Source organism: Apium graveolens, chromosome 1, assembly GCF_009905375.1.
Source record: "Apium graveolens cultivar Ventura chromosome 1, ASM990537v1, whole genome shotgun sequence".
NCBI lineage: Eukaryota > Viridiplantae > Streptophyta > Magnoliopsida > Apiales > Apiaceae > Apium > Apium graveolens.
In genome coordinates this window covers 182,334,343-182,406,431 of record NC_133647.1, presented here as the reverse complement: position 1 = coordinate 182,406,431, position 72,089 = coordinate 182,334,343, and the positions used below count along the sequence as shown (strand labels likewise).

At 37.7% G+C, this 72,089-nt stretch overlaps 1 non-coding gene and 1 pseudogene across 1 annotated transcript; both read left to right on the top strand.

Moving 5' to 3' along the window:
• The first annotated feature begins 31,913 nt into the window (after nt 1-31,913).
• On the top strand, nt 31,914-32,010 carry LOC141683757 (small nucleolar RNA R71; annotated as a pseudogene).
• Nucleotides 32,011-53,893: 21,883 nt separating this feature from the next.
• LOC141681750 (small nucleolar RNA R71) lies at nt 53,894-54,000 on the top strand. The gene has a single exon (XR_012559179.1). It is a non-coding gene; the product is annotated as a small nucleolar RNA R71 (small nucleolar RNA).
• The last annotated feature ends 18,089 nt before the right edge of the window (nt 54,001-72,089 follow it).

Genomic DNA, 72,089 nt, shown 5'->3' with positions numbered 1-72,089 from the left:
TCCACATATGTTACAGGCTGGCAATGGGGGTCGAGACTGGTTGGGATAGGACATTCTTGACTTCTGGCCGCCCTGGCTCACACTCATACTCATTGGCCGCTTAAACCCGGTGTTCCTTCCTGGTAGGGACACTGCTCCTCGATTAAATCTAGTTGGGAAGCTCCTTCCTGCGGAACCTCCACCCATGCTCATACTTTTCCTCTTTATTCCTTTCTTCTCTCTTTCCTTCTGTATCTGTTCACTTCCGACTTCTACAATCGTTGCCTTTTGTACCAGAGTGGCATAGTCCGTAAGCTCAAGGATTGCCACCCTATTCTGAATCCACGGTTTCAGTCCCTGCTGAAACCTCCTAGCTTTCTTTTCCTCGGTGCTCACAAACTCCGGCACAAACCTTGATAACTCAGTAAATTTCGCTTCGTACTCTGCTACAGACAAGTTATTCTGCTTTAGCTCCAAGAACTTGAGCTCCATCTGGTTTTTCATAAACCTCGGGAAATACTTTCCCAGAAACAACTGACTAAATCTCTCCCAGGTTATAATAGCATCTGTCTCCATGTTTTTCTTGGCCTCCCACCAGTAGTTAGCTTCTCCTTTCAGAAGGTAGGTAGCAAATACAGTCTTCTGTGCCTCATCGGTACTCAAAATCTCAAAGGATTTCTCCATTTCCTTTAACCATGCCCTTGCCTCAACTGGGTCGGCTGATCCGTGGAACTCAGGGGGCTTAAGGGACTTAAAAGCCCTGAAAGAGTTTGCCACAGTATTGTTATTTCCTTGAGGGGGTGGGTTGGGTTGACGTTCCAAATTCTGCCTTAGGAGTTGCATGAACTGGCCCATGGGATCCATGCCTGGGTTTGGTACTGGTTGCTCAACCTCAGTTTCTCCTTCTTCAGCCTCTATCTCAAATCCCTCAACATCATATATTTCCTCTTCCTCTTTATACAGGGAGTCATCCTGTTCCACATAATCCTCATCTTCCTCTTCACTGTGTTCCTGGTTCCTATCATCCTGGTTATGGCTTCCCTGGTCCTCAGATCCAGGGTTCGCCCTAGTTCCAATCTTTCTTGGCGGCATGATTCTGATAATAAAAAAAATCATTGGTAATTTCAACGTTAGGTCACAATCATATACAACATTGTGCCTTGCACAGCTTCATAATGGGGAGAACGTATATCACAATTCTATTATTTTATGACAGTTCTAATACAAAGTACAGTAATAATAATGATAAAAACAGTGATCTCGTCACTAAGGAACTGAACCGAAACGAAACAAATATATACATAATGCGAGAAATACATAGTTTGATCTGGTCAAAAGTACAATAGTGCTACAGCCATCTGTCCTAAAAGTGATACACAAGAGTCTATCTGTCTAGTCAGAAAAAGGGATGCTATATACAAGTCAACTATCCCGGAAAATTGGCTCTTACTAAGGCCTCGGCTAACTAGAAAACTAGGCTATTCCATCGTCAATCCTGAATCATACACCGGAGCGGGTCAGCTCCCATACCCTTTCCATCGCACGACGGAAGATATAGTCGGCCTGCCGCCTGGAGATCCTACCATGCCTGTCCCCCTGGAGAGATCTGAGTCTCGCTCGGGACGTGAGCTCTATCCCCGTAAGCTCCCTCCTCAAGGATCGGGGTATAGAAGCCCTAGTCTCATAAGCTCGGGTACGCCTACCCGCCCTCTCTACATCCAACTCCCTCCTGGCCTCATCCAGTCGGGCCTCGGAAACAGCCACTCGGGTCCTCAGAACATCCTGAACATATCCATGAGCTAACGAAGACTGCCTGTGGGCAGGGTCAAGAGGTGGTGAATCTGGAGCCGCTGAGGGTGCCTCCTCGGTCTGTCTAGGCTCGGAAGTATGGGTCTCTGAGCTATCATCATCGGGAATCCAAGATAGTGGTGGAGGGGTAGGGGCTCTGACCACCGGAAGTGTGGGTAAAGGGGTACCAGCATACACTACCATAGGTCCAACACGCTCCTCAGTTACTGGGACCTCATCCGGGTCCTCCTCATCTGGAATAGCAATAACCTCTATCTCTGACTCCTCTGAGGGGTCCTCCTCATCTGAAATAGCAATGACCTCCGTCTCTGACTCCTCTGAGGGGTCCTCCTCATCCTCCTCCATCTCAGGCTCCTCCTGATCCTCAACATCTAGCAGTGCCTCATCATGCTCACGCTCGAACATCTCAGGGTCCTCTATCTCAGGCGCCTACACATTAAACGAGCTAAGTTACTATCATGATACTTATAAGGGTTCCCGTAAGGGTTTTAACTGTCAGCACTACTTTAAGTAGTCCGACCATGAACTTGGCAAGAGTTCTTATTATCTTTGTGAGTTTATTATTATATCGTCGCATCATCTCTGAGGTTTATAACGCTTAGCTCTGATACCATTTCTGTAACACCCCCAGATCCGGGGTCGGGGATCCGGGTCGTCACGGTCTTTCTTTCCACAATATCACTTCACTTAATTAATAATAAATAACCTTATGTTGTGACCCCACACTAACACACACCACAACCCGTTATAGTCTCAGAGATGAAATTGAAATAAGTACAAGTCTTTGAATCCACAATTTAAAAGTTATTACAACCCAAAATGATTACTTGATAATTTACAGTTAATTGCCATTATCTGCCACAAGTTATAATTATACATAATTTGATTCTCAAAAGTAGAGTGTCTGGTCTACCAATAGATCTACCTCTGCAGCTATATCAGCTACAACATCATCGGGAAGACGCGGGACGCTTCCCACGCGCTTGCGCTGGGTCTGCTGGAGTCTGGCCATCTTTCCTAACTGTTGTTGTGTGATGAAGAAATAAAGCAAGAGTGAACCTTACAGCTCGCAAGATAATATATAGTGATAACAATAATATAAGTATCTAAATGGATACTTACTAGAATCTTTTATCATGTGTAAGATAATTACTTACTAGATATAAGTAAAAACAAGGGATGAAGTTACCAAATACTTCACTACACTTATATCATTTATAAAGCTACTTGAACTACCACTGTTCAAAGTATAATGAGCTTTCAACAGTTCATCACATAGATGAGACTACAAGACAAGATTTGAATAGATTAAATCTTTGAAATATTATTAAAGGAAATGAAGTTATGATATACTTCATTAAGTTCTGATATATATATATATATATCCACATATACATCTTCTTTATACATTTTCTGAAAACCTCTGTCATGTAAAGTATGAACAGAGTTTGAAACATCCAATGAATTTTGGAAAGGAAAAGAATTTTGGCATAAACCAGATATCTCGCTGATCAGACAAAGATACCAATAAGTAACCTTTTCTACTAGTAGATGGACGAATTCCCCACTGGTCATCACCCTGGTCGTAATAGGACCTTATGCTGGACTGCCACTCAGCCACTTATGCATTTGATGGACTCCCACTGAGCCACTTACACTATCATGGACGCCCACTGAGCCCATGTTGCTTATGCCGACTCAATAGATGGACTTACTTCCCGAACGTTGGGTAAGTAATCAATTCATTTACCAAAACTGCAACCTTGTTGCGAATATAAAATACACCACAGAGCCGGATCCCTCAGGTTTTGAGCGAGTATTTAAACCCCCTTAAAAAGAAAGATCTTAAATATAAAAATGAGATTTTGGGATCCGCTCTAACTTTTAAAAATCATTTTGAAGACTTGAAAACACTTTAAAGAGTGTTTGGAGTAAAGCTGATTTAATGAAGTAAATCAGTCCCCATATATTTAGAAAATGTCTGAATATTATTATTTAAATAATATTCTCATAAAGATAATCCTTATAAAAATAATCGAAGTAGAAGTATTAAAACTTATACTTGAAATGGATATTAAATAACCAAAGATATACTTATATGAAAGTACTATCTTTATTTGAATAATCGAAAATAAGTTTGATTATTGACACCTTATTCTTTAATAAAATAAAGAATATATTTCAGTAATAAGCGGAGTCATAATACCTCAAATGAATATTATAAATAATATTCATAAAATAAAGGAGTCATACATCCTCGAATGAATATCCAAGTAATATTCAATAATAATATAAAGGAGTCATAAGCCCTCGAATAATATTCGAAATAATATTCAATAAATAATATAAAGTTATCGAATAACCCTTATTCGATTAATAGTTTTGAAAACTATAACCATATATATATAAAAATATATATGTATATATATACATATATACAAAATCTACTCGGGATCCTCGACTCCCGGTTTTAGAAAATGTTTTCACCTTTTGGGTCCCTATACTAAGGGTATATGCAAGTTACCGCTATCCTCTAGCATAGGTATTATCAACTGAACCAACAGATATATATGACAAGAATACGAAACAGGCATGCATATGTACCATATAACATGCTACGATATATCGCAAGAATTTGCTATAACAAATATGCATTTAACGCAAGATCATGCATATACACAAATACATCACAACAACAGTTATAACGGGTAGAAAACTTGCCTGAGCGACTTGTGGTGATAAAAGGCTCGGGACGAGTCTGGTAACCTATAAACAACAAGTAAGTTGGAATTAAACCAAAGTCACTTGTAAATCTATACTTTAACTAACTTAGACTCTAACGCTTGTTTTGCGCTTACTGATTCTCTTAAGTCATTCGGGTACCCTCGGCTCCACTATTTTTAATAATTTAACCTTTACGAGTTTTAAGGTGATTCCTTCGCGAGTGTCTTACCAACTGCCTAACACACTTACCATAAATGTTTCATACATTAATTAACCCTTTTTGGTCTTTAACCTATGTTTCAAAGTAAGGCGAGGGGAAAAGTTTCGTTCGCGAAACGCCGTTACTTGAAACGGTCGTTTCTCCTAAACCGTGCATCGGAATCGAACGAACTACATATAAAAACGAAGCTCGTAACACGAGCTATCTAGAAATGGCAATGGTCATAATCTAGCAGGGGGTTCTCGGGTCCTAATGTTATGCACAAAAACAGTCTAAAGAAAATCGGACGTTACGACGGCTATGTTTACGCGATTTCCCAATTTTAAACCATTCAAAAACCATCCCAATTCAACCTCAAATCAATCATACAACCAACATCCATCCTTATCACATCATAACAGCCCCAAACAATTCAATTTCAACATTTATACTTATGCCTAAGCTTAACTTTAACTATACTTAAGTTCTTTTAATCAAAACAACAAGATTTACCATTCCATTTCAATACCACTTCAACCCAAACTCTAAACCACAAACATTAAGCTACAATATCACCATAATAATCAAAATCATCTTATTAAACATAGGAATCTAGGGTTTGGAGATGACATACCTTCCTTGAAGTGGTGGGAGGAGCTAGGAAGCCTTAAGAAGCTTTGAGAAGTCTTAGGGATGCTTGGATCTTAAAGGAAAACAAGAAAAATTCAAGTCAAAAACCTTGAAAACACTATTCATTGTCTTCTTCATTGATTTAATGAAGAAGATTGAGAAAGAATTGATGGCTTAAACTCATGATATAGCCCTAACTATGCATAAGGATGATTAGGGAATTAACTCACCAATTTAGGAAGCCTTGATCTTGGATTTTGAATTTTCTTGCCTTTAAAATGTCAAAAAGCCGAGAGCAAAAGATGAACAATGCCTTGGTTTCTTTTTTGATTTTGATGAAGAATGAATTATTTGGCTTGGTTGATTGGTTTTGTGTTTGTTTTTGGTTAATTACCAATTTAACCTTGATTTTGTGTGGTTAAAAATCCACCACATCTCCTTCCTTCCCATGTCATGCCTATGTCATGTTGTGATGTCATCTTTCCCTTCTTGTCCTCTTCTCATTGGTTGGGTGACATCACTCTCTCTAATCCCTTTGATTAACTTCCTAATTGTTTTCCTAATGACCGCTGATCTGTTATACGGTTCGCTTAACTTTCGTTTTCGTTTATCGTTTGAAGGATCATACTCGGGATCTTATTACTTAGGTTCCCTTAACCTTTCTCAATACATTATATTCCTTTTTATGATCCTCTATTATAATCCTTTAATTTAAATCCTTTTTATCCTGTTACCTTATACTCAATTCTTTCCGTATCTAGTGGATTTCCAGGAAAAATCAAAGTGTTCGGAATTGGATTCTGACGATCTTTACATACACTCATATACCATATAGAGTACTAATAAAATCTCAGAATATCCATAATAGAACCCCTACATAGAGTGACATGAAAAGTTTTCTCATTCAGCTAAAACACTATTCACAAGGGTTACAAAAAGTTCAAAATTTTGGGGGTTATTACAGTGGTTCTTATTTTTAAATCATTGTCGTTTCGTGCTACAGCCGAGGGCTTTGATTTCGAAATAAGAAATACTTGTCTATTACATAGAGATGTGTACATTGAATTAGAATCTAAAGGTCGGTACGTGCTACAGCCATGGGCCGTTGGAGACTGATTCAATTGTACGAAATGTTGGGTTAGACTTGACTTAGAATATTGAGTTTGTCGTGCAACAGCCGTGACTCAATTATTCAAGAGGCTAAACTTATATTAGGGAATAACATAAGATGTAATTGACAAGAGTTGTCTGCTTATTGAACATCACATGACATTTCGTGCCACAGCCGAGGTTGTGTGATGGAATGTAGGATCCCTATTCCTACTAGCATTATGAATGCTTAATTTTCACTTAGGGGGTTGAAAAAATTAGATAAACTAGTGGGAGACACTTATGAATAAAGACCCGATTCATATAGTATTTTGAAATGAAATTGAATATTTGCTTAGTGTTGTTATGTGTTTATCTTTTACAGATTTACTATATTCGTCATGTCTTCTGCACTATCACCCCGGAGCATACTAAATGCTCACAAGTTGACTGGTCCTAATTTAGCTGTTTGTTTTCACTATAACAAGTTGGGGCACTGGAAGAGGAACCGCAAGGTTTACCTTGTAGAATTGAAGAAGAAGAAGGGTAGTAAGACTACCGCTTCTGATTCAGGCATGTTCATGATCGAAGTTAATATGTCACTAGGTCAAATTTCTACTTGGGTATTAGATACCTCCTGTGGTTCTCATATTTGCAATTTGTTGCAAGGACTAAAGAGAAGTAGGACTCTTGAAAAAGATGAGGTGATTCTACGTATGGGCAATGGAGCAAGGGTTGCGGCCATATCTGTAGGATCATTTAGTTTACATATGCCTACGGGCAAGACTATTATTTTGAATAATTGTTATTACGTTCCCTCTATTATGAGGAATATTGTTTCTATTCCTATATTGGATGTGGATGGTTTTTCATTTATTATTAAGAATAATGAATGTTCTATCCTTAGAGATAATGTTCTTTTTGGACGTGGCATTTTATACCAGAGTGACTGGCTTTAGTTTAAGTGGGAGATTGAAAGAGATATGTCCTAAGTCCAATCATGTATGAGGATTTAGGAATAACTTTTATGTAATCTGTTTTGATTTCATTGATATTAATAAAAGACTTGTTTTGTTTTTATTTCGGGCTCTATCTATTTAAATGTTTAAATAAGATATACCACAGTTTAGAGTAAAGCTTTTTATGGATTGTGATGAGATCATAATAATGAGACCTAAAAGATGATAACTCTAAACTTAAATAGTTCCTGGTCGTAGGATTACTAACTGGTAATTAATAATCCGCAAAGATCGGTATATACTATGCTTGCTTCATTATAAAGGAAGTCTGTTCTCATAGACATTTGTGTGGTGACACTATAGCTAGTATGTAGGTGCTTATTATAGAATAAGTTCACTGAACATGACTCACACATCTGAACAACTGATGGAGTTCACTCACGTGTCAGCAGTTGTTCACATAGTGATAGTTGTACAAGTATCTTTAGACTTGAGGTCATCATAGTCATCTTATGTACACTGAACTATGCTTTGGTTTGGTTCTTAGTCTCAAGGGACAATTATAAGGGCTCTACTGGGTATAGGAATTTGTACACGGAGATAGTGTATGATCAATAAAGGATCTACCCCTTCCAATGAAGGAAGAGAATGTTCAATGCTGATCCACTTATGCTAGTTCAGGAATCTCTGGCCAGAGTGAATGAAATTAGAAAGGAGTTTCTAATTTACATTAAATAGAACTAATCATAGTGAATGGGAAAGTAAGTGATTAAATAAGATAGGCTTGACAAAAGTTCCATGCCTTGTATTTAATCGTGACATTGCGGGGTAGAAGGAATTGATTGTACGGTAACTACTCACTGAATAGGTTCTTGGTATTCTAAGCAGTGAATTCGTATTATCCGGATAGTCGCGATATGCTGAGAAGTATCCCTCACGATGTAGAATAAATATGATTAATTAATTAATCATATTTAATGAATTAGAGAATTTATATAAATAATGATAAAATAGTTTTATTATTATTTATTTCTACTACCGGCTTAATATTGAACCTACATGGTCACACCATAAAAGAGAATAATTTAATGGTGGAGGAATTAATTAATAATGGCTGATAATTATTTATTTATGAAATAAATAATTAATTGGCAAATTTAATAATTGATTAAATGAGATTTAATTGATTATAAATTAATTAAGAAAAGGTTCTTAATATTATTAATTAAGAATTTAATTTTTGGATATTAAATCAAGTGAGAGAATTATTTTTAAAGAGTTTAGAAAAAGGATTAATAATTAAAAGGTGTTTTAATTATTAGTGAGAATAATAAAGGGTTAATAATAATAATATTTTATGGGAAAATTTGCAGCTGAAAATTTTGCCTATAAATATACTATTATAGACCCTATTTTTGCATCAACCAAAAAGATTTACAAAACCCTAATTCTCTCCATCTCCTCCTCCTTCATTACATCATTTTCTTGGTGGATACCGGTGGAGTGCTTCACACTTGAGGAGCAACTGCTAAGGATCTCCGTTCATCGTTCTTGGATCGCTATTAAAAGACCTCCATCTTTCCATTAACGTAAAGCTTCTTAAGGTAAACATACTGAACTACGAATTAAATATTATTTTTCGCATGGATCCTGCGGAGGGTTTTCGTTTTTTTTAAGACTTAAATTTACATTTTCGCTGCATTTATGTGCTAAAACCCTTCAGTTACCAAGGTCTTTTCTGGTAAAGTCAGTAATTTTGATTCTGTCAATATTTCTATGCTTAACATGCTTTACATGCTAGTTACAGATAAGTTCTTTAATTTTAGTGATCTTGTTTTGTTTGAGTTGGGGTTTAAATTAGGGGAGTTAAACAAGAGGGGTAACTACATTTTTCATGATGCTAGCTAACCACCTATCTGAGGAAATTGTGCTTGAGAACCCAAACAACAAATTAGATTGTTGGGTTCAAGAGAGAAGAATTATTGCAGATTTAAACATGGAAAACCATCACAAGGAGGTGTCACTCTTCTATTTCCCTGTAATGGAAGCACCTCAGGTAAGTGAGGTAAGTTCGTCTGTCCCTACTCTTCCAACCTCACAGATTTCTTTGAATTCTAGTATATCTATGGCAACTGTTTTAATGACCCAACAGTTGCCTACCCAAGCTACCAAATCAACAAAAATTTCTAAATCCAAGTCAAAGAAAGCCCCCTATGGTATCTCTCAAAAGATGCTAGTTGCAAAATCCACCAAACCAAAAGAGGGGAGTGTGAAGGTGGGTAAGGTAGGTGAGGGACAGGGTGAACATAAAAGAAACCCTAAGGATGAGGTTGGAGAGGTGAGTGTTTCCCAGCCTAGCCACACTGCAGTTTCCCAACAAACTGCAGTGCTTGAAAATGACAAAAGCTCATTTCTAGCTGCATCCTCCCTAAAGGATGTAACTATTGAACAAAGCTCTCAACCAAGAGCACAGGCCAAAAGGGTAAGGGACACAAGCTCACCCCAAACCTATGCTAGAAAGAAGAAATAAAAAAATCATTGGGGATGTACAGGGTACACACACTGTGCAAACTGGTGCTAAAGACACAGTCACTGCACCTTCACAAAGTCAGTTTGATGTGGCTCCAATAAATGTGGAGTAACAGCCAAAATCTTTAGTAATAGAAGCACCCTAAACACCAAATTCTCCCACAAACTCTCTAGATGTGGACATGATTAACACATCAATTCCTGATTCCCCTTCTTTAACTCTGTTGGGGAAACCAAAATCTAGTGCAAGTGAGCATCATCTTTTGGATGATTTGTTGGCTCACTTGCCAATTCTTTCAGGAACTGTTGAGATATTTGTGCCAAAATACTCATCAATCTGCACAGAGTCCACAATAGTTTCCACTCCAAACTCATTTATTCCTACTCTCTTGATGGATATTGTTCATCCGTCGAGTAGTGATTGTATCCCGACGGATAAGCTTAACGGCAGTTATCCATCGGCTAGCCAAACTACTACCCCGACGGATGTCCCCTATCCTTCGAGTGTCTCTGCACAGCTTCAAATTTCCTCAATTATCTCAAGTGCAGAAGACTTAGTGGTAGTACAATCACTTTTAGGATTGAGGGAAGGGAGTGAAAATATGAATGAGAGTCTAGGTTGCTCCCAGGAAAAAGGAGAGGAAAAGAGTGAAAATATGCAATCCATTTCTTCAGGATTGGAAAAAGAGAGTGAGAGGAGTCCCACCTTAGATAGTGAAGGTGAGGGTGGGGAGCCAAGGTGAGACCTTGATGCAAGAAAAGAGAGATTATGAGAGAAAAGCAGGTATTGAAGATATAAGGGTGGATGTTATTGTAAGTGAGTTAATGAATGTCCAGGATGCAGACAGGGAGGGACTATCTCAGCAACCTCAAGCTGTTATAAATTTCACCTCCCTTGATGCTGAAACATTTACTCACCCTATTTCAGCATATCAACTTCTAGCTGAACAGGGCAATAACAATGCAGAAAGGATGCTCAACTTGGTGCACACCACACAGTCAATGTTAAGGGCTAATGATGCCATCACAGCTTTGCCCTCTACAGCTGGTGATGTTAATTATGAGACTGGTGGTTCAGTAGATTTCTTTGGAGATGAAGGTGGAGATAGTGAAGAAGAGCCATTGGACATAGGGGGAGAAGTAGGTTCTAGCTCAAGATCAGGCATGCCATCATGGGCATTTTTAAAGCATTGTGATGAACACTACTTCATGACAACCCTGATTCGATTCATAAATCAGACAAATTCTGCTCTTCAAACCACCACAAATGCCAACACCAAGAAGCTCCTTCAAGCACATCTTGCTTCTATGCAACTACAACAAATTCAAGGCTTCCAACATGCTAGAGATGTCTACACCATTAAAGGAGATATTGATGAGATGAAGAAGGCTATTTCTGATAAAATGGATTTTAAGCTTCCAGAAGCTACAATACTTGATATTAAGAGATAGCTCAGAAAAAATTCTGATCTTGCCACAAAGATAGATGCCTTGGATACAAGGATGACAGCTATGGAAGCATCTCTTATAGCAATTCATCTACATCAAGCTCAACAGACAGACTTGCTTCAGAAACTGGTGGCTGCACAAACGTCCTCCTCTACTCAACTTGATGATAACAAAAAGGGGGAGAAAGGACCAAGTGAGGGGGAGAAATAACTAAACATTCAAATAAGTAAAGTAATTGTGCCTACAATTGCTTTCACCAAGCCACCAGTTACAGACAGCATTGATCTGATAAATAAAGCAACAGCCAATATTAGAGCATCTGAGAAGGAGCAGTTGATTCCAATCAACTGGGAGAAAATTGATGAGGACATTCAAAAGAAGTTTGGGCTAGCAAAGAAGCCAGAAAAGTCAGCCATTCATCACTCTCAAGTCAGGAAAATCTCTGTGAATCAAATGAGCATGAACTATCTGGAAAGAGGACAGTCATCCTGCATCAAATCTCCAAAGGCTGAAATAATTTTGAATCCAAGGGTGAACTATCCAAAATCATCACTAAAGAACCCCTTGGACACAGTGTATAAGACACCTAAGCCAGATGAGAAGAAACTGTTGTCAAGATCCATTGCCTTCTATAAAGATCCAGCTGATTCATCTTTAAAAAAGAGAATTGCTAAAGTTTTCAGGAATGGTAAAGAAATTTGTGTGGTGGCTGGACACCCTCAATTTGCTAAGGCAAAGAGAGAAGAAAAGGCAAGATTGAAGCAAGAAAATAAGCAAGCTGCTCTAGATGCTAAAAAAGTTAAACAAAGGAAAGAGCAAGCTTCTATCTTAGCCAAATTGCAAGCTGTGAAAACCACTCAACAAATCTCTGCCAAGCCATCTGAAATCATTGAGTCTCAAGATCTAAAGAAGCAAAGTGAACCACAACAGAAGAAGTCTCACAGATACAAGGAATTGGCTAAAAGAACCAAAAGGAAATTGAACCTTGTTGATAAAGAATTGGAGGATCAATTTCCCAAGGAATCCACTCCAACTAAAACTCAAGCATCAAAACCCTTAGTGGTATTTGAAGACATTAAGGTGGTGGATCCTTACAGGAACATTCATGGTGAACCTATTGTACCTAAGGATGAACCAATAGACTGGAAAAGTCTACAAATTCCTGAATTCAATTTGCCAATCCTTAACAAGCCAAAGAGAACAAAGTCAAGAGCAGTCAAGAAAGTGAAGTTGTCCCCTCTCAAATCCAAATCTCTAATCAAAGCTCAATCCAAAGTCAGCAATGGATATTACATGTACTTATGTGACATCAAGAAATTCTCTGATCTAAACCTCTATCTAGATGAACTAGAGGAAGTTAGAGAGATTGATGCTTACAGAAATCTACCTGAAAGGTTAGTGTTCAAGTATAAGGGAGGAAAAGAGATACATTGGCCACTTCACAGGATCTTTCAAGAAAGTCAATCTGTGTTGATTAAGGTTTATTCATCATTCAAGAAGAACTTTGGATTCAATGTTACAGCAAGAAGACTTGTTCTTAAGAAGATTGAAGAACTGAGAATTATTAGAGCCAAAGATGCACTCCCAAAGACTCTTACTATTCCCTACACAGGAAGTACAGTGCATCTAAGGCCCTACTGGCTGATGGAGTTCATGGATGACAAAGGAGTTAGAAGATTCTTCAGATTAGAAGACCAATTGAACATCTCTAGCAATGAGACTCTTTTGGAAATGCAAGAAAAGCTAAATCTCTCAGAATCTAATGAACTGGAGTTCCACAGACAGCTTCAAAATCAGATAGAAGAAAACAACAGAAAGCTTGGAAAGAGATCCAGATCTTCAAGAAAATAGATTAATCTGCTCAGGCTAGAGGAGCACCTTGAAAATGACTGTGAGCCAATCTTTGTACATTTTGTTAATTGAAGCACTTTACAGTTTTATCTACTTTCCTCTTAAAGTTGTATTTTTAGGTTATTTTGTTATAATCAAGTTTCTCTTAATTTATGCCTACAATTCAAGTAGACATAAATTGGGGGAGATTGTTGTGGATATGTTGTGAACTTGATGATTTCATTAACAAAACACCTTAGTATATTTAACTTAGTGAAAAATGTAGCACTCGATGGATAAGCAAATACAGTCCTGACAGATGACTCATTACAGTCCCGACGGATGACTCATTATAGTCCCGACAGATGACTCATTATAGTCCCGACGGATAATGATCCGTTATCCACCGAGTTAGTAGCTTATATAATAATAAGTCTGTAGCACATTTCTGCATAAATCTTTGTATGGATTCTGTAGTAGCATATAAGTCATGTTGACTTTAATTAGATATGCAGAATAGGTTGATTAAATGTACATAATTAATTTCTTGTAATTCTGCATAAATGAAATGAAGTCAAGTGCCAAATAGCTACTCGACGGATGATCAACAAAGCTACTTGACGGATGATCAACAAGGCAACTCGAAGGATGATCATGTACTCAACGGATAATCAATTCAAATATTCGTTGACAGTGACAACACAGTCACATGCGTCAAGTGTATGTAAAATGAATGTGGAAGCCTATTGAACTGGGTTTTAGAGAACAAAGAAGTATTGCCATTTCCATGCTATTATGAAGATATTCAAAGATGCTGGGATAGAGTAATGAAGCAGTAGAGTATCAGACTTGATAGGTTTTGTTTTATTATCTTGTCTTATTACTTTGTAATCTTGGTGATATATAAACCAAGAAGTAGCAAATAGAACAACAACAAGACTAAGAACATTTTTTTTCTCAGAGAAACATTTGTAAGTTGTATTTCTTAGCATTTCTTAGCATTTCTCTGTAAACTTAGTTGTTCATATTTCTAAGCAACTGTGAGCTAATTCAGGTACACAGAGTTCTCTTGATATAATATATATCTCTGGTGGATACATTCAAATCCCCCAGAATGTTTTTAAAGACTTGTGTTTTTAATTACTTATATTTAGATTCATTCCAAGTTATTATTCCGCACTTTGCAAATTAATTCACACAAATATATATTTTAAGTTAGAACACTTTTAAACCAAGAAAAAGTTTCAAGAATTCCATTCAACCCCCCTTCTGTAATTCTTGTTGCATTGTTAGGGACTAATATTCGCCTTCTTTGATCATTCGCTCGATTATCTTTTTGAGATGGTAGCATTCGTCAGTGTTATGCCCCTTGTCTCTGTGATAATCGCAGTACTTGTCGGGGTTCTTCTTATGGTTTGGGACCTTCATTTTAGCAGGGCGAACAAACCCAGGCATGCTATTAGTCGCTAAACAAGCGCTAAAATACACACAAGTATATGCATTCGCAAGTAATATAGAATATCTTCTAGTTCGATCCCATAGAGAATTCAGTTTGTAATTTTAGTCGATGTATCTATGCAACAATGATATGGTTATTATCCAATGCTAAGATGATTAACAAATTGAGATTGGTTTTAACTAAACTTGAGCTAACAATTACAACTACGAGAATAAGAATGGTTAAATTAATATATATGACAAACATGGGATTCTAACTTCATTAAATACTTTATTCAATAGTCTTTTCATTCTTAACCTTAGCATGTAATGGTGATGACACTAATCAGATAACACGAAACTGATAAACGCCAACTTTCGTTGCACGAATACCATACTACCAGACATCCACAAAAAAGATAGAAGCTAAATAGACACCAATTATATTGAGACCCTATATGTCTATAGAATTTGACAACATAACGGTTTAATGCACAAGTTATCTATCGTGATTACGGAGGGCAAGTAAGATGGTTAAAATTACTTATGAATCATGCATAACAAATACATGAACCTATGCTAGCATGGCAAGTTATAAACCCTTAAATTCACTTTTGTTTCATTAAGAATTAACACGATATCTTATAAGTTCACGGCGCTCATAAGACGAATAAGCACAACCAATACTAGGTTATCATACAATCACCACACACTAAGGCATCGAAACAAATCAACTAAAGAAATCCATAAATAAATCCGCTAGAACCCCACGATAACGATTAGCCCATGATCGGACTCATCATCAACGTGGGTTCCAATGAAAACATGGTATAATAAATGTAGTCTTTATAAACGATTAATAAACAAAGTACGAAATCCAGAGTATTAGGTTCAAAAAAACAAGAAATGAGCATCCAAGATTACAACTTAAAACAAAAATTCACAAGAATAAACTAGATCGTCTTCGCCTTTGTTGAATTGTGCTATAGGTCTCTTGCCGCCTTCTCCTTCAGCTCTGTTACGTCTCTCTTTTAAAAACGAGCTTTAATTATGTATATATAGCAGCCCCATACAAAGTAGAAGTCTTCTGGATCAAAATCAGAATAGAAACAGAATTGCTTTTCTCGACCTGGCGCGGCTGCGCACTTCAACAGCACGGGCGCACTGGGCTTCTGGACTTTGGGCGCGGCCGCGCGCTATCTCAGCTCGGGCGCGCTGACCTCCTGATTAAAATTCCGACTTCTTCTTTTTTTCCTTGCTGATTTGAGGTGGTCTTCCATGAGCTTTTATTCCAACACCTACCTAACACCAAATTAGCACCAAAACAATGCTAATTCACCTGATTACCTGGAGAATCCTAAAAATACAAAAACACTAGAAAACACATCAAAACACCAATAACTTGAGTACAAATACACCAATTCAAAACTTTACAGAGCGTAACAAAGTGTCATAAATGCCACTCAACATACCCCCAAACTTGAATCAATGTTTGTCCTCAAGCATAAACAGACTCAAATAACAAGAAATAAAAATGCATGAATGCAACTAAATGAATGCAACGATCCCTAATAGAATAATCTAAACCAATCAACAAGCAACATCTCAACAAATGCAGTTATTCGAATAAAGATCGATCAAACCTCACAAATCAGTCTAAAAACCAGATACGTGTGTGTGTGCAAATGCTTATAAATATACTTTCGCGACTAGATCAATAATCATGACTCACTACTCATCAAAGCAATCACAATTTTATAAATAAAATAAAAGCTCGACTCAAAATAACTCTTAACACTTCAATTCTTATATCGGAGTTTTACATGGATTAACGCTTTTATTCATCACAAAATAACACAAGTATGCTTACTTGACCGTGCAATGAGTGAGGTCTCCAAAAGACTTATACAATAGTACCCATGTAGCGAGCGTTAGGTTAGCGGATCCCAGATTATAAAAGCCTTAGGTCACTAGGCACAAAGTCCCCTAAGAACTTAATAACTCGAGTACCAAAGAGCCCACTCGTGATCAATTATACATAACTCTTTTTTTTTCTTTTTCTTCTTTTTTTCACAAATTCTGAACGAGTGCGTTTCGCTCCATCTCGCTCAACCCTAGACTACTCAAATAAATATGAGCCGACTACTAGCCATTTGACGCCTAGCCACAAAACTAGCAATGAAATCCAATTTTCTCCAATTTTTAAATATCCATGTTAATTTATTATTAAGAGAATATCCTAAATTCTAAATATAAACAAGCGATTAAACCTCAACAAACAAATAAACCATGACCATGATCTAGCACTGAAGCAACCTATAAGACTTAGTGAAATACAATTGTCTCTAGCATACAAATTAATTCGATAAGACTTAACATCACTAAATACGACATCATTACACTAGCATCAACATCACAAATTAATGAGAAAAATCATCTAAGGGATCATGTTATAATGCAAATGCATGAAACTACATGAACAACTATCATAAAAACTACCAAAAATAAAAAAAAAACTACTAAATGGAAAATATGCAACTACATGCACTAAACTATCATGAATATGCAAACTATATGCGACTCACATAAAATAATAAAAAACTACTAAATAACAAATATGCAACTATATGCACTAAACTATCATGAATATGCAAACTATATGCGACACACACAAAACATATTCCTTCAACTACTACCCCCAAACTTAAAATATTCACTGTCCTCGGTGAAGGTAATAGTAAGGAATCAGGCATACCTACTCTGAATCAGGATCATCACCCTCAATGGGTGGAGTGTCAGGCGTGTCTAGAGGTGGATACATGGAATCCTCACCAAATACTGGCCACTGGATATCAACATCTGTGGCTCTGAATGCAGTCCCTAGTGCCTGGGTGTGGCGTCCCAAAATCCGGGGTCAAGGATCTAGGAGGCCATGCCATCTTGAATACTATACAAAACCTATCTCGTATCACAATATATATACTCACACTTTTACGACCCCACACTCATCACACACACACTTATAGGTTATTATCTTGGAAATGAACCATTCATTACTAGAGTAAATTAATACACAAAGTGATAATTATTACAACCTAAAAGTAAATAAGTCTTATCGGGGGAAATAACCTTTAGGTAAGGCTAGTCCGTCGGCCAAATATTTGCTTCTTATTCATTATCTTACATAAGTCATACTTGTAAATAAGCCGGACTAAAAAAACTAAAAACCAATCCAGCTCATTCGGTCTACCTATGGTATAGCACCAAACATCCTACGGAACAGCTGGCCATTTCCTACCCATTTCTTAGCTGTGAGTTTCATGATAGGCATCTTGATTCACTGTTGTGTTATGTCAATTTAAGAAAACAAGTGTGAGCTATAATGTCCAGCATAATAATGTACAGTATGAAATGACTGTATGATAAACTCAAGTAAAACGTCATATATGATAAATACGTTTTATTCAAAAATAGTTTCCCTTGGTGATACACACCTTCTTTTGAAAATAATTCTTTAATGGATTTATTATCCTACGAATACCTTAATGGTTAACCCCGCACCTAGGCTTGGGTTATGGCATTGCATCACAATTCCAATTGGAAGAATATGACATTCACTGGAGCCACCACATACGATGATCAGTCGTACTACGGAAATAGTAAAGTTTTCTACCAGTAGAAGGACGATTCCCCTTTTATTATCGGTTATCACCCTGGCCGCATTCGGGCCTTTTCCGTGTCCATCCCTCTCAGGTACACACTTCGTGTCTATCCCTCTCAAGACACGGTTTTGCGTCCATCCCTCTCAGGTATGCATACTCCAAATGTTCATCGGTATATAAGATACCTTCTCATGTGGTAGTAAATTGGTAGTCTCCCCACTCCATAAAGTACTGGAGTCTACCCCTCCTTGTAAGAATCCCATCATATATCTGGAACTTATATTGTTCCCCAAGCATATTGCTTGTTGATAGGTACACTTTAGTTTGTAGGTATATATATGTACTTCCAAAAATTTTCGGAGCAAGTACTAAAGATATGAGTTGACTGTTGTTAAAAGATTAATTAAATAAGGGGGAGTTTCTTTTGAAACTATATTCAAAATATTTAAAATAAGTTGAGATAATATTCTCCGACGATCTGAAATTATTTGAATGATTTTCCGAAAATCAGAAAGTATTTTAAATTAGGCTTTATGATTTTTAAATAATAATAAAATCATTAGATAAATAATTATTAATTAAATATTAATCGTTAAATAATTAAACCTTGAATTATTATACTTTAAAAGAATATTTAAAATAATATTCCTCAACTAATTGATGTTTAAGTAATTTAAGGAAATCTTTAATATTTAATCGGGTTTGAAATAAATAATGGTTGGAGAATACTTCTCCTATAATAAATGGATAGTTAAATAATACTCATTATTTGAACAATAAAATATAGTTGAGGGAATACGGTCTTTGGAAATCATTTTAATAAAAGTTCGAGGTATTTAATGTTTCGTAAGTGGACGTCGAGTTCCTTGAAACGTAACTACTATGGACTTTAATCGTCCTAAAATATTACTGGAATGATTCCCGGGTTTTTATTTTAAAATCCCGACCGACTCTCGGTCTTATAATTATACGTCGCGCTCGTGGCGGCGGCATTAAACATTTTACGACATATACGTATTTTACAACATTGCTACATTATGCGAAAACTCAATTACTTAGCATCATTGCAAGCATGGAATTTATGCAAGTGATAAGAAAACAATCCTTTCAGAACACAACAGTATATGGAGTTGGGTGCATTAACTTGCCTGGGTATCTCGAGGTGGAGGATGCTCTAGGGTCCGCTCGAAAATCTATAACTATAAACACAAATCGCTTCGTTAGGTCCCGTTCTAATTTACGGTGACTCGCACTCATATGTTACTTATTATGTACCTTCTCGACTTATGTTACCCTTATTATTTCTTTAAGTACTTATTCATGTTACGGTCGCTTCCTTTTTCGAAGTACCTTATGTCCGTTTACATTTTCATCGTCGGCTCCACTTATGAGTTCTACGGCTTTCTAATCGCGCGGTCTTGGCTCCGATATTTTTATAAAATTGAAAAATCATTATTTTCACTTGAAATTTTCATAGAAGTTAAGGAACTCTATTTAATACTATGTAAAAATTTCATGATTTATGAACATTTTTAAGTCGATCATTTATATTTCCAAAGTTCGTGATTCGTAGCAGTTTTTGTCGTATAAATCACTTTTAGTAAAACGGTCATAACTTTTGATCCGTAAATCTGAATCAAGCGATTCAAGCGCCTAAACGATCCTTATAACATTTTGTATTATAATAAAGTATTATTTTTCAAGAAACTACATTTTATATATTCGGGACTTTCTGCAGAAACTCAATATTATGTTTTGTTCGTTTTAGCGAGATTACGGTTACGATCCGAGTTTCGTTTACGCCTTAAATCTCTATACTACCACCAAAAATCATCAAATCATCACGACCACACTAACTCCTCTCAATAACATCATGTTCTTGAGGCAACAATCTTCAACCTTAAATCTATTAACTAAACATCAAGATTACAACAATACATTCACTAAAACTAGGTTTACAACTATGTTCCAAAAGATTCTTGAACTTAAACCTTAAATAAAGATGAGTCAAAAATTTATACCTTTATTAAAAGTTTTAGATGTGTTCTTGATGATGGTGAAGTCTTGGGAGTGCTTGGTAGGGTTTTTGGAACCTAAATCAACCATTAAAATCAAGAAACCAAAGAAGAGTTACTATTCACACTATTCACTATCATCTTTCTTGAATTTATTTCACCCATCAAACCTTGATAAAATGAGCTTAAAAATTTGTCTTACCTTATTTTAGGATGTATGAAGCTTGAGAATTAATGGGGGAATTTTTCCATGACTAGAGCTTGAAGTTTTGAATTTGAATTCTTCTTATTTCTTGCTAGGGCCGAATGAAGAAGTTCTTGGGAGAGAGAGAGAGAGAGATCTTTTGTGTTGCTTCTTGGTTGCTTCTTGAATAAGACTTGTGTTATATGTTTGTACACTCTCTAGTATATCACCTAAACTAGAGTTACGTTGGCAAATCTTGGAACAAATCTTACTAGCATTCCTAGGTTACAAGCTAAGCTAGTTGATTTAGACTTTAGCTTACTATTCTTTAGCCTTAGGTGATCATTCCTATAAGTTTAGCTTACTATTTGATAAAGTAGCCATGGTTACTTTTCTACCATGGTTGTTTAGCGTAATACGTTTATTTATTCGTTTACGCGTTTGTTCGGTCGCTTAATAGTTTTTGTCATGATTTCTCGTAAACGGTTCGCGGCGTAAATCCTTTCGTATTTATTCTTTATGGTTTGAAGTATCGTTCTTGGATATAAATCCGTAGGGTTTTAAATTCATAATTATATTGTGATTCCCGTAATCCTCGATGGTTTGTAAATACAGTCATTTTTTAAAGTTCGTTTTCTTCAAAAACTAATAGCGTTAACATACACTCATTTGGTACGTATAATCATGTTATCAACTCCGAAACTCATTTTCTCATGCACAACATAGTGTGGGCTAAAACGTTTTCTCCGTCTGTCAGGGTTACTATTCATTAAATGTTTACAAAGTCTTAAAATTCGAGTTATTACACTGGGTGAGATCACGTGCAAACCTGCCATGGATGTCATGCATAGCATCCATCCTCCTCGCTAGACGCCTATACTGCGTCGAACTCAAACTAGCTCCAACATCTGCTCATGCTTCTTCCTGCTCCTGTTGCTGCGATGGACCAGCTTCTACACCCAATTCAGCTCTCCAAGCCACCTTGCTAGCCTGCTGCGTACCACCAGCATATGACTGAGGAGTTGGACTTCCTCCCAGCAGATGATCATAAGAATAACCAAGCCCCTTAGGATCGGGCTTGCTGCCATACCACTCAACCATGCTCAACAGCGTAGAACTGTCGATAGGAGCACTGGGAAGCTGCAACTGCTCATGTGCGGGCCAATAAGCACCAACTGCCACGCACAGCTTCGTCACAACGGATGATGTTTGATAAGTGGCATTTTATACCACTTAGAGTGTCTCATAACGGCTTGAATTGGTGTCTTAAACTCGAGTAGTTTGTGTATTTGATGCGTTTTCGAGTGTTTTTGCATTTCAGAGTATAACTTGCTTAGATAGGAGGATTTCATCAAAATAAGCTAAGGGGAGTGCTTGGGATCAGTCTCGAGGAGATGGGTGAAGAAATCGGCAAAAGCAGAAGCAAACCAAGGATTTTTTCAGAAAGGTTGCAGGCCCCCGCCTGGAATGAGCAGGCGACCGCCTGGTAGTAGGCGCCCGCGTGGAAGATGCAGGCGGCTGCTTGGGTGCGAAAATTCAGATTCTGGACTTTATTAAATCGAGTACGATTGGGCTTCTGTTGGTGCTGGTTTTTCTGGACTCTTATATAAACCTTATAGGGATACGTTTTCAAAGACAACCAGAACCAGATCGAGAGCGAAGGCGAGAAGATTTTAGCACGCAACAACGAAGAAGAGGAAGCATACGTTTATCTTGTGATTCTTTTAATTTGTTGTAACAGTGGATGCTAGTTTTCTTTATACTTTGAACCTTAATACTCTTGTAATGTACTTCATTATTTATTAAGTATTTTTATTAGTTTATATCGTTGTGTTATTATCATGCTTTCATATGAACCCATGGTGACGATGAGTTCTATTATGGGCTAATTGTGATCATGGGATTCTAGCGGATTTACTATGGATTTCTTTAGTTAATTGTTTAATACCTTGGTATGTGGTGATTGTATGATATCTAGCATAGGTTGTGCTTATTCGTCTTATGTGTGTCGCGAACATGTAAGATAGCCTGTTAATCTCTTGTGAAGCGACAGTGAATCTTGAGATTCGGAATTTGCCATGCTAGCATAGGTTCATGTATTGTATGCATGATTAGTGGGTAACTCTAACCGTTTTACTTGCCCTGTGTAATCATCATGAATAACTTGCGCTTAAATCGTTATGTTGTCAAATTCTGTAGACATATAGGGTCTCAACATAATTGATGACTATTCAACTTCTATCTTAATTGTGGATGCTTGGTAGAATGGTATTCGTACAACGAAAGTTGGCGTTTATCAGTTTCGTGTTATTCGATTCATATCATCACCATTACATGCTAAGGTTAATAACAATAACTATTGAATGAAGTAGTAATGAAGTTAGGATCTCATGTGTGTTTAATATTGTTAATTTAAGTGTTTAATTCTCATAGTTAATATTAGTTAATCAACCTTAATTGTTATTGTCTTGACATTGAAGAATAATCATATATTGGTGAGTAAGTGTTAATTAAATATAATTAATCAGAGTCTATGTGGGAACAAACTAGAAATCATTCTATACTACTTGCGTGTATTATTTAGCGCATGCTTTGTGCCTAACATAGTTAGTCGCTAATCACATGCTAATAATACACGCAAGTATAAGTGTTCGCAAGTAATATAAAATTATTTCTAGTTCATTCCCACAGAGACTGGCTTTGGTTAACTAATTAATTTATGCACCTAAGCAACAATGTATGGTTATTATTCAATGTTAAGACGATAACAAATTGAGGTTGTTTATAACTAAGAATTAAACTAACAATTATAACTACAAGAATAAGATTGACTGAATTAATATATATGACAAACATGGGATTCTAACTTTATTAAATACTTCATTCAATAGCCTTATTGTTCTTAACCTTAGCATGCAATGGTGACGATACTATTCAGATAACACGAAACTGATAACCGCCAACTTTCGTTGTACGAATACCATACTACTAGACATCCATAAAAGAGATAGAAGCTAAATAGACACCGATTATATTGAGACCCTATATGTCTATAGAATTTGACAACATAACGGTTTAAGCACGAGTTATCTATCTCGATTGCATAGGGCAAGTAAGATGGTTAAAATTACCTACGAATCATGCATAACAATACATGAACCTATGCTAGCATGGAAAGTTCTAAATTCTTAAATTCACTTTTGCTTCATTAAGAATTAACACACTATTTTATAAGTTCGCGACGCTTATAAGACGAATACGCACAACCAATACTAGGCTATCATACAATCACCACATACTAAGGCATCAAAACAAATTAACTAAATAAATCCATAAATAAATCCGCTAGAACCCCACGATAATGATTAGCCCATGATCGGACTCATCATCAACGTGGGTTCCGATGAAAGCATGATATAACAAACATAGTCTTTATAACGAATAAATAAACCAAGTATGAAACAAGAGTAAGGTTCACAAGTAATAAAACTAGCATCCAAGTTACAACTTAAAACAAAGATTCACAAGTAAAAACAAGATCTTCTTCGTCTTCGTTGAATCGTGCTAAACGGTCTTCTTACGGCTCTCCTTGCGCTCTGCTACGTCTCTCTCTTGATAACGTCCTTATTTGAATATATATAGCAGCCCTAATCAATCTGGAAGTCTCCCAAATAGAATTACATTAGAATCAGGATTCAAAACTTTCGCACCGGCGCGGCCGGGCGCTATCACAGCGCGGGCGCGCTGCCTTTCTGGAATCCTGGCGCGGCCGCGCGCTATCACAGCGCGGCCGCGCCGTCCTTATGGGAAAAACTCAGATTTCATCTTTTTCTTTGCTGCTTCGAGCCGGCTTTCAACGAGCTTTAATTCCAACACCACCTTGACACCAAATTAGCACCAAAACAATGCTAATTCACCTGATTACCTAGATATAGCCTGAAATGCAAAAACATTCAAAAACACGTTAAAACACTTAACAACTTGAGTGCAAACACATCAATTCAAAGCTTATTAGAGCATTATAAAGTGTCATAAATTCCACTCATCATACCCCCAAAATTGAATCGATGCTTGTTCTCAAGCATAAACAGACTCAAAAAACTAGAAAATAAAAATATGCATGAATGCAACTAAATGAATGCAACGATCCCCATAGAATAACTAAACCAATCAATAAGCAACACTTCAGCAAATGCAGTTACTCACATAAAGATCAAGCAAATCTCACAAATCAACCTACAAACCAAAGGCGTGCGTGTGTGCAACTGCCTACAGATATACTATCATAACTAGATCAACAATCATGACTCACTACTCACCAAGACAATTGCAAGTTTATAAATAGAATAAAAGCTAGACTCAAAATAACTTATAACACTTCAATACTTATATCAGAGTTTAACATGGATTCACGCTTTTATTCACAATAAAATAACACAAGTATGCTTATTTGATCGTGCAATGAGGGAGGTCCATAAAAGACATATACAATAGTACCCATGTAGCGAGCGTTAGGTTAGTGGATCCCAGACTATAAATCCTTAGGTCACTACTCACAAACTCCCCTAAGAACTTACTAACTCGAGTACTAAAGAGCCCACTCGTGATAAATTATACATAACACTTATCCTTTTTTTTCTTTTTTTTATATTTTTTCACAATTTCTGAACGAGTGCGTTTCGCTCCATCTCGCTCAACCCTAGACTACTCATATATATATGAGCCGGCTACTAGCCATTTGACACCTAGCCATACAACTAGCAATGACATCCAATTTTCTCTAATTTTTTAAATATCCATATCTTTTATTATTAAGAGAATATCCTAAATTCTAAATATAAACAAGCGATTAAACCTCGACAAACCAACAAACCATGATCATGATCTAGCACTCTAGAAACCTATAAGACTTAGTGAAATACAATTGCCTCTAGCATGCCAATCAATTCGATAAGACTCAACATCACTAAATATGACATCACTACACTAGCATCAATATCACCAATTAATCAGAAAAATCATCTAAGGGATCATGTTATATTGCAAATGCATGAAAACTATATGAACAAAATATCAAAACTACCAAAAATAAAAAAATAAAAAAACTACATGGCAAAATATGCAACTAAATGAACTAAAAACTATCATGAACATGCAACTATATCATGCAACTATATGAGACTCACACAAAACATATATTCCTTTAACTACTACCCCCAAACTTAAAATATTCACTGTCCTCAGTGAGGTAATGGTAAGGAATTCAGGCATACCTACTGCGAATCAGAATCCTCACCCTCAACAGGTGGAGTGTCAGGAGTGTCAGGAGGCAAATACACGGAATCATCACCAAATACTGGCCACTGGATGTCAACTCTGGTGGCTCTGAATGCAGTCCCAAGTGCCTGGGTGAGATTATGTGCAAACCGACTATGGATGTTGTGTATCGCATCCATCATCCTCGTGAGACACCTATACTGCGTCGAACTCAAACCAGCTCCCATACCTGCTCCTGCTCCCTCCTGCTCCTGCTCCCTCCTGCTCCTGCTCCTGCTGCGACAGACCGGCCTCCTCTCCATACTGAGCTCTCCAAGCTGCTCAGCGGGCATGCTGAGAACCTCCCGCAGTAGCAGCCTCCATGGACCTACCACCTGGCAGATGATCATAAGAGTACCCAAGCCCCTTAGGATCGGGCTTTCCGCCATACCACTCAACCATGCTGTGCAGCGTAGAACTATCAATAAGAGCAATGGGAAGCTGCAGCTGCTCATGTGCGGGCCAATGAACACCAACTGCCACGCACAACTTTGTCACCACGGACGCATAAGGAATAACACCTATAGTACCTCACCTCAAGAATGTCAAAATCCCCTGATAAATCACCATCCCCAAATCATTATAATTGCCTGAAGAATACCCCATAGCAGACGAGCACGCTCCACATTAATCTTATACACATGCGAAGATGGCATAATGTTAGCACAGATAAACGAGTTCCAAGCTCGTGCAAACCTGTTCATGCACGACACAGGGAACGTGGAGTAATCAATAGTTCCCTTCTTGAACTTCCAGTGAGTCTTAGGCACACAGAAAGTTGAAATAATCAGATCCAATTTGAAGTCCTCGGGAGTCTTATCATTCCAAGTGGCCCGATCGGGCTTCCTTGCAGGCTGCTCAATCACTCTCCTAATAGCATTAGCACTGTACTAGATAGTCATCCCCTTACTACCGTGAAGTCATTCTTCTCCGCCTTAGCATTGACATCGAACTCCCGTACAACACTCTTGGGCACAGCAGCGGGAGCCTCACAAAAAGGAACCCAGCCCATCTCAAGAATCATCTGCAACAGCATATCATCATTCCCTGATGGCAGAAAACCCCGCTCCTGAGCAATAGGCTTCGAGAGAAGCCTCGTGTACTCCTCCTCAGACTCAGGAGTAGAAAACCTGGGCCTCACACCTCCCGCAGATGAAGAATCGGTGGTGCTGGTGCTTACTTGTGTTCTTTGTCTCTTGGGTGCCATCGGGATTGAAGAAGAGAGAATAAAAGCTTAAGTGTTTAGAGAGAATTTGTGTTTGAGAGTTTGTGAATTGGTGGAAAAGTGGTGTATAAGTGTATGTATTTATAGGTGGAGAGGTGAGAATTCTATAAGGAATAGAAGTGGGAATTAATTATGGGAATCGTGGGAATAATGGTTTTGATTGGAAGAGGGAATTATAGGATGTGGAAGAGTAAAAATCAGGTTGGAATTGATTTTTGATTAAAAGTCCCGAAATTACCTTGTAAACTACTGCTTTATTTTTTTCGAACAGGGACAGCGCGGGCACACTCACTCTCTGGAAAACCAGTGCGGGTGCGCGCTAGATCATCGCGGGCGCTTGGTTACTGGAAAAATGGCGCGGCTGGGCGCTAGATTAGCGTGGGCGCGCCCAGCTTCTGTAGTTGGCCCTGAAATTTTTTCTTTTTCTGATTTTTTATGTTTTTCTCCTTTCTTGTTGCTTCCTCTACCTACTAATGTACAACATACTTGGGTTGCCTCCCAAAAAGTGCTTATTTTATATCGTTAGCTCGATATAGAATCTTGATCAAATGGACAATAAAACAGCACTAAGCACCTCACGGATTGTCATTTCACTATAGTAATGCTTCAATCTCTGACCATTAACCTTGAATGCTTGACCCGGATCATTCTCAAAAATTTCCACCGCTCCATGTGGAAACACAGTTTTGACAATAAACGACCCTGACCATCTTGACTTCAACTTTCCAGGAAAAAGACGGAGACGAGAGTTGAATAAAAGAATTTGTTACCCCAGTACAAATGATTTGAGCACTAGACCCCTATCTTGCCACCTCTTGACTTTTTCCTTGTATATTTTGTTGTTCTCATAAGCTTGCAGTCGAAACTCGTCAAGTTCATTCAATTGAAGCATCATCTTCTTTCCAGATGCATCCAAGTCCAGATTCCATTTATTCAAAGCCAAATATGCATTATGCTCGAGCTTCACAGGCAAATGACACCCTTTACCATAAACCAACTGAAATGGCGACATTCTTAATGGAGTTTTGTAAGTTGTTCTATAAGCCCAAACAGCTTCATCAAGCTTCAAAGATCAATCTTTCCTTGATGGACACACCACTTTCTCTAAAATACGCTTTATTTCTCTGTTGGACACCTCAGCTTGACCATTCGTCTGAGGATGATAAGCCGTAGCAATGCGATGATTCATATTATATCTTTGCATCATAGCAGTGAACTTGCGATTGCAAAAATGCGACCCCTCATCACTGATTATGACTCTTGGAGTTCCAAACATTGTGAATATCTGCTTATGAAGAAAATTAAGCACCACCTTCGCATCGTTCGTTGGCAACTCTATAACTTCAACCCATTTCGACACGTAATCAACCTCCAACAAGATATACTGATTGTTACAAGATGAGACGAATGGCCCCATGAAGTCAATTCCCCATACATCGAAGACCTCAACCTCGAGAAGCACATTAAGAGGCATCTCATCCCTCTTAGACATATTACCCACACGTTGACATCGATCACATTTCAAAACAATATGATGAGCATCTTTAAACAAGGTCGGCCAAAAGAAACCTGCCTGAAGAATACGAGTTGATGTCTTTTCTCCACCATAATGTCCTCCATAAGCCGTTGAGTGGCAATCTCGCAAGATCGCCCCCGTTTCGCTGTAAGGAATACATCTCCTGATGATTTGGTCAGCTCCTTATCGAAAAAGAAATGGCTCATCCCACATATACCACTTCACTTCATGTAGAAACTTCTTCTTTTGAGCATATGATAAGTCAGGATGCATGATATTACTCACAAGGTAGTTCACAATGTCTGTAAACCACGGTTCTTCTTCTTGCACTCCATACAGCTACTCGTCGGGAAAAGACTCATTTATCAATGTCTTATCCAATGAAGTAGCATTAGAGTTCTCCAAATGCGTGAGATGATCAGTGACTTGATTTTCAGTCCCTTTTCTGTTCTTGGTCTCTAGTTCAAATTCTTGGAGCAAAAGAACCCATCTAATCAATCTAGGCTTCGAGTCCTTCTTTGAGACGAGATATTGAATTGTTGCGTGATCAGTGAAAACTGTCACATAAGTCCCAAGTAGATATGATCGAAATTTCTCAAAACCATAGACAATAGACAAAAGTTCTTTCTCCGTAGTAGTATAATTCAGTTGAGCACCATTTAGGGTCTTACTAGCATAGTAGACCATATGAAATATGTTGTTCTTCCTCTGCTCAGGAACGGCTCCAACTGCATAGTCACTTGCATCACACATCATCTCAAAAGGTTGGCTCCAATCAGGTGCAGTTATGACAGGTGCCGTGATTAAACTCTTCTTCAATGTCTCAAAAGCTGTAAGGCACTATCATCAAACTTGAAAGGAACATCTTTTTCTAGCAAACTGCTCAATGGCTTCGAAATCTTAGAAAAGTCTTTAATGAAATGCTTGTAGAAACCCGCATGACCAAGAAAACTGTGAATTCCCTTAATAAAAATGGGTGGAGGAAGATTCTCGATGACCCCCACCTTGGCCTTATCCATCTCAAGACCTTTACTAGAAACCTTGTACCCAAGAATAATTCCCTGTCGCACCATAAAGTAACATTTATCCCAATTGAGAACCAGATTGGTCTTAACACACCTTTTGAGAACATGTCCAAGATTTTGCAAGCATTCATTAAAAGAATCGCCAAAGACTGAGAAATCGTCCATGAATACCTCCACATTCTGGCCAATCATATCAGAAAAAATGGCCATCATACATCTCTGAAATGTGGCTGGTGTAGCACACAGACCAAAAGAAGATCGGATTGAGCCTTCTTTGCTACTCGATCGTAGGCTTGCTACCTTCCTCTAGAAGAATTTTATGCATGCCGTAAGAAGGGCTGATTCCCTTGATATCTGTTATAGTCCAGAAAATTACTGAATCGAACTCTCTTAAAATCCTCAGAAGCTTCTCCTCGTCACTACCTAAAAGGTCGGATGCAATAATAATAGGCAAAGTAGATGCATCACCTAAAAACGTATACCTCAAATGCTCAGGTAAAGGCTTAAGCTCGAGAGTAGGAGCTTCCTCAATAGATGGCTTGATGCATTTAGGAGCTTTGTTCAATTCCTCCATTCCAAGAGATTTAAAAGGCATATCAAACTTCCTTTTCCAGGGGAAGCATTTAAATATTACAATTGTTCTTCACCTTCGTCATCTTCACTATCAGAATTTCCCAATAAGGCCTTCTCTAAAACATCAGACCTTAGCAAGTGATCAAGTTTTGATGTGACCACCGAATCGACCAACTCCACTTTAAGCACTCCTATTATCAGTAGGAAATTTCATAACATTGAACACATTAAAAGTAATATCATGATCCACAACTCGCATCGTAAGCTCACCCTTCTGCACATTTATCAAGGTTCGGCCAGTTGCCAAGAAAGGTCTTCCCAAAATTATGGGAATCTTCTTATCTTCCTCAAAATCAAGAATGACGAAATCAGCAGGGAAGATGAGTTTATCAACATTGACCAAGACATCCTTCACAATACCTCGCGGATATGTAATAGAACGGTCGGCCAACTGCAAGGTCATATAAGTTAGTTTTGGATCAGGCAAGTCCAACTGCTTGAAGATTGACAAAGGTATCAGATTGATGCTAGCTCCCAAGTCACATAAGCATCTGTCAAAAGACACTTTTCCAATAGTACACAGAATAGTGAAACTACCAGGATCTTTAAGCTTCGGAGGTAATTTCTGTTGCAGCACAGCACTGCATTCCTTCGTGAGAGCGACAGTCTCTAAATCATCTAGCTTCACTTTCCGAGAGAGAATACCTTTCATAAACTTTGCATAACAAGGCATCTGCTCAAGAGCCTCAGCGAAAGGTATGTTGATATGAAGTTTCTTAAAAACCTCCAGAAACTTCTCAAATTGCTTGTCCATCTTTTTTTTCTACAGCCGCTTAGGAAAAGGATGTGGAGGATAGATCTGTTTCTCCCCTGTATTACCCTAAGGAGGAGTGTGCTCAACAGTAGTCTTCCTTGGTTCTACTTCTTCATCCTGCTGCTCTACTTCTTTCTCAACCCCAGCTTCTTCAGTCAACTCTTGAGTTTGTTCGGGATTCACAACCTTTCCAGACCTCAAAGTGATTGCCTTTACCTGCTCCATGGCTTCCCTCTTTCCTGGCACTTCAGTGTCACTAGGTAGTGTACCAGGCTGACAATTTAGCAAGGCATTGGCAATTTTTCCAATTTGATTTTCCAAGGTCTTGATAGAAACAGCTTGACTCTTGCACATAAGCTTCAACTCCTCTAATTCAGATTTTTCATTAGCTTGCTGTAGCTGAAGTTGCTGTCTAGGAGCATACTGCGGTTGCTAAAAACCAGGGGGGTTGTACTGTTTAGCTAGATACTGCTGATTATGTTGTTGAACCACATTCTGAGCATTCCTCTAGCTGAAATTTGGATGATTGCGGTTGTTATTATGATAGGTGGCTGGCACAGGTTGCTGTGATCGCTGGAAGTTGCTCACGAACTGAGCTGATTCACTAGAAATTATGCACTGATCAGTCTCATGGGCACCAACACAAAGCTCGCAGACACTAGCGGTTTGATTAACTCCATAATTAGCCAAAGTGTCCACCTTCATCGTCAACACCTTAAGTTGGGCAGCGATAGCAGTTGCTACGTCCAACTCTAGAATTCTAGTGACTTTTCCCTGAGTCGACCTCTGGGAAGGATTCTGATATTCATTAGCAGCCATCAGTTCAATAAGTTGATAAGCTTTAGTATAATTCTTAGCCCACAAGGCTCCTCCTGATGCTGCATCAAGCATGGATCTAGAAGTAGCACCCAATCAATTATAGAAATAGTTGATAATCATCCAATCAGGCATGCCATGGTGTGGGCACTTCCTTAGTATCTCCGTATATCGATCCCAAGCCTCACATAGAGATTCTCCTGTTTGCTGAACAAACTGAGTATGAGCATTCCCGATTGCAGCAGTCTTCGCCATGAGGAAGAATTTAGTGAGAAACTTTTGCGCCAGATCCTCCCATATGGTGATTGACCCAGGTGGTAGAGAATGTAACCAGCACTTAGCCTTGTCCCTCAGAGAGAATGGGAAGAGACGCAGCTTGATAGCATCATCAGTCACATCATTGAACTTGAAAGTGTCGCAGATCTCGATGAAATCCCTTATGTGCATGCTGGGGTCTTCTGTAAGAGAACCCCTAAACTGAACTGAGTTCTGTATCATCTAAATCGTGCTTGACGTGATCTCAAAAGTGTTAGCCCTGATGGCTGGTCTTATGATGCTATACTGAATGTCATTGATCTTAGGCTAAGAATAGTCAATCAAAGCCATCGGATTTTCTGCTTGATCTCCCATCGTTACTACAACTGGTTCTTCAACTTTTTTTTCTTCCTCTACCTTTTCTTTGTCCTCAAAAACTTCCCTACGAACCACTATCGCTTCTTCCTCAGCTTGATCCAGATTTCTCTTACGAGTCCGAGAACGCGTATGCATACACGCTCGCTAGATAACCTGAAATAAGACAAGAAAACAAATAAGTAACAATGTCTGAGTCAATGAACTATAACGACCATTGATGGAAAATATATAAACTAAAAATTAACACTGCAGTCCCCGGCAGTGACGCCAAAAACTTGTTAATCGTTAATCACACGCTAATAATACACGCAAGTATACGTATTCGCAAGTAATATAGAATTCTTTCTAGTTCGTTCCCACAGAGACTGGCTTTGGTTAATTAATTAATTTATTCACTTAAGCAACAATGTATGGTTATTATTCAATGCTAAGACGATAACAAATTGAGGTTGTTTATAACTAAGAATTAAACTAACAATTATAACTACGAGAATAAGATTGACTGAATTAATATAGATGACAAACATGGAATTCTGATTTCATTAAATACTTCATTCAATAGCCTTATTGTTCTTAACCTTAGCATGCAATGGTGACGACACTAACCAGATAACATGAAACTGATAACCGCCAACTTTCATTGTATGAATACCATACTACCAGAAATCCATAAAAGAGATAGAAGCTGAATAGACACTGATTATATTGAGACCCTATATGTCTATAAAATTTGACAACATAATGGTTTAAGCACAAGTTATCTCTCTTGATTACATAGGGCAAGTAAGATGGTTAAAATTACCTACGAATCATGCATAACAGTACATGAATCTATGCTAGCATGGCAAGTTCTAAATCCTTAAATTCACTTTCACTTCATTAAGAATTAACACACTATCTTATAAGTTCAGGACACTCATAAGACGAATACGCACAACCAATACTAGGCTATCATACAATCACCACATACTAAGGAATCAAAATAAATTAACTAAAGAAATCCATAAATAAATCCGCTAGAACCCCACGATAACGATTAGCCCATAATCGGATTCATCATCAACATGGGTTCCGATGAAAGCATGATATAACAAACTTAGTCTTTATAACGAATAAATAAACCAATTACGAAACAAGAGTAAGGTTCAAAAGTAAGAAAACTAGCATCCAAGTTATAACTTAAAACAAAGATTCACAAGTAAAAACAAGATCTTCTTCATCTTCGTTTAATCATGCTAAACGGTCATCTTACGGCTCTCCTTGTGCTCTGGTACGTCTCTCTCTTGAAAACATCCTTATTTGAATATATATAGCATCCCTAATCAACCTGGAAGTCTCCCAATTAGAATTGCATTAGAATCAGGATTCAAAACTGTAATAACCCCAATTTTTGAGAAATTTTGAAACCCTTATGAATAGTGTTTTTGCTGAACGAGAAAACTTTTCATGCCACGCTATGTAGGGGTTCTGTTATTGATCTTATGGGATATTATTAGTACTCTATGAAGTATATAAGTGTATGTAAAGATCGTCAGAATCCAATTCCGAACACTTTGGTTTTTCCCGGAAATCCACAAGATACGGAGAGAATTGAGTATAAGGTAACAGGATAAAAAGGATTTAAATTAAAGGATTATAATAGAGGATCATAAAAAGGAATATAATGTATTGAGAAAGGTTAAGGGAACCTAAGTAATAAGATCCCGGGTATGATCCTTCAAACGATAAACGAGAACGAAAGTTAAGCGAACCGTATAACAGATCAGCGGTCATTAGGCAAACGATTAGGAAGTTAATCAAAGAGATTAGTGGGAATGATGTCATCCAACCAATAGAAAGAGGACAAGGAAGTGAGGATGACATCATGAGGATGACATAAGCATGACATGGGAAGGAAGGAGGTGTGGTGGCTTTGTAACCACACAAATCCAAGGGCAAGAAGGTAATTGACTAAAGCAAGCACAAAAACCAATCAACCAAGCCAAGTAAAATCATTTTCATCAAAAATCAAAAGCAACCAAGGCTTTGTTCTTCATTGCTCACGGCTTTTCACTATTCAAAAGGCAAGAGAAATTCAAAATCCAAGATCCAAGCTTCCTAAATTGGTAAGATAATTCCCTAATCATCTTCATGCTTAGTTAGGACTATATCATGAGTTTAAGCCATTAATTCCTTCTCAATCTTCTTCATTTAATCAAAGAAGAAGACAATGAATAGTGTTTTCAAGTTTTTAACTTGAACTTTTTCTTGTTTTCTTGAAGATCCAAGCATTCTTAAGACTTCTCAAAGCTTCTTAAGGCTTCCTAGCTCCACCCACCACTTCAAGGAAGGTATACCATCTCCAAACCCTAGATTCCTATATATTATAAGATGATTTTGATTAGTGGGTTGATATTGTAGCTTGTTGTTATGATTTAGAGTTTAGGATTTGGAATGGTAGTGAAATGGAATGGTAATTGTTGTGGTTTTGATTTAAAGGAACTTAAGTATGATTAAAGTTAAGTTTAGGCATAAGTATGAATGATTAAATTGAATTGGTTGGGGTTGTTATGATGTGATGAGGATGGATGTTGGTTGTATGTTGGATTTGAGGTTGGTTTGTGGTTGGTGTTGAATGGTTAAAATTGGGAAATCGCGTAAACATAGCCGTCGTAACGTCCGATTTTCTTTAGACTGTTTTTGTGCATAACATTAGGACCCGAGAACCCCCTGCTAGATTATGACCACTGCCATGATTAGATAGCTCATGTTACGAGCTTCGTTTTGATATGTAGTTCGTTCGATTCCGATGCACGGTTTAGGAGGAACGACCGTTTCAAGTAACGGCGTTTCGCGAACGAAACTTTTTCCCTCGCCTTACTTTGAAACATAGATTAAAGACCAAAAAGGGTTAATTAATGTATGAAACATTTATGGTAAGTGTGTTAGGCAGTTGGTAAGACACTCGCGAAGGAATCGCTTTAAAACTCGTAAAGGTTAAATTATTAAAAATGGTGGAGCCGAGGGTACCCGAGTGGCTTAAGCGAATCAGTGAGCGCAAAACAAGCGTTAGAGTCTAAGTTAGTTAAAGTATAGATTTACAAGTGATTTTGGTTTAATTCCAACTTACTTGTTGTTTATAGGTTACCAGACTCGTCCCGAGCCATTCGTAACCCCAGTCGCTCAGGCAAGTATTCTATCCGTTATACTGTTGTTGTGATGTATACATTTGTATATGCATGATCTTGCGATAAATGCATATTGGTTATTTAGCAAATTCTTGCGATATATTGTAGCATGTGATATGATATATATGCATGCCTGTTTCATATTCTTGAAATATATCTGTTGGTTCAGTTGATAATACCTATGCTAGAGGATAGCGGTAACTTGCATATACCCTTAGTATAGGGACCCAAAGGTGAAAATATTTTCTAAAACCGGGAGTCGAGGATCCCGAGTAGATTTTGTATATATGGATATGGATATATATATATATATATATTTATATATATATATGGTTATAGTTTTCCAAACTATTAATCGAATAAGGTTTATTCGATAACTTTAACTTTATTTTATTATTGAATATTATTTCGAATATTATTCGAAGGCGTATGACTCCTTTATATTAAATGAATATTATTTTGAATATTCATTCGAGGACTTATGACTCCTTTTATTTATTTATCTGAATATTATTTGAATATTCATTCGAGGGCTTATGACTCAGTTTATATTATTTAATGAATATTATTTGAATATTCATTTGAGGATCTATGACTCCGATTATTATTTCATTAGAGAATAAACTGTTAATAATCAAACTTATTTTCGATTATTCAAATAAAGATAATACTTTCATATAAGTATATCTTTGGTTATTTAAAACTCGTTTCAAGTATAAGTTTTAATACTTCCACTTCAATTATTTTTATAAAGATTATTCTTATGGGAATATTATTTAAATAATAATATTCAGTCATTTTCTAAATATTCTGGGGACTGATTTACTTCATTAAATCAGCTTTACTCCAAACACTCTATAAAGTGTTTTCGAGTCTTCAAAATGATTTTTAAAAGTTAGAGCGGATCCCAAAACTCAATTTTATATTTAAGATCTTCCTTTTTAAGGGGATTTAAATACTCGCTTAAAACCTGAGGGATCCGGCTCTGTGGTGTATTTTATATTCGCAATAAGGTTGCAGTTTTGGTAAATGAATTGATTACTTACCCAACGTTCGGGAAGTAAGTCCATCTATTGAGTCGGCATAAGCAACATGGGCTCAGTGGGCGTCCATGATAGTGTAAGTGGCTTAGTGGGAGTCCATCAAATGCATAAGTGGCTGAGTGGCAGTCCAGCATAAGGTCCTAATTATGACCAGGGTGATGACCAGTGGGGAATTCGTCCATCTACTAGTAGAAAAGGTTACTTATGGGTATCTTTGCCTGATCAGCAAGATATCTGGTTTATGCCAAAGGTTTTCTTTTCCTTCCAAATTCATTGTATATTGCAACTCTGTTCATACTTTACATAACAGAGGTTCCAGGAAATGTTTTAGAGATATATATATGTGGATATATATATCGGGACTAAATAAAGTATCTCATAACTTTTTCATTCAATAATATTTCAAAGATTGAATCTATTCAAGTCTTAACTTGTGGTCTCATCTATGGGATGTTTTTCTTAAAACTAATTATAACTTGAATGGTGGTAGTTCAAGTAGTATTTGGAAAAGATATAAGTATATTGGAGTATTTTGTAACTTCATCTTTTAAACTTATATCTAGTAAATGATTATCTTATGCATGACAAAGATTTTCAGAAAAATGTTGAGACAAGGTTAGATATATGAGATCACCTTGCAACGATATTTTTATACAGTTATACACTGGAATTCTGTGTGTATTATGCTTGGAAGAGGACTTCCAATATTTTGAAAAGTATATATGTATATATACTGAATATTTTGCGACTTTATCGCATTAAGATATCAAACTTGGTTCATTTCTTTTGACCAAGACTTTCATGAGTATTATGAGTAGGCTCATATATTGTAAATCATTATACATATTATTTTGGTGGGCTTGCTGCTCACCCTTGCTTTATTTCTTCATCACACAACAACAGTTAGGAAAGATGGCCAGACTCCAGCAGACCCAGCGCAAGCGCGTGGGAAGCGTCCTGTGTCTTCCCGTTGATGTTGTAGCTGCTATAGCTGCAGAGGTAGATCTATTGTAGATCAGACCATCTACTTTTGAGAATCAATTATGTATAATTATAACTTGTGGCAGATAATGGCAATTAACTGTAAATTTATCAAGTAACCATTTTGGGTTGTAATAACTTTTAAATTGTGGATTCAAAGACTTGTACTTATTTAAATTTCATCTCTGAGACTATAACGGGTTGTGGTGTGTGTTAGTGTGGGGTCACAGCATAAGGTTATTTATTAATTAAGTGAAGTGATATTGTGGAAAGAAAGACCGTGACGACTCGGATCCCCGACCCCGGATCTGGGGGTGTTACAGAAATGGTATCAGAGCCAAGCGTTATAAACCTCAGAGATGATGGGACGTTAAGATAATAAGTTAACTAAGATAATAAGAACTCTTGCCAAGTTCATAGTCGGACTACCTAATGTAGTACTGACAGTTAAAACCCTTATGGGAACCCTTATAAATATCGTGATAGGAGCGTAGTTCGTTATCGTATATGGTAGCGGGACACCGAACCCTGAGGTTGAGGAGCAACAACGCGATGATGTATTATTACTTATTGGAGATCAGATTATGGATCCGATAGAGTGTCCTAACGCAGGACCGGATGATGTTGATATTGAGGATGTAACGGTTGAAGATGTTATCCTAGAAGGGATTGTTGCTGAGGAGGATTCCGTGAAGGATCCTGACAAGAATGAATAAAGGACCACTGAGGAATTGATGACCATGGTTAGGGCAACTCCCAGAGGTAGGATTGGCCGGCTACTATCGTAGATTGGTACAGGACTTTGCGAAGATCGTAGCCCCTTTGACGCGGCTTACTCATAAGAATGAGAAGTTTGAATAGACAGAGAAATGCGAGAACAGCTGTTAAGAACTGAAGCAAAGGTTGGTGACGGCCCCTATGTTGGCGTTGCCGGATGGAAAAGGAGATTTTGTGATTTGGAAGAGACGTTTCGCATAAGGAATTAGGGTGCTTCTTATACAGCACAGCAAGATAATCGCGTACATGTCAAGACAATTAAGGTAATATGAAGTTCGATATCCCCGCCCATGAGCTTAGGCTCGTGGCAATAGTTTTACCCTAAAGATTGGAGGCACTACTTGTATGGAGAGAAGTGCGAGAATTACCTAAGCCATAAGTGCTCTAGTACATTTTCACGTAGAAAGAGCTCAACATATGCCAGAGGGGGCAGTTAGAGCTAATCAAGAATAATGATTGGGAGATTCTTTATCATTCGGGGAAAGCCAATGTGGTGGCTGATGCCCTTAGTAAAAAGGAGAGACTCAAGATGATAATGTCTTTGGGAGAGTTTATAAGAGATTTTGGAAATAGTAGTGAAGGTAACCGGAGCCGGTACCGAAAAGCTGTTTGAGATTGCAATAGAGACCGAATTATTGGAAAAGAGCATACGGTGCCAGAGAAAGGTGATGAATGAAGGCAGAGAGCCAACAAATAAATATGAGATTAATACCGAGAAAGATGATAAGGGAATAATGAGGTATTCCTATAGAATTTGGATTCCAAATGTTCAAGAGCTTAAAGATGAGATCTTAGATGAAAGTCATAGTTCAAGGAATAAGATTAAGGGCAAACCCTGAATGTGATAGTCAGGGAGGACGCCATCAAGATAGAAGGAACCCATGGCATAATGGAGTGGAAAATGAGGATTTTAAATTAAAAGATGACCCCAATTATGGGGAGTAGGATGAAACATTTCATACTAAGGAAACAGAAAGTCGAGTAAGGAAAGGAGACCCGAGACGGTACTCCTATACGACAATTCATGGACCTATCTAGAAAGAACTTAGACTATTATCCCCAACCACCACCCTGAGGAGACAGTGCGGTGAGAAATTCTTTCAGGACCTTTAAATCGCTAAGCTCTCAGAGTTCCAAGGAACAAGCTGACCCAGTCGAGGCAAGAGCCTGGCTAAAGAAAATATAGGAATCATTTGAGATTCTAAATGATTGACGAATCACAAAAAGACTGTTTTTATCACTTACCCTCCTAAGAGAGAGACCACCCGCCGGTAAAAGGCCAAGGAAGGCACGGAGCAAGAGATTATAATAAACTGATTTAAGTTCAGTCAATTGTTTTCGGGAAAGTAATTCCCAAAGATAAGGAGATAGTGTAAAAGCTTTAGAGCCAGAACAAAGGCAGACGAGTATGATAAATTATGAATCTAAGTTGTAAAAGTTATCAAGATTCGTTCTGAGGACACGAATCCAGAATGACGGGATGTTTGAAATCAATGCTTATGTTGTGTTGGTTCATGAAATAATGATAAGAGAAAGGAAAATAAAAAGAAATTGAAGTGGAAAGGAATATAACGGCAATAGAGTTTGAGGTATGATAAGGGAGTTGGGTATGAGGAAACCCTAACGACTCGTAGCAATAGAAATAGAAAAGTATGCATTCGTCAGGATGAGGGTGATTCAACATAAGTTAAAATTGATGGTTGAGGGCATAAGAGATACATATAGTTTATCCCCTGTAAGTTGGGAGGATTCGAGGAAACCTTGAGATAATTCGAAGGATAAATAATGAGACGCGGATAGACTAAGGGGATAAGGAAGTAAGAAATTAGGAAAAATTGGATGAAGGAAGTGACCTTCAAGAAGGAAATGTAAGACCGGTGGCTTGATACCCAGAAAGGGAGACGCCAGGTATGAAAGATATCCCAACATTGAGATGACTGTTGAGATAAACAACAAAAGTAAATAAGGAATTATTAAGAAGAAGTTCACGTTGAACACGACCAATATCTTCCAGAACATCCTTGTTATCGTTACCAAATTAGGCAAGACAAGCGGATAACCGTTGTTATCTTTTGGAGGCCATATGGATTGACCTCAATTTGAATAAGGATGCTATTATGAAGTTAGGTATAGACTATCGAGGGGGGAATGATGAATATGATAATCTATCAAGGATATATGACTTGATTTATTCGTGGAAGGATGCAGGTACCTTTTAAAGGTGGAATTAAGGATAGAACATTGGTAACTTAAAATGAATCCTAGGGGACTGCATAAAGGTTGGCATGTCACCCTTAATAGGGACAGTATGAGTTTTGACAGTATGATTGGGAAAGGGTTAAGGTAACAACAACCTTTAAGAATCAGTGGAGAAATTTTGCAGAAGTATATAGACAATGATTCTGGTATTAATAAATGGTATCTTGATATGCCCTGTATCTAGGGAATACAGGAGGAACGATTGAAGGATAACCTTAGAGGTTTTACAAGGAGAAAGGTAATATTCAAAATTCTCAAGAATAGAAATGTGGATAAAGGAAATATGACGTAATTATAATGATGCCAAGTGAGGCACGTGTTAAACCACGAGAAGGTATGGATCGAACCAATAATGGTCGAAATTGTTCAGGGCAATTAGGACTTAAGAAAAAAAAAATGTTCTAAGTATGATTGAGAGTCAGTCTTGACAGTGATTAGCCTCTAAAGACTGAGGCAATAACTTATGGAAAAATGGTGATATTTTTTTTTTCCCATCTGATTTTAAGGAAAACATCTTCACTCAAGCAGTGATCGGAAATAAGGTAGAAAATTTATTTGGAGGTGGTTAAAATGACATTGACTGTAAGGAAATTTTACTATCAGGAAAGGCCAAAGAGGTGGCCGACACTTTAAGGGTAAGAGGATAATTATAGGCGCGTGTGCCAAAAGAATACAGTGATGATGGTTAAAAATGTGAAGGTTAAATTATGGTTTGGAAGATTGACATTCCTTCTGATGACTGTGCAATACCCAACCGTAATAGTAGTTGGTAAAGGTTTAATTCGTGTAATCGCCATGAACGGGCTATCTATCTTAGAAGGTCCTATCTTGAGATAAGCCAGAACCATGTTTCAAAAAGGACTAGATGAACCCTTGAGTTAATTCTTCTATTTAGGGCGTATGATTAAGAATGGTATTAACCTGCTATCGTTGCTTCGATTGAAACTCTTCTGCAAATTTTATCTGCTTCATGTCATGAAAGTACGTCAGAGTTTGGAGTGTTCTTCATGAATTGTGATTGGTGGTTATGTTAACTCCTTAGGAGAATTAGATACGAGATGTATGGACTCCGTATGGTTAGCTATTAAGACTTCATGGAAAATGAATGAGTACAGTAGGTCAGTGGTGGACCATAGTAAGGTAGCAATGATTCTGCGAGTAATGAGCTGTTTACAACCGTGAGAGTTGTATTGGAATGGGTGTTGAGATTGAATACCACTAATCGGGTAGTGGTAGTGTATAAGTTATCATTGATAGACTAATTAAGTAGAGTATCTACCTATTGAATATTTATTCTTTCTTATCAATAGAGAGCCGTATTATTATACGAGGAAGGTTGCGGTGCAAGCATAGAATTCAAGTAACGAAGATGTCTAGAATGAGATCCCAGATTCGATTTTCGATGTCGAGGGAGTTTCAAAGGTAATTGTGTATAAGCTCGAGGAAGAGCATGGGTCCATAGAATGATGGACGGGATAGCGAAAATATTTAGGCACGTGAAATGCGATGCTATAATACTTGATGTTGATATAAATACATATATGTTTTGTTCTTCTATGACAAACCTCTATAGTTCAGAGGTAGATTCCAAGCCAGATATTTTATGGCAATAAACATTTTTTTATGAATATACAATTCTCTTCAATTCGTTCTTTTCTCTTCTTTTCATTTCATGTAAGCTGAGAAGAACAACCCTTCCAGAAGGGGAGGTATTGCCGAATGACTATCTATCTGCGTGATAGAAGCCAAGTAGGATACCAGCTATTGTTTAATTGCTTGTCAAGTACTAAAGGCTTGCCACCTTCTGTACTAACTATGCGATATAACAAGTGTTCATGATCATAGTGATCTCTCAACAAATTCCTTTACTTCTATTTGATTGATCAAATTTTGGAAAATAGAAGCAACTGAAAAAGGAGTAATAAAGTGGTGGTAGTATGCGGAATGGGAACACATTCGTGATACTAAGGTTGACGTGGTTATTAAAAGGTTATAGAACGCTAACGAGCAAAAGTATAACCAGTATAATATTAGGAACGGAAGGTAGTAGCGATTACGAACTGGAAAAGAATGGGTATTGAGAAGCAGAAGCTCTAATGTTAAAAGCTATAATGAGAGTCTGTGCAATAGACTTGAAAGAATTTGGAATGATCACATAACGCGGATTGAGTTTTCTTATGACAATAGATCATATGTCAGTATTGAGATATCGCCTTATGAGATCCTTGAGGGAAGACAATGTCGATCTCCCTTATGTTAGGATGAAGTTGTAGAGCGCAAGATGCTCGGACCCGTAGTAGTCCAAAGGACCAAGGATATGATAGATCTAATCAGAGGACGGCTGGTAGTAGCCCAAGATGGACATGATAAGTATGTTTATTTGACACGAAAGGATAAAGAGTATGAAATAGGGGACCTAGTAATGTTATAGGTATCCCTTGGAACGGATTGATGAGGTTCGGAAAGAAAGGAAAGCTAAGTCTACAATTTGTTGGACCCTTGGATATATTAAGACGTTTGGGAAGTTAGCATATGAGCTAGCCCTAACCCAGAACATGTAGCTAGTCATAACGCGTTTCACGTATCAATGTTAAGGAAGTGTAATTCAGATGCCAGATAAATAGGGGCATATGAGCGCATAGATATGCAACCCGACGTAACCTATATGGAGCAACCAGGAAGGGTTATAGAGTGAAAAGGAACGAGTGCTTAGGAGAAGGGTTATCAAACTAGTAAGAGTTTGATGGTAGAACCACAATGTGGGAAAATTGACTTGAGAGTTAGAAAGTGCAATACTAAGAAAGTATCCCCATTTGTTTTCTATCTGATTCCGGGACGGAATCCTTTTAAGGAGGGGAGACTGTAATAACCCCAATTTTTGAGAAATTTTGAAACCCTTATGAATAGTGTTTTTGCTGAACGAGAAAACTTTTCATGCCACGCTATGTAGGGGTTCTGTTATTGATCTTATGGGATATTATTAGTACTCTATAAAGTATATAAGTGTATGTAAAGATCGTCAGAATCCAATTCCGAACACTTTGGTTTTTCCCGGAAATCCACAAGATACGGAGAGAATTGAGTATAAGGTAACAGGATAAAAAGGATTTAAATTAAAGGATTATAATAGAGGATCATAAAAAGGAATATAATGTATTGAGAAAGGTTAAGGGAACCTAAGTAATAAGATCCCGGGTATGATCCTTCAAACGATAAACGAGAACGAAAGTTAAGCGAACCGTATAACAGATCAGCGGTCATTAGGCAAACGATTAGGAAGTTAATCAAAGGGATTAGTGGGAATGATGTCATCCAACCAATAGAAAGAGGACAAGGAAGTGAGGATGACATCATGAGGATGACATAAGCATGACATGGGAAGGAAGGAGGTGTGGTGGCTTTGTAACCACACAAATCCAAGGGCAAGAAGGTAATTGACTAAAGCAAGCACAAAAACCAATCAACCAAGCCAAGTAAAATCATTTTCATCAAAAATCAAAAGCAACCAAGGCTTTGTTCTTCATTGCTCACGGCTTTTCACTATTCAAAAGGCAAGAGAAATTCAAAATCCAAGATCCAAGCTTCCTAAATTGGTAAGATAATTCCCTAATCATCTTCATGCTTAGTTAGGACTATATCATGAGTTTAAGCCATTAATTCCTTCTCAATCTTCTTCATTTAATCAAAGAAGAAGACAATGAATAGTGTTTTCAAGTTTTTAACTTGAACTTTTTCTTGTTTTCTTGAAGATCCAAGCATTCTTAAGACTTCTCAAAGCTTCTTAAGGCTTCCTAGCTCCACCCACCACTTCAAGGAAGGTATACCATCTCCAAACCCTAGATTCCTATATATTATAAGATGATTTTGATTAGTGGGTTGATATTGTAGCTTGTTGTTATGATTTAGAGTTTGGGATTTGGAATGGTAGTGAAATGGAATGGTAATTGTTGTGGTTTTGATTTAAAGGAACTTAAGTATGATTAAAGTTAAGTTTAGGCATAAGTATGAATGATTAAATTGAATTGGTTGGGGTTGTTATGATGTGATGAGGATGGATGTTGGTTGTATATTGGATTTGAGGTTGGTTTGTGGTTGGTGTTGAATGGTTAAAATTGGGAAATCGCGTAAACATAGCCGTCGTAACGTCCGATTTTCTTTAGACTGTTTTTGTGCATAACATTAGGACCCGAGAACCCCCTGCTAGATTATGACCACTGCCATGATTAGATAGCTCATGTTACGAGCTTCGTTTTGATATGTAGTTCGTTCGATTCCGATGCACGGTTTAGGAGAAACGACCGTTTCAAGTAACGGCGTTTCGCGAACGAAACTTTTTCCCTCGCCTTACTTTGAAACATAGATTAAAGACCAAAAAGGGTTAATTAATGTATGAAACATTTATGGTAAGTGTGTTAGGCAGTTGGTAAGACACTCGCGAAGGAATCGCTTTAAAACTCGTAAAGGTTAAATTATTAAAAATGGTGGAGCCGAGGGTACCCGAGTGGCTTAAGCGAATCAGTGAGCGCAAAACAAGCGTTAGAGTCTAAGTTAGTTAAAGTATAGATTTACAAGTGATTTTGGTTTAATTCCAACTTACTTGTTGTTTATAGGTTACCAGACTCGTCCCGAGCCATTCGTAACCCCAGTCGCTCAGGCAAGTATTCTATCCGTTATACTGTTGTTGTGATGTATACATTTGTATATGCATGATCTTGCGATAAATGCATATTGGTTATTTAGCAAATTCTTGCGATATATTGTAGCATGTGATATGATATATATGCATGCCTGTTTCATATTCTTGAAATATATCTGTTGGTTCAGTTGATAATACCTATGCTAGAGGATAGCGGTAACTTGCATATACCCTTAGTATAGGGACCCAAAGGTGAAAATATTTTCTAAAACCGGGAGTCGAGGATCCCGAGTAGATTTTGTATATATGGATATGGATATATATATATATATTTATTTATATATATATATGGTTATAGTTTTCCAAACTATTAATCGAATAAGGTTTATTCGATAACTTTAACTTTATTTTATTATTGAATATTATTTCGAATATTATTCGAAGGCGTATGACTCCTTTATATTAAATGAATATTATTTTGAATATTCATTCGAGGACTTATGACTCCTTTTATTTATTTATCTGAATATTATTTGAATATTCATTCGAGGGCTTATGACTCAGTTTATATTATTTAATGAATATTATTTTAATATTCATTTGAGGATCTATGACTCCGATTATTTGCTGAAATATATTCTTTATTTCATTAGAGAATAAACTGTTAATAATCAAACTTATTTTCGATTATTCAAATAAAGATAATACTTTCATATAAGTATATCTTTGGTTATTTAATACTCGTTTCAAGTATAAGTTTTAATACTTCTACTTCAATTATTTTTATAAAGATTATTCTTATGGGAATATTATTTAAATAATAATATTCAGTCATTTTCTAAATATTCTGGGGACTGATTTACTTCATTAAATCAGCTTTACTCCAAACACTCTATAAAGTGTTTTCGAGTCTTCAAAATGATTTTTAAAAGTTAGAGCGGATCCCAAAACTCAATTTTATATTTAAGATCTTCCTTTTTAAGGGGATTTAAATACTCGCTTAAAACCTGAGGGATCCGGCTCTGTGGTGTATTTTATATTCGCAACAAGGTTGCAGTTTTGGTAAATGAATTGATTACTTACCCAACGTTCGGGAAGTAAGTCCATCTATTGAGTCGGCATAAGCAACATGGGCTCAGTGGGCGTCCATGATAGTGTAAGTGGCTCAGTGGGAGTCCATCAAATGCATAAGTGGCTGAGTGGCAGTCCAGCATAAGGTCCTAATTATGACCAGGGTGATGACCAGTGGGGAATTCGTCCATCTACTAGTAGAAAAGGTTACTTATGGGTATCTTTGCCTGATCAGCAAGATATCTGGTTTATGCCAAAGGTTTTCTTTTCCTTCCAAATTCATTGGATATTGCAACTCTGTTCATACTTTACATAACAGAGGTTCCAGGAAATGTTTTAGAGATATATATATGTGGATATATATATATATATATCGGGACTAAATAAAGTATCTCATAACTTTTTCATTCAATAATATTTCAAAGATTGAATCTATTCAAGTCTTAACTTGTGGTCTCATCTATGGGATGTTTTTCTTAAAACTAATTATAACTTGAATGGTGGTAGTTCAAGTAGTATTTGGAAAAGATATAAGTATATTGGAGTATTTTGTAACTTCATCTTTTAAACTTATATCTAGTAAATGATTATCTTATGCATGACAAAGATTTTCAGAAAAACGTTGAGACAAGGTTAGATATATGAGATCACCTTGCAACGATATTTTTATACAGTTATACACTGGAATTCTGTGTGTATTATGCTTGGAAGAGGACTTCCAATATTTTGAAAAGTATATATGTATATATACTGAATATTTTGCGACTTTATCGCATTAAGATATCAAACTTGGTTCATTTCTTTTGACCAAGACTTTCATGAGTATTATGAGTAGGCTCATATATTGTAAATCATTATACATATTATTTTGGTGGGCTTGCTGCTCACCCTTGCTTTATTTCTTCATCACACAACAACAGTTAGGAAAGATGGCCAGACTCCAGCAGACCCGGCGCAAGCGCGTGGGAAGCGTCATGTATCTTCCCGTTGATGTTGTAGCTGCTATAGCTGCAGAGGTAGATCTATTGTAGATCAGACCATCTACTTTTGAGAATCAATTATGTATAATTATAACTTGTGGCAGATAATGGCAATTAACTGTAAATTTATCAAGTAACCATTTTGGGTTGTAATAACTTTTAAATTGTGGATTCAAAGACTTGTACTTATTTAAATTTCATCTCTGAGACTATAACGGGTTGTGGTGTGTGTTAGTGTGGGGTCACAGCATAAGGTTATTTATTAATTAAGTGAAGTGATATTGTGGAAAGAAAGACCGTGACGACTCGGATCCCCGACCCCGGATCTGGGGGTGTTACAAAAACTTTCGCACCGGCGCGGCCGCGCACTATCATAGCGTGGGCGCGGTGCCTTTCTAGAATCCTGGCGCGGCCGCGCGCTATCACAGCGCGGCCGCGCCGTCCTTCTGGGAAACACTCAGATTTCATCTTTTTCATTGCTGCTTCGAGCCGACTTTCAACGAGCTTTTATTCCAACACCACCTTGACACCAAATTAGCACCAAAATAATGCTAATTCACCTGATTACCTAGATAATGCCTGAAATGCAAAAACACTCAAAAACACGTTAAAACACTTAACAACTTGAGTACAAATGCATAAATTCAGAGCTTATTAGAGCATTATAAAGTGTCATAAATGCCACTCATCAGACGCATAGGGTATAGAACCCGAAGTACCTCCTCGCAAAAATCTCAAAATCCCCTGATATATAACCATCCCCAAATCCACATAGTCGCCCTGAAGAATACCCCACAACAGATGAGCACGCTCCACCGTAATCTCATGCACATGAGAACATGGCATGATATTAGCACAGATAAATGAATTCCAAGCACGTGCAAACATGTTCATGCACGACGCAGGGAACGTGGAGTAGTCAGTTGTGCCCCTCTTGAACTTCCAGTGAGTCTCAGGCACACACAAAGTAGCAACGATCAAATCCAAGTTGAAGTTCTCTGGAGTCTTATCATTCTAGGTATCCTGCTCGGGCTTCCTCGCGGGCTGCTCAATCATCCTCCTTATTGCATCCGCACTGTACTCCATTGTCATCCCCCGAACCACAGTGAAACCATTCTTCTCTGCCTTCGCATTAGCATAGAACTCTCGAATAACACTTATGGGTACAGCAGCGGGAGCCTCGCAAAAAGGAACCCAGCCCATCTCCACGATCATCTCCAACAACTTACCATCCTTCCCTTGGCAAAAAACCTCGCTCCTTCGCTATAAGCTTCGAGAGAAGCCTCGTCTAGTCCGCTTTAGCCTCCGGAGTAAAAAACCTTGGCCTCACACCACCTGCACTCGAAGAATCAGTGGTGTTGCTGCTTACTTGAGTTCTTTGTCTTTTAGGTACCATTGGGATTGAATAAGAGGGAATAAAAGCTAAGTGTTTGAGAGAGATTTGTGTTTGAGAATTTGAGATGTGGTGGAGAAGTTTGTGTATAAGTGTGTGTATATATAGGTGGTGAGAAGAGAATTATATATGAAATAGAAATGGGAATTGATTATGGGAATCGTGGGAATAATGGGTTTGATTTGGAGAGGGAAATTTGGGATGTGGAAGAGTAAAATTCAGGTAGAAATTGATTTTGTAGCAAAAAACCCCGATTTTCTCTTCACAACTGTTGTTTTTATTTTTTTCTGATCCGGGACCCCAGCGCGGCCGCGCGCTAGACCAGCGTGGGCGCGCTTACCTTCTGCCAAATCGGCACGGTAGCGCGCTACATCAGCGCGGGCGCGCTTGGTTTCTGGAAAAATAGCGCGGCCGCGCGCTAGATTAGCGCGGCCGCGCTCAGCTTCTGAAGTTGGCCCTGAATTTTTTTCTTTTTCTGATTTTTTTGTGTTTTTCTCCTTTATTCTTGCTTCCTCTACCTACTAATTTACAACAATCTTGGGTTGCCTCCCTAGAAGTGTTTATTTTACGTCGTTAGCTCGACGTAGAATCTTGAGATCAAACGGACAATAAAACGGCACTAACCACCTCGCGGTTTGCCGTGTCACCATAATAGCGCTTCAACCTCTGACCATTAACCTTGAATATTTGGCCCGGATCATTATCAAAAATTTCCACCCCTCCATGTGGAAACACAGTTTTGATTCTGAAGGGTCATGACCACCTTGACTTCAACTTTCCAGGAAAAAGTCGGAGACGAGAGTTAAACAACAGAACTTGTTGCCCCGACATAAATGATTTGAGCACTAGGTCCCTATCGTGCCACCTTTTGACTTTCTCCTTATACATTTTGTTGTTCTTGTAAGCTTGAAGTCGAAACTCGTTGAGTTCATTCAATTGAAGCATCCTCTTCTTTCTAGCTGCATCCAAATCAAGATTCAACTTCTTCAAAGCCCAATACGCCTTATGCTCGAGCTCCACCGGCAAATGACACCCCTTACCAATGGAGTCTTGTAAGCTGTTCTATACGTCCAAACAGCTTCATCAAGCTTCAAAGACCAATCTTTTCTTGATGGACACACAACTTTCTCTAAAAAGCGGTTGATCTCTCTGTTAGATACCTCAGCTTGACCATTCGTTTGAGGATGATAAGCAGTAGCAATACGATGATTCACATTATACCTTTGCATCATAGCAGTGAACTTGCGATTATAAAAATGCAATCCCTCATCACTGATTATGACTCTTGGAGTTCCAAATCTTGTGAATATCTGCTTGTAAAGAAAATTAAGCACTACTTTCGCATCGTTCGTTGGAAACGCCTTAACTTCAACCCATTTCGAGACATAATCGACCACCAACAAGATATACTGATTGTTACAAGATGAGAAAAATGGCCCCATGAAGTCAATTCCCCAAACATCGAAGACTTCAACCTCGAGAAGCACATTAAGAGGCATATCATCCCTCTTAGACATATTACCCACACGTTGACATCGATCACATTTCAAAATGAATTGATGAGCATCTTTAAACAAGGTTGGCCAAAAGAAACCTGCTTGAAGAATACGAGATGTTGTCTTTTCTCCACCATAATGTCCTCCATAAGTCGTTGAGTGGCAATCTCGCAAGATCCCCCCGTTTCGCTATAAGGAATACATCTCCTGATGATTTGGTCAGCTCCTTGTTGAAAAAGAAACGGCTCATCCCAGATATACCACTTCACTTCATGCAGAAACTTCTTCCTTTAAGCATATGACAAGTCAGGAGGCATGATATTACTTACAAGGTAGTTCACAATGTCTGCAAACCACGATTCTTCCTCTTGCACTCCAAAAAGCTACTCATCGAGAAAAGACTCATTTATCAATGTCTTGTCCAGTGAAGTAGCATTAGGGTCTTCTAAACGCGAGAGATGATTAGCGACTTGATTCTCCGTCCCCTTTCTGTCTTTGATCTCTAAATCAAATTACTGAAGCAAAAGAACCCATCTAATGAATCTAGGTTTCGAGTCTTTCTTTGAGACGAGATAAAGAATTGTAGTGTGATCAGTGAAAACTGTCACTTTAGTCCCAAGTAGATAAGATCCAAATTTCTCAAAACCGTAGACGATAGCCAAAAGTTCTTTCTCCGTGATAGTATAATTCAGTTGAACACCATTTAGACACATGAAATATGTTGTTCTTTCTTTGCCCTAGAACTGTTCCAACTGCATAGTCACTTGCATCGCACATAATCTCAAAAGGTTCATTCCAGTCAGGTGCAGTTATGACAGGTGCCGTGATTAAACTCTTTTTCAACATCTCAAAAGCAGCAAGACACTTATCATCAAACTTGAAAGGGGCATCTTTCTCTAGAAAACTGCACAATGGCTTCAAAATTTTAGAGAAGTCCTTGATGAAACGCCTATAGAAACCCGCATGACCAAGAAAACTGTGAATTCTCTTCACAGAAATAGGTGGAGGAAGATTTTCAATGACCCCCACCTTGGATTTATCCACCTTAAGACCCTTACTAGAGATCTTGTGCCCAAGAATAATGCCTTGTTACACCATAAAGTGACATTTTTCCCAATTGAGAACCAGATTGGTCTCAACACACCTCTTGAGAACATTTCCAAGATTCTGCAAGCATTCGTCAAAAGAATCGCCAAATACAGAGAAGTCATTCATGAACACCTCCACATTCTGGCCAATCATATCAGAAAAAATGGCCATCATGCATATCTGAAATGTGGTTGGTGCACCATATAGACCAAAAAAAACTCATCTGAATGCGAAAGTACCAAAGGGACAAGTGAAGGTAGTCTTCTCCTGATCTTCTGGAGCGATACAAATCTGATTATAACCTGAATAGCCATCCAGAAGAAAGTAGTACTTGTGACCAGCCAACCTGTCGAGCATCTGGTCAATGAAAGGTAGATGGAAGTGATCCTTCCTAGTGGCCTTGTTCAGCTTCCTGTAATCCATACAAACTCTTCATCCCATGACTGTTCGAGTAGGGATGAGCTCATTCTTCTCATTAGCAACAACTGTGATACCTCATTTCTTTGGTACACACTGAACTGGACTCACCCAAGAACTGTCAGAAATGGGATAGATAATCCATGCATCCAGCCACTTAAGAATTTCCTTCTTTACTACTTCCTTCATGATCAGATTAAGTCTTCTTTGCTGCTCAACCGTAGGCTTGCTACCTTCCTCTAGCAGTATTTTATGCATGCAATAAGAAGGGTTGATTTCCTTAATATCTGCTATGGTCCAACTGATTGCCGATTTGAACTCTCTTAGAATACTCAAGAGTTTTTCGTCATCAGTACCTGAAAGGTCAGATACAATAATAACAGGAAAGGTAGATGCATCACCTAAAAAAGCATACCTCAAATGTTCACGTAGTGATTTCAGCTCAATAGTAGTGCTTCATCAATAGATGGCTTGAGGCGTTTTGGAGATTTGTTCAATTCCTCCATTCCAAGAGATTCAAAAGGCATATCAATCTTCCTCTTCCAGGGAGAAACATTTAGATATTGCAATTGCTCTTCACCTTCGTCATCTTCACTATCTGACCCAACAAGGCCTTCTCTAAGGCATCAGACCTTAGCAATTGATCAAGTTCTGATGTAACCATGGTATTGACCAACTCCATCTTTAAGCACTCCTCATTTTCCGTAGGAAATTTCATAGCATTGAAAACATTAAAAGTTACATCCTGATCAAGCACTCGCATTGTAAGCTCACCCTTCTGCACATCTATCAAGATACGGCCAATCGCCAAGAAAGGTCTTCCCAAGATTATGGAAATCTTCTTATCCTCCTCGAAATCAAGAAATATGAAATCAGCGGGGAAAATGAGTTTATCAACCTTAACCAAGACATCCTCCACCATACCTCGCGGATATGTAATAGAATGATTGGCCAACTGCAAAGTCATATAAGTCGGTTTTGGATGAGATAAGTCCAACTGCTTGAAGATTGACAAGGGCATCAGATTGATGCTAGCTCCCAAGTCACATAAGCATCTGTCGAAAGACACTTTTCCAATAGTACACGAGATAGTGAAGCTTTCAGGATCTTTAAGCTTCGGAGGTAACTTCTAGTATAGCACAGCACTGCATTCCTCCGTGAGAGCAACGGTCTCTAAATCATCAAGTTTCACTTTTCGAGAGAGAATACCTTTCATAAAATTTGCGTAACTAGGCATCTGCTCAAGAGCCTCAGCGAGAGGTATATTAATATGAAGTTTCTTGAACACCTCCAGAAACTTCTCAAATTGCTTATCCAGCTTTTTCTTCTGCAGCCGCTTAGGAAAAGGCGATGGAGGATAGATCTATTTATCCCCTGTTTTACCCTCAGGAGGAGTGTGCTCAATAATAGTCTTCCTTGATTCCACTTTTGCTTCCTGCTACTTTACTTCTTCTTCAGCCCCAGCTTCTTCCTCCGAAACTTGAGTTTGTTCGGGATTTGTAACCTTCACAGATCTCAAAGTGATTGCCTTCACATGCTCCTTAGCTTCCCTCTTTCTTGGTACTTCAGTGTCACTAGGTAGTGTACCAGGTTGACGATTTAACAAGGCATTGGCAATTTGTCCAATTTGATTTTCCAAGGTCTTGATAGATACAACTTGGCTTTTGCACATAAGCTTCAACTCTTCTAATTCAGATTTTTCATTAGCTTGTTGTAGCTGAAGTTACTGTCTTGGTGCATATTACGGTTGCTGAAAACTAGGGGGTTATACTGCTTTGCTGGGTACTATTGATAAGGCTGTTGAACCGCATTCTGAGTGTTGCTCCAGCTAAAATTAGGATGATTGCGGTTGTTAGGATGATAGGTGGTTGCCACAGGTTGTTGCGATCGCTGAAAGTTGCTCATGAACTGAGTTGATTCACTAGAAATAACACACTGATCAGTCTCATGGGCACCAGCACAAAGCTCACAGACACTAGTGATTTTATTAACTCCATCAGTTCAATCTCTTGGAAGGATTCTAGTATTCATTAGCAGCCATCAGTTCAATCAATTCATAAGCTTCATTGTAGCTCTTAGCCCACAAGGCTCCTCCTGATGCTGCGTCGAGCATGGGTCTAGAAGTAGCACCCAATCCATTGTAAAAACAGTTTATAATCATCCAATCAGGCATACCATGGTATGGGCACTTCCTTAGCATCTCCTTATATCGATCCCAAGCCTCACACAGAGATTCCCCAGTTTGCTGAGCAAACTGAGTAAGAGCATTCCTGATTGCAGCAGTCTTCTCCATGGGGAAGAATTTAGTGAGAAACTTTTGAGCAAGATCCTCCCATGTGGTGATAGACCCTGGTGGTAGAGAATGTAAGAAGCACTTTTCTTTATCCCTCAGAGAGAATGGGAAGAGTCGCAGCTTGATAGCATCTTCAGTCACACCATTGAACTTGAAAGTGTCGCAGATCTCAATAAAATCCCTGATGTGCATGTTGGGGTCTTCTGTAGGAGAACCCCCAAACTGAACTGAGTTTTGTATCATCTGAATCGTGCTCGACTTGATCTCAAAAGTGTTAACCGCGATGGCTGGTCTGACAATGCTTGACTGAATATCATTGATCTTAGGCTGAGAATAGTCCATCAAAGCCTTAGGAATTTCTGCTTGATCTCCCATCACTACTAAAATTGGTTCCTCGATTTTCCTTTCTTCTTCTACTTTTCTTCGTCCTCAAAAATTTCCCTTCGAACCACTATAGCTTCTTCCTCGGCTTGATCCAAATTTCTCTTATGAGTCCGAGAACACGTATGCATACACGCTTGCGAGAGTACCTGAAATAAGATAAGGAAACATATAAGTAACAATGTCCGAGTCAATGAACACTAACAACCACTAATAACAAACACATAAAATAAAAATTAACACCGATTTCCCCGGCAGCGGCGCCAAAAACTTGTTAGTCGCTAAACAGGCGCTAAAATACACACAAGTATACGCGTTCGCAAGTAATATAGAATATCTTCTAGTTCGATCCCACAGAGAATTCGGTTTGTAATTTCAGTCGATGTATCTATGCAACAATGGTATGATTATTATCCAATGCTAAGACGATTAACAAATTGAGATTGGTTTTAACTAAACTTAAGCTAACAATTATAACTACGAAAAATAAGAATGGTTGAATTAATATATATAACAAACATGGGATTCTAACTTTATTAAATACTTCATTCAATAGTCTTTCCGTTCTTAAACTTAGCATGTAATGGTGATGACAATAATCAGATAACACGAAACTGATAAACGCCAACTTTCATTGCACGAATACCATACTACCAGACATCCACAAAAGAGATAGAAGCTGAATAGACACTAATTATATTGAGACCCTATATATCTATAGAATTTGACAACATAATGGTTTAATGCACAAGTTATCTATCGTGATTATATAGGGCAAGTAAGATGGTTAAAATTACCTACGAATCATGCATAACAAATACATGAACCTATGCTAGCATGGCAAGTTTCAAACCCTAAAATTCACTTTTGTTTCATTAAGAATTAACACGCTATCTTATAAGTTCGCGATGCTCATAAGACGAATAAGCACAATAATTACTAGGTTATCATACAATCACCACACACTAAGGCATTGAAACAAATCAACTAAAGAAATCCATAAATAAATCCGCTAGAACCCCACGATAACGATTAGCCCATGATCGGACTCATCATCAATGTGGGTTCCAATGAAAACATGGTATAAGAAATGTAGTCTTTATAAATGATTAATAAACAAAGTAAGAAATCCAGAGTATTAGGTTCAACAAAACAAGAAACGAGCATCCAAGATTACAACTTAAAACAAAGATTCATAAGAATAAACTAGATCATCTTCGCCTTTGTTGAATTGTGCTATAGGTCTCTTGTTGTCTTCTCCTTCAGCTCTGTTACGTCTCTCTTTGAAAAATGAGCTTTAATTATGTATATATAGCAGCCCCATACAGAGTAGAAGTCTTCTGGATCAAAATCAGAATAAAAATAGAATTGCTTTTCTCGACCTGGCGTTGGGCTTCTGGACTTTGGGCGTGGCCGCCCGCTATCACAGCGCGGGCGCGCTGACCTCCTAATTAAAATTTTGACTTCTTCTCTTTTTTTCTTGCTGATTTGAGCTGGTCTTCCACAAGCTTTTATTCCAACACCTTCCTAACACTAAATTAGCACCAAAACAATGCTAATTCACCTGATTACCTGGAGAATGCCTGAAAATGCAAAAACACTAGAAAACACATTAAAATACCAATAACTTGAGTAAAAATACACCAATTCAAATCTTTACGGAGCGTAATAAAGTGTCATAAATGCCACTCAACATTTGCCCTTGATCTCATAGAGGATCTTTGAGATTAGCGCATTCAGGGGGTGAATACAACCGAATCTCTATCTCGGCATCCTTCAGCCCACGATCAGTTTCATTTCTTCCTTCTTTTCTAGTATCTCTTCGGTCATTCCCCGATCTTGAGCTTTCATATCTTTTCGCTCGCTTCAATCGGTCATCCCTTCGGGAGTCTTTGTATCCCCTAATACTTTCCATCTTTCGGTGAATGTTCTCGCCCCTCACATATATATTATTTTGGGATTTGGGGGAAAATCGTAAAGAGAGGAGCTAAGCTTTTTACCTTTGTAAGGGTCCAGCCCCGCCGTAAGGAAGCCCATTGCCTTGACTTTGTCTAGATTCGTGACCATTCCAGATTCTTCCTTGAACCGAGCCAAATAATCTCGTAGCTCTTCGCTCACCCTCTGTCGACAGTGGACCAGGGCTTCAGTGTCCTTCGCCTTTCGGCATAAGTGGGAGTAATACTTCAGAAACTTTCTCTTCAATTGCTCATAAGACCCGACGGACCTGGGCTTGAGGGACTTGTACCACATCGAGGCCGATCCTTTCAGATAGGTCTTGAACATCTTGCAGAGCATGATGTCATTTTGCCCCATCCCAATCATCAGCAACTCGTATTTTTCACAATGGTCCTCCGGGTCACCCTTCCCATTAAACTCATTCATCTTTGGGAACTGCCTTTCCTCGCCTTGGGGGGTCGGTACTGTTCAATTTCTTGTGTCACAATTGGTTCTCGATCGACCCGTCTATCGCCAAAGATAGCATTTTCCAGGCGAGTGAGCCTAATTCGGGGCCCATCAGGTTCTTCATTTGAATCAGATGAAAAGTGTTGCTTTATTCGCTTTCTTATGGAATGCGAATCAGAGGTATACTCATCTTCTTCATCATACCCTCTACGGACTTTCCTATGCTTGGTGGTTCTCTCCAGTTTATCAGCCTGCAGTGCTTTCTCTTGTAGTTCAATTTCTTCTCTCTGGAGTTGCAAGGCTTTCAGTCGTAATGCATCGGCCTCTCTTCGCTTCGCTCGGGCCTCTACTTCTTTCTTAGCTTAATCATCTTTTACCTTGCCCTTCTCCACAATTAACTTCTCTGCACGGATCTTTAGGAGCAAGGCTTCTTCTTTGGAAGACAGCTTGGTGACTCCATCGGCATCCACCAGGGTGGACATCTGTCCTTCGTCGTGAGGAGGGAAACCAGGTGGTGGTGTTTGCTCAGAGATTATGTTTGTCATTTTCTCGATACCTCGTTAGTGATTCTTGTATTCCTATAGACGGCGCCAAATATTATGCCCAGATATTCTTCGGGATGAATGAATAGGCTTCGGCCCGCTCAAGAACTGCCTTCAGCTGCCACCTAAAAGGGAAGAGAATGTGAGGGATTGTCCCCCCGATTCACATCCGGTGTGAGAATGAGAATCTGGATGTAAAGTGGGTTAATGGAATACAAGAAAAGTAGAGAGTGTTTAAGATAATGAGTGTGTAATTGTCTATTTCTTACTTTTCAAGGGGTTTTGTACCCGAATTTTCCATGAATGTTCATTCGTTACACCTCATTAATGGAGAGGAGGAGAAAGAGGGCGTTATGATTGTCTGATCCCAATAATTGAAGGAAAGGTGGGCCTCAGCTTGTGGCTCTCTATGGGTCTTCGGTTGATGGGCATGTTGGGCCTTCGGCCCAGTTGTATGGTTGTTTAATGGGCCTTCGCTTGGTGGGCCGTATTGCCCCCTAGCCAACAAATTGTATTACTAATGGTATCCGCTCAAACATTTGAGCAAGTTTTTTGAATTTTTAACATACTGTGAAACTGCTAATGCATTTCCTAACGTGGATCTTTATGAAGTTTTAGCCTTAGAGGACCGGGACATTAAACACCTAGTATTTCTTGCCCTCACCATTCGCGCAAGCACGAATAAGGGTTTTCCAAATAAAATAATTGGGATCCTGAAACTGCAAAAAAAGGTGAAAGGTGTAGTCAAGATCATGTAAAAAGAGAAATAAAACATTCGGGTGTTGAGAAAGAAGGTGTCTGGGAAATTTGGATTCGTTGTACGAAGTGTATGGGCTAGAATTTGTTTGAGTTGAGACAGTGAAGTTGATTTACTTAAAACAGATTGAAGAGAAAAGAATGATGTTTGTGAACCGGAGTATAGTTTGAGTTAGAGGGAATGTTTGGTAAAATTATAGAAAGTACCATTTTCAGTTATCAGTTATCAGTACAGTTTTTCTGTTTTTCTGGTTATAAAAAAACGCAATCGAGGTACATTATCACTTACTTATGTTAGGCAAGTTTCTTTTGTGCTCATTGTTCGTAATCATTGACTGTCAAGCTTCATGGTGATTAAAAGTTTTTGTAAAAATGTTTAAATCATAGCTTATGTCTCTCAAGAAAAATTCAGTAAGATGATGTTGTACAGTTTAGAAAAATTAAAAGCCTTCATATGAACATCATTATTACAAATACTAAATACTAGCCTGGGCAGAAATGGTCAATATTTCAGCCTAAAACAGTTAGTATTGCTTTGCTTATTGTGTTTTCTTTTGTTTTCCAAGTGTTGCTTTTCGCATTTTCTTGTTATATGATTTCAGCATCTAAGTGTTAACTTACAGGTTTATGATGATATTATTTCAGACTTTCAACCAAAAACACAACAACATAATTTCCGAGAATGCAATTTTGATGCAGACATTTTGTTAGGGTTTATGCATATCTTGTTTGACTGGATAAACTACTTCCATCTTATCTCAAACAAACCCTACATGATAAACCTTATTTGAACTATTCAACACTTATCTTTTTCTTGGTTTATCTCTTTGAAATAAACTAACATATTACTCTTTAATGACTTATTCAAATTATTTTTAAATAAAACAGTTTCAACCTTATCTATCTTATCTGCTGTTTGAAAATCAAACATGTTAGAACTTGTGCCTCTAAATACAACTCGTACATTCAGATTTGAAACTAATGCTTACACGCCTTATTCTTCATCTGAAATATCACTCTTGTTCTCCATTCTTCTATTGAATATTCAGTCGAGCAAGATTATAAATTGAGTTGTAATTCACATATTTATTCTTTGTAACGTGTATTCATATCAACTTGTGTCGGGTTGTGGCAAGAGCTTGATTTCAGAAGAATAGCCAAGGTAGCTAGTGGACTAGGATATAGCAGGTGTGCTACATAGAAAGTGTGATAGGGAAAGGTTTCTTTCAGAGCTATCTTTTGTAATCAAGGAAAATATTGTAAGTTCTTTTACTGTATTTACATTTCAGTAACTTATATTCTGCAGAGTTAATTGAGATTGCCTCATTTTCTGTCTCATTCGTAAGGGTGTGTCCCATTTACAACAGAGATTGTCCCATTTGTCTTCTCAGTTAGAATATTGTATATATAGATTGTGCCTTTGAATTTCATTTGGTATCAGAGCAGGTACATTTAATTCTCTATTTAGTGTTTATTTTGCTAGCGATCCATGGCTTAATCAGACAGGTATTCGAATAATTATCCACCATGCCCCCACGGTGCTGAAAATTACAACGACTGGAAATTCCGCATAAAAATCTTCCTCCATTATGATGCTTTTGAATGGGATGCTGTAGAAAATGGTTTTACAGTCCCAATGAAAGATGGCAAGGCCAAGTCTCTCAAGGAACTCTCTCCTGAAGAACTCAGTGCTATGAATTCTAATGCTAAAGCTATGAGTTTACCTCTGAATGGAATGGTGGCTACTGAGTTGCGTAAAGTATAAGCTTATACCACGGCTAAACAAATCTGGGATACTATCAAAGTCGGCCATAAAGGTACATCCAAGGTACGTGAAGTCAAACTTAGTATGCTAATGAGTGATTATGAAAGTTTCAGGTTGGAAAGAGATAAAAGTGTCAGAGATGCTCAAGGAAGGTTCTTAACCTTGATGAATTCTATATCACTTATGGAAAGGACTATTCCACAATCCGAAATTAATCGGAAAATTCTCAGGGCTATGCCAAAGAAATTTGCTCCTAAGGTCACCATACTGCAGGATTCGACTCTTCTTTCTACTATGGACACTCTTATACTCTATAGTGAATTGGAAGCATTCGAGAATCAGCTTCGCAGATATGATGAAAAAGATGATGTTCCTCGGAAAAAGTCTCTTGCACTTAATGCAGATGCAGATGAATCGCCTAATGATTCTGACGAGGAAATTACACTCTTGACCACAAAGTTTAACAAATTTCTTGTCAAAAGGAATGTATCAAAACGGCCAATGAAATCTCAGTTTCCAAAGAAGGATTTTAAATCTAATCCTAGAAAAGATAATAAGGCTAAATTCGAGCAAGGACACATGCTTCGAATATGGGGAAAATGGGCATTTCAAAAAGGACTGCTACAAGCTCAAGAACAAGAAGAAAGCATTACTTTCCTGGAGTGATGATGATTTTGATGTTGAGATCGATTCATATGATGAAATGGCTCAACTTTGTTTTGCTGGACTCGAGGATAGCTCTTGTGACAATGATGAGGTACAAAATATTAAATATAATATAAACTCAAATGTATCTCCAACTATACTAACCTTGCAGGCTCAGAATAGAAAGCTAAAATAAAAAAGTGCTTATTTAAAATAAGCATTTACTGAAGTTCTTAGTAAAATGGATAATCCTATGAAAGATGAAGCATTTGTTCTGAAAATCGATCTTTAATTGAAAAGATATCTAAGATTATGGAAGAAAATGAGTATCTCAAAAATGAGATAGAGATGAAAGATGTCTTTTTTGAAGCTTTGAAGAAAGAATCAGCCCATGTTGATCAAAATATTGTCAAAAGGGACAGTGCTCCTGACACTTTGGTTCCTAAACTAAAGCAGAAAATTGCATAGCTAGAAAATGATTTAGCTAAGTGTTTTCATGGTGAAGGAACTTTGAATGCCTTACTTGCAGAACAAAAATCTTCTCTTGATAAAGGAGGATTAAGATGCGAATCTATTAAGAAAAGATTATTTCAAAGCGGTTATAAGAGGACTCCAATGAAGTACAGGATGCCATATGAGAAATGTCGAAATTGTGGCAAACCTAGTCACATTACTTCTGAATCAAGATTATATGGTATCAAGGGACACTGTTCTAACTCATCTTATAGATCAACTTCTAGATATAAATCTTCTCATTCATTTGTTAACATTGTTCATATATGGATTAAGAAATTAGATAGACATTTATATAAATTTGTGATACTAACCAACAAGGACCCAAGGTTAAGTGAGTACCTAAGAGATGAAGCAAACTTTGCAGGTATGCTTGAAAGTCCATGTTCCCTGTAATAACGGGATAATCAATAGTGGATGCTCTCGCCATATGACCTGTGATAAATCCAAATTTCTCTCACTCGTAGCTAAAGAGGGAGGTCTAGTTACACTTGGTGACTCGAATACCGTTCGTATCATTGGTAAAGGCACCAAATGATAGGTTTTTTATTTCTAATGTTCATTTAGTTGATGGTTTAAAATATAATCTGATTAGTGTAAGTCAACTTACTAATGCTGGTCATAAGGTTAATTTTGATAAAGATGTTTGTCATATTAGTACTAAAGCTAACGAGTTTGTATTAGTTGCCAAACAAAAAGAAAATATCTTTGTCTTAGATTTTGATGAACAATATGAAGAAATATGTCTTTCTTCTATTCAAGAACAACAGAATCTATGGCATAGATGTCTTGGACATGTACACGTGGACTTGCTTCGAAAGATATCATCTCGTGGTCTTGTTCGAGGTCTTCCAAAGCTTAAATACAAGAAGGTGGAACCTTGCTTATCATGTCATCTTGGTAAATAGGTGAAAACATCTTTTATTACTAAGAATTGAGTATCAACTACTGATCCTTTGTAATTACTCCATCTTGAACTTTTTGGTCCCGAACGATATGTAAGTCTTGGAGGTAAAAACTATGCTTTTATTATAGTTGATGATTATTGGCATTTAACTTGGATATTATTTTTACGTACCGAGGATGAAGCTTTTGTTAAGTTTAAAGATCTCATTAATAAACTTGAGACTAAGTATTCTTTTAAGCTTAAAACTATTTATAGCGATCATGGAGGTGAATTCGAAAAAGACTTCATAACATTTTGCAAATCAAGAGGGATTACTCATGAATTCTCAGCTCCTCGTACTCCTCAAAAGAACAGAGTTGTTGAGTTTAAGAACAGAACGCTATAGAAAACAACTAGAACTCTACTTTATGAGAGTAAGCTTCCTCGTAAATTTTGGGCTGAAGTAGTACATACTTCTTGTTATGTTCTAAATAGAGTACTTATTCGTCATATATTACTCAAAACTCCTTATTAATACTTAAGAAAAAGACTCCTAACATCAGTTATTTTTGAGTATTCGGTTCAAAGTGTTTTATTTTAGATACTCAAAATAACGAGGCAAGTTCGATCCAAGATCCACGGAAGAAATTTCTTGGGGTATTCTACTACAAGAAAGGCTTATCATGTTTATAATTCTATCAAGCACAAAGTAGAAGAATCTATCAATATTTCCTTCAATGAATCTACTAGTAATATTTCTCAAATTGAAGAAGATACTGCTGATCAACCATTTTATTCTCAAATGAGACAGCCTCCTTCTCAAAAGAGTCACTCTCCTTCAAACAAGTCAAGCAGTAAAGATTCTCCAAGTTCGTCTCGATCTTCTGGTGATTCACCTGATTCCCCTCAAGATTCAGATTATTCTTCTGGTTCCCCAAAGACTCCTGATATCTCTCAAGTGAATTCACTGCTTCTCCATCGGATAAATCTTCACAAGCAAAAATGAGATAGTCTCTTTTGGATGAGACATCTCATATTCATTTCCAGGAAAATAATTTTAATGAAGAAAAAATGAGTAATATTCATCTTCCAAAGTCTTCCAGAACTGTGAAGAATCGTCCTTTAGATAATCTCCTTACAGATTTAGATCAAGGAATCTCAACTCAAAGCAGGCTTCACAATTTATGTGTTTTCTATGCCTTTGTTGTTGATTTCGAACCCAGGAATGCTCAAGAAGCTGTTGCAGATGAACATTGGTCTGTTGCAATGCAGGAAGAACTGAATCAGTTCGAACGTTATGATGTTTGGGAACTCATCCCACCTACTAAAGATGCGAAAGTCATTGGTACTCGTTGGGTTTTCAAGACTAAAAAGGATGAAGATGGCAACATTATTCGCAACAAAGCTCGATTGGTCGCACAAGGATATAATCAACAAGAAGGATCGATTATGACGAGACTTATGCTCCAGTAGCTCGTTTAGAAGCAATTCACATTCTAATGGCTTTTGCAGCTCACAAGAAGTTCAAGATTTATTAAATGGATGTCAAGAGCGCTTTCCTAAATGGCTATCTCAAGGAAGAAGTATACGTCAAGCATCATCCAGGTTTTATTCATGAAAAGTATCATAACTATGTTACAGGCTCAAGAAATCTATTTATGGATTGAGACAGTCCCCTCGATGTTGGTACGAGTGTCTCAGTCAGTTTCTTGTAAACAATGGTTTCACTCGTGGTACACTGGATCCTACTCTCTTTATTTTTCATAAATTTGATCATTTTCTTTTATTACAAGTTTATGTAGATGATATTTTGTTTGGATCTACTAATGAATATTTATGTAAATGGTTTTCTAACTGCATGCATAAGGAATTTGATATGAGTTTAATACGTGAACTACAGTACTTTCTGGGATTGCAAATTAATCAGTCCACTGCAGGAATTTTTATTCACCAGGGCAAATACATTAATAATCTACTCAAAATATTTGCTCTTGAACATGTTACTCCAAAGGCTACACCTATGAGCACTTCAGTTAAGCTCACTAAAGATGAACAAGGTACACCTGTAGATGTCACTAAATTTCGAGGTATGATCAGATCATTTTTGTTTATAACTACCACTCGTCCAGATATTATGTATGGTGTATGCTTGTGTGCTCATTTTCAGTCTAAACCTAAAGAATCTCATTTGAATGTCATTAAACATATTTTTAAATATTTAAAAGGTTCGCGTGATTTGGGATTATTTTATTGAAGCTCCTCTTCCTTTGATTTAATCGATTTTTCAGATGCTGACTATGCAGGGTAACATGTTGATATTAAAAGCACAAGTGGTGCTTGTGAATTTTTAGGTGATTGTTTGGTTCCATGGCATAGTAAAAAGCAAATATCCGTAGCTCTTTCTACTGCAGAAGGAGAATATGTAGCAGCTGGTAGTTGCTGTGCTCAGATATTGTGGATGCAACAAACATTGCAGGATTTTGGTATTTCTTACTCAAATATTCCTATTTATTATGATAATACCTCTGCAATTAATATTTCTAAAAATCTTTGGCAAACAAAATATTTCTAAAAATCCTGTCATGCATTCTCGTACTAAACATACTGATGTTCGTCGGCATTTTCTACGAGATAATGTTTCCAAGGGTAATATTGAGCATATTTATATATCTACCAAGAAACAGCGTGTAGACATATTTACTAAACTGTTGGCTGAAGATCATTTTTGTATAATGCGTCTTGAATTAGGTATGTGTTCCTTGTAATTTTTTTTGTATTAATTACGTGTATTATCGTTCGTTTGTTACTTATTTTTATCTAATTTATTATTTTCTTTCTTTTCTTTTTGTTCGGGAATATTTTCTGGTTGCGTGTTTTTGTTTATTTTCTTTTTGTGTGTTTTACCGCGTGGTATGCGAAGAGATTGTGTATATCTCTTGATCTGACCTATCTTTACTAGAACTCCTCATTTCTCGTGCATTAGTTTAGTTCTTATGTACTATCTCTTCAACTTATGTTCCACTTATTTTTCTTTTCTTTAAATATATCCATTATCTCTATTCCTTTCTTTTTTCATCTTCTCCAATCTCTACATCTCTTTCAATCCCAATTCTTTTTAACCCTATTTCATTTTTATTTTCTTCTCATCCAATGGCTCGCCAAAATACACATAATACTCATTCTCGATCGGCTACTCCCAGGCCATCGACTGTTCATACTTCAAGTTCTAAATGTCATCGTCTTTCAAAAGCATAATCCGAAGTTTCGAGTCATGCATCACATGAATCCTCACCGGTGCATGCAACCCCTGGCCCATCCAAAGTTTTTGCTAAGCCAATTCTCAAGGAACATCTCTGTGATATTGGGCTTCTAGATCGTGTTGGTGTGGCCGTTTTATTTAAGGTTCAAGGTTGTGAATCTCTGTTGTTTCCATCAGATGTCATTTATCTAGAACTAGCCTGTGAGTTTTATGCGAATTTTCGTTTGTTGCAAGAAGATTTAGTGTTCTCCGACATTCGAGGTACTCCGATTATTTTCAAGGCGGATATGTTAGCTCGTATTGGCGAATTATCTGACAAAGGTGTGTGTCCTTTTACCACTCATCAGCCGTGTTAGTCCCTTAACAATATAGCAAGAATTACAGAAGGGGGGTTGAATGGAATTCTTTATCTTTTTCTTGAAATAAAAGTGTTCAACTCAATTATAAATATATCTGTTTTGATTAGCACAATGCGGAATATAAACTTTAATGAATCAAAACAAGAGTAATTAAAAACAAGAGTCTTTAAAAACTTTCTGGTGGATTCAAACAATTCCACCAGAGATATATATTAATATATCGAGAGAACTCTGTGTGCAGAAATGCTCACAGCTGCTTTTACAAGATAGAACAACTAAGAACACAGGAAATGCTAAATATAGTGCTTACAAAGATTTCTCTGTGTTTGTTTCTAAGCTAACTTAGTTTTCTCTTAGTTCTTTTATTTGCTACTCTCTTGGTTTATATATATTACCAAGATTACAAAGTCAAAAAGAACTGAATAAATATAAAATCTAACAGTCTTGAACTTTGCTGCTTTTCGTCCTCTATTACCCAGTTAATAGGCTTCCACAGTGTTTGTATCCAATATCAACGGTTGTGTGTCAGCTTTCACTGTTCAACTGATGTTTGAATCTTGATATTATCATTCGTCGACTTTCAGATCATCCGTCGATGACTTACTTGATCATCCGTCGACTGCTATTTTGAACATCCGTTGAAAGTCATTTGATCATCCGTCGAAGCTTTGTTAAGCATCCGTTGATAGCTATTTTGGCACTTGACTTCATTTCACTTATACAGAATTACAAGATATTGCTTATGTATAGTTAATCAACCTATTCTGCATATCTAGTTAAAGTCAACATGACTTATATGCTACTACAGATTCTATACAAAGGTGCATACAACACTGTGCTACAAACTTATCATTATATAAGCTACTCACTCGATGGATAATAAATTACTCATCCGTCGGTACTCAAACTGAGTTATCCGTCGGGACTATAATTCTTATCCGTCGAGTGCTACATTATTTCACTAAGTAAAATCTACTTAGATGTTTTGTTTAGGTAATCATCAAGTGCATAACATATTCACAACAATCTCCCCCAATTTATGTCTATTGGAATTGTAGCCATAAATTAAGAGACACTTGATGATAACAAAACATCCTAAACATATATCTTTAAAGATAAGTAGATAAAACTGAAAGTGCTTCAATTTAAACAAGGTATACAAGGTTTGGCTCACAGTCAATTCAAGATGCTCCTCTAGCCTGAGCAGATTTTTCTAGTTTCTTGAAGGTCTGGATCTTCTTCCAAGCTTTCTGTTGTTTTCTTCAATTTGATTCTGGAGCTGTCTGTGGAATTCTAATTCATCAGATTCTGAGAGATCTAACATTTCTTGCATTTCCAAAAGAGTCACATTGCTAGAGATACTCAATTGGTCTTCTAGTCTGAAGAATCTTCTCACACCCTTGTCATCCATGAATTCCATCAGCCAGTAGGGCCTTAGATGCACTTTTCTCCCTGTGTATGGGATGATGAGTGTTTTGGGTAGTGCGTCTTTGGCTCTAACACTCCTTAGCTCTTCAATCTTCTTCAATACTAATCTTCTTGCAGTTACATTAAACCCAAAGTTTTTCTTGAAGGATGAATAGACCTTGATCAACACAGCTTGGCTTTCTTGAAGTATCCTGTGAAGAGGCCACTGAATCTCCCTTCCTCCTTTGTACTTGAATACCAACCTTTCAGGTAGGTTTCTGTATGCATCAATTGCCCTTACCTCATCCAGCTCCTCCAGATAAAGGTTTAGGTCTGAAAATTCCTTGATGTCACACAAGTACAAGTAGTCTCCCTTGTTGATCTTGGGTTGAGCTTTGACTACTGCCTTGGATTTGAGAGGTGACAGCTTCACTTACTTGACTGCCCTTGATTTTGTCCTTCTTGGCTTGGTGAGAATTGGCAAGTTGAAGTCAGGAATTGGTCATTTATCCCACTCTATTGGCTCATCCTTTGGCACAATAGGCTCTCCATGTATGTTCCTGTAGGGGTCTACCACCCTTATGTCTTCAAATACCACAGAGAGCTTTGATGCTTGAGTTTCAGCTTTAGTGGTTTCCATTGGAAATTGATCTTCCAATTCCTTGTTAACAATATCCAATTTTCTTTTTGTTCTTTTAGCCAATTCTTTCTTTCTTGGAGATTTCTTCTGTTCTTCAGTCTTCTTCTTTGATCCAGTAGCTTGAGTTGGTTGAGAGGGAATTTGTTGAGAAGAGTTCACAGCCTGTAGCTTGGTCAAGATAGCAAACTGTTCTTTCTTTTGTTTAGACTTCTTTGCATCTAGAGCAGCTTGCCTCTTTTCCTGCTTCAATCTGGCTTTTTCTTCTTCCTTTGCTTGAGCAAATTGTGGATGTCCAGCTACCACACAAATTTCCTTCCCATTTCTGAATATCTTTGCAATTCTCTCTCTTGAGGCTGAATCAGCTGGATCTTTGTAGAGAAGAATAGATCTTGACAGAAGCTTCTTTTCATCAGGCTTGGGTGTCTCATACACAGTATCCATAGGGTTCTTCAAAGATGACTTTGGATAGTTTGCCCTTGGTTTAAGAATCATCTCAGCCTTTGCAGTCTTGATGCAGGAAGATTGTCCTTTCTCCAGATAGTTCATGCTCATCTCATTCACATTGATTAGCTTGACATGAGAGTGATGGATGGCTGACTGATCTGGTTCCTTGACTAATTGAAACTTTTTCTGTATTTCCTCATCAATCTTTTTCTAGTTGATCAGAGTCAACTCTTCTTTATCAGCATCTTTCAAATTTGCTGCTGCTGCATTTATAAGATCTATACCATCTGTAACTGGTGGCTTGGAGATAGTAATTGAAGGTACAATTACTTTGCTGATTTGAACTACAATGTTCTCCCCCTTAGTTGGTCCTTTCTCCCCTTACTTGATTCTCTCTCCCCCTTTTTGTTATCATCAAGTGAAGGAGTTAGGCCTTGTGCTTTAGCCAGTTGCATGAGAAGATTTGTCTGAGTCTGTTGATTTTGAAGAAGTAGGGCCACTGAATTCTCAATAACTTGAACTCTGGTCTCCAACTTGGCTATCTTCTTTTCAGAATCTGATTCTCTTCTCAACCTTTGTAATAAATCATGCATGATACCATATGGCATTAGTGAATCCAGTTTCTCAGAGTTGTATGTCTTTAAGTCAGCTATCTCCTTTTTCAATTCATCCATACTGATATTCTGTGTGGAGTGTTGGATCTTCATTAAGTGCAAGGAGTCTAGATGAGCTTTAAGAATAGCCTTGGTACCTGCATCTGAAACTTCCTGAAGGGCTTGTTGAATAGCTGTTACTTGTCTTACCAAAGACACCTCAAATTGTCCTGGTGTAAAGTCGTTTGCCCATGCCCATTCAGGTAAACTTAAAGCAGAACTTTGGCCTTCAGCTCCCCCTAAGTTCATGCTTCTATTCAAAGAACTAGAGTCATCATCATCAGAGTTTACTCCAAATTCTTCAGATGGCTCTCCAGCTTGAGGAGGCATCCTGTTGACAGCAGCTTTATCTCTTTGAAGAGATTCTGTGGTGTGCAATAAGTGTAAAGTCTGCTCTGCCTCCACATTGCCCTGAGCAGCCAACAGTTGATAGGCTGAAACAGGGTGAGTAAAAGTGTCAGCATCCAAGGAAATGTTATCAATTACAGCTTTGTAATGTTGCTGAAATTGTCTTTCCTTTTCAGCATCATCCACAATCATTGACTCACTAGCAATGGCTGGCTCCATCCTTATTGCTCCAGTACCTGCTTTTCTCTCATGTTCTCTCTTTTGTTGCATCAGGGTCTCACCCTGGCTCCCCACCCTCACACCCTCACCTTCACCTACTAAGGTGGGACTCCTCTCACTCACTTTTGCCAATCCTGAATGAATGGATTGCTGAGATTCACTCTTTTCCTCTCCTTTTGCCTGGGAGCAACCCAGCCTCTCACTCAATACACTCTCCTCTCTCAGTCCTAAGAGTGATTGTATTACCACCAAATCTTCTGCACTTGAAATTATTGAAGTTTGAAGTTGTGCAGAGACACTCGACGGATAAATGATATCCGTCGGGTGAGTGGTAAAGCTATCTGACAGATAACTGCTGTTAAGCTTATCCGTCGGGATACAATCACTACTCGACGGATGAGCAATATCCATCGAGAGAGTAGAAATAAATGGGGTGGGAAGAGAAACTATTGTTGACTCTGTGTTGATTGAGGTTATTTGAGGCACAGATGTCACAATAGAATCAGAAAGAATTGGCAAGTGAGCCAACAGATCATCTAAAAGATGATGCTCACTTGCACTAGATTTTGGCTTCCCCAACAGAGTTAAAGAAGGGGAATCAGGAATTGAAGTGTTTATCATGTCCACTTCCAGTGAGTTGGTTGCTGAGTATTGTGTTTCAGTGGCTTCTATCAAGAGAGATTTTGGCTATGACTCCACATTTATTGGAGCCACATCAATCTGAGTTTGAGAAGGTGCAGGGAATGTGTATTTAGCACCAGTTTGCACTAAGTGTGTGTCCTGTGCATCCCCAGTTGTTTTGGATTTCTTCTTTCTAATGTAAGTTTGGTGTAGGCTTGTGTCCCTAACCCTCTTGGCCTGTGCTCTTGGATGAGAGCTTTGTTCAATAGCCACATCCTTTTGGGAGGATGCAGCTAGAAGTGAGCTTTTGTCCTTTTTAAGCACTGCAGTTTGTTGGGAAACTGCAGTGTGGCTAGGCTGGGATTCACTTATCTCTCCAACCTTATCCTTGGGGTTTCTTTGATGTTCACCCCTTCCCTCACCTATCTTACCCTCCTTCACACTCCCCTCTTTGTGTTTGGTAGACTTTTCAACTGGTACCTTTTGAGAGATACCAGAGGGGGTTTTCTTTGATTTGGATTTAAGAATTGCAGTTGTTTTGGCAGCTTTGGTAGGCAACTGTTTGGTCATTGTCACAGTTGCCATAGCTGTGCCTGAAGTCAAAGAAATAGAAGGGATTGGAATAGTTGAGAGTGTAGATGAACTTACCTCACTTACCTGAGGTGCCAGCATTACAGGAAAATAGAACATTGGCACATCCTTGTGATGGTTGGCCCTGTTCAAATCTGCAATGATTCTTCTCTCTTGAACCCAACATGCTAATTTGTTGGTTGGGTTCTCAAGTACAATCTCTTCACAAAGATGGTTAGCCAAAAGCATCAAAAATCTAGCATAGTAAATATTCTTTCCTCTTTTGGCTAAGTCACCTAGTTTGTAACTTAACTCATACACAATCAGATCACTTAAGTTGTAATATTTGTCTGTAACTAGCATGTATAGCATGTTAAGCATGGAAATGTTGACAGAATCAAAATTACTGATTTTTCCAGAAAAGACCTTAGTTACTACATCACACAGGTAACTCCATTCCTTCCTAAGACCTAGTCTTCTAATTTCACTTAATTTTGCAGTAGGAAGTGCATAATGAATGGAATTTAGCATATTGACAATATCAGTGTCAGTGTGTGGTGCAGTAACATTGTCATCAGGAATCTTGAAACATGCTTTTATGACATCACTATTGATACAGAAAACATTACCTTTGATGGTCAGAGTGATGGTTTTGTCAGTAGAGTTGTAGATTGCTGTTGTCCACATCTCCTCAACAACTTCACAATAAATTGTGGGTGATTCCAGCATAGCAAAACTTAACTTGCAGTTCTTCACAAAGTCCATCATCTTATGGTAGTCTTCAGATTGATGAATCCCCTTATTGACCAAGGCAGTGAAGTTGTTCTTCTCATAGATGAACCCAGTCTGTGACATGATCTTCACTACGGGTGCCATTGTTAGGGAAGAAAAGCTTGAAGAGAAAGAGGATTTTTGCTTGAGAGAGAATGAAATAAGACAGTTGAATTTGAGAATGATAAAAGAAAATGATTAGAATGAAATAGGCTTTTATACTTTGCTCAAACTCAACGGATAAAAATAATAAAGAGAAATAAATTACCCAATAGAAACTGCCTAAAATTACCGTTTTAAAATAAACTTTAAAAATTCCACCCATTATCCGTCGTGTAATGCTTATAAACTGTAAGTATACTCGATGGATAATGTTCAAGGAATTAACGGTTAAGATTTAGACACTTCGACGGATGAGGATAAAATGTTATCCGTCGAGCTTTAAAATATTCCAGAAAAGTAATTGATTTTTATTTTCAATTTGTATATCGACGGATGACTCAACCCGATGGATAATGGTCATCCGTCGAGAGACAAATTTTGACTTAGCCAAAAATTCATCCAAGACTAAAAATCAACTAAATTTCTGGCTTCTTTTCAACTTGCAAGAATAATTCAGATAAATTCAAGAGTAATTAAGCATACCTAACTCACTTACCAACCTAGAAAAGGTGGATTCATCCAGTGGCTTGGTAAAAATATCTGCAAGTTACTTCTCACTTGGAACAAAATGTAACTCTACAGTACCATTCATTACATGTTCCCTTATGAAATGGTACTTGATGTCTATATGCTTTGTCCTTGAATGTTGCACTGGATTTTCAGTGATGTCAATTGCACTTGTGTTGTCACAGAAAATAGGAATCCTTACAACTTGCAAACCATAGTCTAG